General features: G+C 42.5%; 2 protein-coding genes across 3 annotated transcripts; one reads left to right on the top strand and one right to left on the bottom strand.

Annotated features, from left to right (window-relative positions):
- Window positions 1-5,295: 5,295 nt before the first annotated feature.
- Window positions 5,296-8,733, bottom strand: LOC126564333 (ATP-binding cassette sub-family G member 1-like). Of its 2 annotated transcripts, XM_050221340.1 has the most exons (7): window positions 8,601-8,733; window positions 8,395-8,518; window positions 7,732-8,306; window positions 7,445-7,650; window positions 6,104-6,272; window positions 5,902-6,002; window positions 5,296-5,813 (listed from the first exon to the last, which is right to left on the bottom strand). In XM_050221340.1, the coding sequence occupies exons 1-7, from the start codon at window positions 8,716-8,718 to the stop codon at window positions 5,316-5,318; spliced, it is 1,791 nt and encodes a 596-aa protein (XP_050077297.1). In that variant the 5' UTR covers window positions 8,719-8,733; the 3' UTR covers window positions 5,296-5,315. The 2 variants fall into 2 exon arrangements, with proteins under 2 accessions (XP_050077297.1, XP_050077296.1); XM_050221339.1 differs by having other exon boundaries at window positions 7,445-8,306.
- Window positions 8,734-13,530: 4,797 nt separating this feature from the next.
- On the top strand, window positions 13,531-60,849 carry LOC126565224 (out at first protein). Its single transcript, XM_050222381.1, has 5 exons — window positions 13,531-13,661; window positions 40,383-40,496; window positions 51,647-51,781; window positions 53,984-54,167; window positions 60,462-60,849. The coding sequence occupies exons 1-5, from the start codon at window positions 13,572-13,574 to the stop codon at window positions 60,752-60,754; spliced, it is 816 nt and encodes a 271-aa protein (XP_050078338.1). The 5' UTR covers window positions 13,531-13,571; the 3' UTR covers window positions 60,755-60,849.
- Window positions 60,850-71,264: the final 10,415 nt, after the last annotated feature.

Here is a 71,264-nt window from a genome sequence, read left to right as displayed (position 1 = left end):
CAATGTGTCCTTTCTGTGTGTGTTTTTTTCCCCTTCTAAGCTAACCCATTTTTAGATGCACTTTCGAGGTCGTGGAATTTTGAAGGATGAGTTGGTATGTGTCCTGAGTGTCCTGGGTTTTTTTTTGTCTTCTTGTACTGCAACTCTTAAAAAAAAAAACGGTCCAAAAGTTGACAACAATTTACAGCCGGTTAAAAGTAGTTTGCCAACTGAACGGTGAGCGTGGTAGGGGAGATTGGATTATTTATTAGCCGACAGCCGAGTTACCGAATGGTTACTTTTGAGTCACGTTTGCATTTTTAGTTCCACGCGCCTGCCCGGTGGATGATGATGTAACTCGCTTGCAAACCGTTGCATACGTTATCGAGTAGATAGGGCGTTATTGTTTCTTTCAATGCGTCCTGGAGATAAGGTGTTGAATGGTTGGCTGCATCGAGAGCGATGGTCTTTTAGGACGACAAAGTTTTATTTATTTTATTCGTTTTTTTCCCTGGCTGGAAAACCTTTCTGTGAAAACATATGACGAGTTGGGAGCAGTTGTTTTTGAAATGGTCTGTGATCATGCCTTTTTTTTTTTTTTGGGTGAAGCTAGGAAGAAATCCATGGACATATAAGAAAAAACCTACTTCGGATTATTATTTTTTTCAAGTTTATTACGTTGGTGGACAAATCGGTCTACTAACGCTAAAGGAATTGCTAGTCGCTAGAAAGACTCGAAATGCAGAGAGTTTTAAAAGCTCTTTTGAGATTCTAATCACTAAAAAAGATGTTACTGTCTAGTTGCAGCTGGTGTCCACCACCATTATGAAAAGGATTTTCTGCTAAACTTACATTATTGTTAACTAAACTAAGTTTCGTTAACGTGTTATGTATTACTTACTTACTTATCAGGCGCTACAACTGCTTTGCGGTCTTGGCCTACCGCAGCAGAATCCGAAACCGCTCACGGTCCCGCGCCGTTGTCCGCCAATCCGTTATCCCGGCCTTGATGGCGGATGATTTCACACCATCTTCGCACCTCAATCAGGGCCTACAACACCTCCTCTGTCCGTGTGGACGACCTTAAAGTACTTTCTGAGTTGGGTCGTCCGGTGCAATGCGTATAACATGGGCAGCCCATCGGAGCCTGGCGAGCCTAATTCACTGTCCGACGGTGAGGTCGTCATAAAGTTCGTACAGCTCGTCGTTGTAGCGGCAACTCCATTGTCTTTGCACACATACGAGGTCAACAATCCTTCTCAGCATCTTCCTCTCGAACGCGGCTAAGAGGGCTAAGAGCTTATGCTTATCTCAGAGGCGTATGTAAGTACTGGGACTATAAAGGTACGATACAGTCCCAGCTTCGAACGTCGCGACATATTTTTTGAGGTGAGATGTTTCTTCAGGCTGCAGAATAACCGGCTGGCTGCCAGCATCCTAGCGCGATATTTCCTTCACACGGAGAAAGGCACGTAGTTGGATAGTCAGTCAGTCCTAAGAGGGGACGTTCCGGATGGGATTTGAATCCTGGTCCTGCCGTTTGAAGTCCCCCACACCACCGGACCGCTCCAAAAAGCAAAGGAGAAAGGACCTGAAATCTAATTTTCTTTCGTTTAGTACCATTTTTTTACCTAATAACCATGCCTGAAAATTGCCTTTAATATGCCACTTTCCCATTCCTTGTATACCTTCGACTAATTATGTTGCGCTTAGGAAAAAAACTACATCCGGCTAAAGCTGTGGCCACATCAAACGATCTGTTTAGCATTTTTTACCCAGAGCAGTTACGTTAATGTGTATGTACGTCGGTAAATCTGAACCAGGCAAAATGTGGTGCAATTTCTGAGCTCCGGTCCTCCGGATAGCCCGGCACGAGTTGAGAACTAATTTGTCAAATCGCATTTTGCTCATTCAGGCTTATGTTTGTAAAACGCATTTTTTTCTCCACCGAAATGTGATGAAATGGATGTCCAAACAGTGGATGAAGTATTAAATAGTAATTACATTTTACGTCAAACTTTCGTTCGTGTGCGATTTTCCCTTTGAGGCACCGTGATTTGTAACGCGTTTTTTTTTTTTGTTGTTGTTACTCTTTCCTGTCCTTCCCTCACTAAAACAAGCGAAAAAAACGAAGCTTTTTGAACATCAGAAATGGTGCTCCATGGTGCTGTAAATGTAAAGTTGGGGAGGGTTAGTGTAGTTGTTGTTTTTTGCTACTGCGAGAGAACTCTTCTATGCAGAGTCAGTTACAGTGTTACACCAACCTGCAACGGGGGCGGTAATAATGTCAGCGGCTGGCGAGTTCGCTCGTTCCAATTAGTGGTTTTTATGATTGCTTGCGCTGTTACGCTGTGCTTTGGAAGAAACTTTTCCTTTGTCGGCTGCGTCGGTCGGTTGGGAGTGTGAAGTTTTCTAATTTTCGATTTTGATGACATCTGCACTGTGGTGGAAGCGATTTATTCATCAACAGCTGTTTTTGTCAGCGCAAAGGGGTTGTGCTAAAGCACAATAATGGGGATCAAATTGCATGTTGACAGATTGCTGTATCGAATTTATGATATTAAAAAATCCGATTTTTTGCTGCTCTTGGTGCTGAGTAAGTATTGATCAACATTTGATTAATTGAATCTAGCTTTCTTTTAGGTGTTTTTTAACTCTTAATTAAAACAACACTAAAGCCCATCTCGTTTGCTCGGGAAGGCACCGGAAAATTGTTGTACAGTTAAAAACTTAAAATAAATTAGCAGCAACACAGACTCAACTCAAGTGGCGATGCTTTGTCACTTAAGTGTTAAATTAAACGTTCCCTTCCCGACGCCAACACGAGGGCCAAGCCATGAGTCTGCTTGAAGTGGACGCACAGATAAAACAATTCCAAGAACTTTGTCCTCCCACAGCAACAGCTGATGTTGTCCTCAAGAATTTTGTTTTGCTGCCCATCGCACCGGGGATTGTTTGGAACCCTAGCTGCTGGTAATTGTACGAGAAATTTGCTATTATAAGCCAATGGAGCTTGCCGACGGGATGACATTTAAACTTTTGAAAGGTAAGTACCCTTTAACCTGTGCCACTGTCCACCGTAAAATGGCGTCGGAAAGCACCATTGTCTGTGTGTTTGTGTTATTTTATTTGTTATGGTGTTGTAGAAAGGAAATCACAAGAAAACTGTAAGTCCGTGGGGAGAATGTTTTGCTTTTCCATGGAACGCTTGACAGGAAGTTTTGCTTCACTGAAAGAGGACACGTCTAGGTGCAATAGTTTTTTAAACACCAACGATGCAAGTGCAGCAATTGATTTATCCGAGAAGTGGCATGAAGTTTATCTTCTGTGCTGTGGGAATGGTAGAAGCAGAGGTATAAATATCGATAAGGATAAACTGGTACATCAATCGGAAGCAAAAGTTTCACTCCTCGCACACGAGGTGATTGATTATTTCCACAGAATCCCATAGCGATGGAGAGTGAGTAGTGGAGATTAGCGAGGTGTTAAGAAAGGATATAACAAATATGATACAGATATTAGGAGAAAAATAAAAAAAGTTGGATTAATGCTTCAAACTGATGGACAATACAAGAAAATGATGGGTTTTTTAACTTGAATATTTTCATTTTTTGACTTTTTTGTCATCTCATTCACTTGTCTGAAGTAGTTTTCATATTGTTTTCGTTTTAATATTGTTCATTTTTCATATCATTTTGAAAATCTCTAATTTCATTACGTTTCCATCCAAACTTACTCCTCCTGCTGCTTTTACGAATTCAATTCCAAAACAATTTGTTTTTCTTCAAAACAATTCTCATTGCAACTGTATCGCTTGTTTTGCATCCCGTTTTGCATATAAAACACTCATCAGATAACTTTTCCATCCCGTTGCAGGATGGGAATCGTTGTTGTTATCGTTTTTTTTTTGTGTTTGTTGCTTTTCCGCCTTCTGAGTTGTTCTTTTGATCATAAAACTGTGAACGAAAATTATGCTTTCCCCATTTATTTCCTTTCCTTCCATGGACATTATTGTTCTTTTTTGCACTGACCAGGCCAGAGAGCATTTGCTGAAATTGTAAAGTGCATATCTGCAATGCTCGTCGACGCCATACGCCACAGTGGCTAATAGATTTGCCCCGGGTTTGGCGCGCTGCGCATCGAATCTGCCCGGACCTCCCGGGACTTATCTGCACGTGCCAGATAATTTATGTCAGATCGTGTGTAATTAAAGTGAGACATAAATTTAATTAAAACAGCAAATAAATTACACCATATCTCCCGTTCGCGCCTTTGCCGGTTGTGAGCCAAAAATTTGGTCCGGGTTTTTTTGTTTGGTTGAAAGTTTTCAAATGGGTCATTCCGTAAACCGTTGAGTTTGAACAGGTGAAATACAGATTTTTTCGTGAAATTTTTCTTCTGGGAAGCTTAAAATTTATTGGTTTTTTATTGTTTAAATAAAATAAAATATTTCTTTCTGATTAAATTCAATTAAAATTCCATTAAACTCATTTTTAAACAGGTGTAAGATATATAATTTCAACAAATGAATGATACTCACACAATGACTTTCATACGCTTTCCAAAAATGCCACTCTTAATATGGCTTCTAGGGAAAAATCGTTCATACAGTAATAATTAACACTCAACAAAACTGAAAAGTTTACAGTTCGTCTGGTTTAAGGAATTTCCAAAACCATCAATGACTTGTTTCGTGGAAATTTTATTATGTTGCTATTTTGTTTTGTACTGTACTGTAGATATCGGGTCAATGTTTTCCATTATCGTTGCATACAATTACATATCGCTTGTACTCTCGTCTCTCTTCTGGTCAGTCGATAATGATGGCAGTTTTTGAGTTTATCATTATTTTCTCACAATTCACAGTTCGATTCGAGTTCTGAAGGGCACAATGTAATGGCCAATAATTCGCTTTCTGTGTGTTTTACTTATTTTCCGTAAATCGGAAACAAATGCAGTAAAACTAAGAGACGCTTAAGCTTTTATTAAGCTGCTCGATTGAGTGTTAATGACAATCATCTGCATTTGACACGGATGATGTTAAATATCATGCTCATAATTAAAATTTAACTGAAAATCAATGACATTTCAAACTTAAACAGTTACATAAACTGAAAAGGGCATAAGAAAAACTTGTTGGAAAAAAGGGATAATTTAAGAGAGTTTTTTATTAATACCAAAGCAAGCACTTCCCTTCCATTTTCTTCCAATTATTTGACCCATACATTTTGTTTTATTTCTTTCCTTCTCCTTACTCTTTTACAACTACTATTTGCTGCACCAATGCTCGTAGCAAATATTCTCATCCCGAAGCTTACCATTTAGCAGTTGTGTGGTTAGTCCTGCTTGATTCTTCTTCGCAAACTAAAGTATACCGCACCCATCAGCAGCACGATCCACCCGAGCAGGGCGAGCAGATCGTACCCGTAGGCCAGGTCTGGCATCGAAACAAACTCAAGAAACCGTTTCAACTGACGGAAATAGCAAAACACCTCCGGACATTCGAGGTCCGCTCGATCGAACCCATAGATCGCGTGTACGGCACCCTCGAACGCGTACCGCACAAAGGACACGTACAGCAGTGGCTTCAGCAGCACGCTGGCATCGCGCAGCGGTACGAAGAAGCCGGAGAACAGCGATGCCGGTACCATTATCAGGATGCTCACGAAGACGGAGTTCTGCACCGACATGATGCTGCCCAGCAGCAGTCCCAGCATTTGCGAAATCCAACCAAACATGAGGCAAACTAGTGCGAACGTTCCGATCCGCAGCCACTCGAACGGTTGCGCGGTAAAGTAGTACACGATAAGAAAGAACACCGATGATGAAAGAATCTGTGTGAAGAAGCCAAGGAAAGCAAAGGGGGGGGTGGTGAACATCATAATTCGGTCCGGTTTTGTAGGGTGTAAGTTTAGCAAGTACCAGCGTGGGAAGTTCGACCACAATTTTGGCCAAGTAGTACGCCCGCAGGGAGTACCAATTATTTTTGCTCTCCAGCACGAAGCAGGCGGACTCGCGCGGATCTGAAAAGGGAGTTGGCCGGTGTGATGGAAAAGAAAATGCGGGCATTAAGATGTAATGTTTCGGTCGGTCGGAACGGTACTGCTAGGGACGGTATACTTACAGACCAGCACCGCCGACACTATGCTCGTGAAGAAGATGGCGTACAGATTAATGATCAGCACGGCGGTGTTGGCTAGGATGCGGTCAGCATTGTTGCCGGTGTTGTAGAACGCCACGCTCGTGATGAGGGCGATGGCGATGTTTATGAGAATGCGCGCTTTAAATTGGTACTGGAATGAGAAAGTATCATTAAGCAATGAGCAGTTAGGTTACAATAGTATGAGAAAAAAAAGTTTGTAGACGGATTCAAAGATGGAAATAGTATGATCTTATCGGTTGTGACTTTTGCAATAATAAAAGAGTATAACGATGAGTTTGTGTGCCGAAAAGTGCTACCGGAAAAGTTGGTAATATTAAAGAACAAAGTAATACGAGTTATGAGTGAGCCAAGCGTAGAAAAGCTAGACTGGCGAGCTTCCAAGCGTCCCAGCTTTGATGACTTGTGTGATGGATTGGTTTGAAGACATCGACTAATTTGTTTAATGTAGGTGAATAATTGGTGTAAAATTGTGACTAAACACACGAATTACAAGCTTACTGAAGCTGCGTACTATTCGCATTAATTAAGTTTAGGCGTGAAGCACGAATCGATGATGTCTCTGGCCCAAAATGCACAACAAATACAGATTTTCTCGGAAATGCGTGAAAGTCAGGGTAATCAGCCACATTTTCCTGTACTCATGCTCGTTTATCCAGAAAGGTTGTCAATTTGGGGTCCGTTGACAGACAACTCTGACTGTAATGGATTGACCAGCTTGTTGACCAGCTTGTTGTGATGGATTGAGCTTGTTGATCGATATCATAGTCTTATTACTTATTCGGATTCGATTGGGACTCGATCCGACTGGAATTCGATTGGAATTCTATTCGGTTGGATAGGATAGCAATTTGATTAGGATTCGAATTCGATTGAGGATTGTTTAGCGAAGTTAGATGAGATTGGAGATAAAATGTCTTAAAAATTCAACCGCACATTTAATAAAAATATATGTTTGTCGAAAGCCGACGGAATGGGCCGACTTTTCTTTGTCACTGCATTTTTCGATTTCTTTTCTTGGTAGAATAATTCTTGGATCACCAGTAAATCAGTAAAATTTCCAATACTATCTAATTTAACACTGGTACTGTCTATTATGTGACTTCAAAAAATCAATCACGGACTTAGAAAATGCTTTTTGGAAAACTCATTAATTTACAATTATCAACTGTTTCAACATTCCATTCAATTCCGTGAATTCCGCGAGTCAAAGTTGCTGCGAACGTGTGCATACTCAATCACGAAAATCGGGCATCTGATAAACTTCCCAAATATCATACTGATTATTAATGCACATTGACTTACCGAATCTCGCAATGTACATCGGGCCGTCCGCTTGAGCAGCACACCCAGCTGCTGCAGGGTGGATAAGGCGTATCGTTGGTACGATCCTTCAACACTTTTCTCCACCATCAAGCGGGGTGGTTTGTATTCGAAAATATCCTTTTCTTCCTCCATTATTAATCGCTTCAATCGTTCATCTTCCTGATCAAGGCTGGCTACTTCAAGCGCTGCGAAGAAGGAAAGAGTAAAGCAACACGTACAGCACAGTATGGTTTTCCCGTTGAACAAATCGCAAACATGCCCCTTACCATAATCGGCCGGATTGTGTGAAACTGGACATTCGAGTCCGAAGCGCGCGAATTGCGTCACCATTTCCCCCGTTGGGCCACTGTAAATCCGCCGACCCTTCGCCAGCACGTACAGATCATCGATCAGCAGCAGCTGCTGAGAGTTCGGCTGATGAATAACGCATGCGATAACGCGACCCCGAGCGGCAAGCTGTTTTACGTGGGCCAGCACCTGATAGGCGGCTACCGTGTCCAGCCCACTCGTTGGCTCATCCAGCAACATCACTTTGGGATCAGATAGCAGCTCCAGGCCGATCGAAAGTCGCTTCGCCTGGCCACCGGAAACTTTGCTGGTGAGCGTATCGGCACAGGCAGTCAAACCTAGCACGTGCAGAAGCTCACGCACACGCGCACTTTTCTGTTCTGGGCCGATCGCCGGCGAGAGTTTAAATTCGGCCGCATAGCGCATACTTTCCTCGACCGTAAGGGCAGACCACAGGCACACTTCCTGCTGCGTGTACGAGATGACCTTTCGGCTTCTTCGCTCGGAAAGGCGCTGTCCATCGACCATTAGCTGACCGGTGACGTTGTTTTTTCTATGAAACGGTGCAAAATGCAAAACCAAACATAGTTTAACACACGTGATTTCGTAACTTAACAGGACAGTTCTTGGGCGATAGTTACTTGAATCCACTCAGCACATTCAGCAGGGTTGATTTTCCCGCGCCCGAAGGTCCCATTATGCCAACAAGTCGTCCCGATCGGAATGATCCGGAGAGATTCTTCAGAATGACGGAGTGTGTACGATCTAGTGGCGAACCAACCAATGGCGTATTCAATAGTCCAATAGTCCAGCTTGTATTGCGCACTTTCGCTCACCAAATACTTACCATGCTTATGCTTCACACAGTACGAAACATTACGAAACGATAGATCAAACTCACGGGCGCTTGTACCTTCGAGCGTTTGCATCGGAATCGAATCGGGATCACCAATTGCTACCATCATTTTAGTGCACTTAGTCTTAAAAGTATCCTAGTAACACGAGCTGTCGCACTACAGCGTTGTTACACCACCGTTCGTTAAACGATGACTGGCAGAGTTTGGGTAAAAATATTTTTGGCAAGCAGCCAAAACACTCCAACATCAACTGATAAGCTTCACGACCGATCATCTCACGATTCCGTGTGTTTGTGTATGTATGAGAGAGTATGTTTTGGGGTAGCTATTTTTGCATCATTCAAATATAATGTTCCCATGCTACTTGCATGGTCACTTATCGGGATGGGCCATGAGATTCAGCTTTTTTTGTATTAAAAACATTGTTTATTTACGATCGGTGCTATCTGCCGAAATAGCCGAAACAGATGGCCAAATGGGGTAATAAGTGGAGTAGTAGTGAACTTTGGTTCCGTTTTTCTGTTGGTTGTACTCTTTACTTGTCGCTTCGGTAAAATCATTTCGCCACGTTACACCACGGATGCGATTAAAGTGTTGAAGGATTAATAAGGCATTTGCAAGATAAGGAAACTAAATGTAGATTGTTCTACTTTGGTCACTGGATCCTCAGGAGGGCTTGATCAGGTGTTGTGCAAAAAGTTTGGCGCCGTTATCATCATACCTCTGGTCCACAGTACGCATTTTAAGGGAGCTTCTAGAGCCTGGCGAACAGAATGAGAGTGGATGATGATGGCATTTAGAGGAACTCAGCTATTCGCTATGCATTTTAGTAAAATTAGGCTCTTCATGACGTTTTCGGTACACTGATCTATTCATTTAGGAGGTGCGATATGTCCTTGAACAGAAGAAAAGCGACCGCCGAAATACTTTTTGCTTAAGAGGACTTTGGAGAAATAATTTCACCTGTACAACAGTTTTAGCGTCTCATAAGTATTTCTTAAATTGTGCTTCCTAATTATGAGTGAATAAATGTTCAGATACGGGACATTATATTCATCTTTATTTACGCGAATTTACAAGTGTAGCTTTCCGGCGCTTCCTTACCTGTGAGCATCTGGATCTCTCTCCCTATCCTGTCCGCTGTCGCCTTCTTGGGATGGAGCCCAGGGAAGAAAGATATTTCCACATCCATGCTTGCTTCATTGTTGGGCTCCTGTTAAATTAACTTAATTTCCCGTCCCTCCTGTCCGTTATCTCCCTTTAAACCTTTTCTCGTCGCTTTCGCGATGGACCACCTCCGTATATCCCATTCCGCCACGCTGTCATGTAATTATTTAAGCAAAAACAAAAAAACAAATAAAATAGAATAAAATCCTCGTCTCATGAAATAATGAAACATTAGACCTCATTCATTAGAACATGCATTAGAACTCTGAATGTTGTAGAATTTGCGTGGTTTTCAAGATGGTGTACAAGACACCAAAGAAAGGTTAAAGGAGGTTCGGAAGGACATTTTAGTTCTTTCGGATCATATAGATCTGGATAGACTTGCTAACAACAATAATTACTAACAAGTGTATGTTTCTATCAGACGTTAGATATCAAACGCTTGAGTTGGGGCCGTCTGCCCTCTGTCTAAGAAGCAAGAAGTCTAAGAAGATTATGAATTCTCAAGAAATTTCAATACTAAAGCTTTTTATCTTTGCAAGTTTTTATCTTCTCTTTGACGACAGCCAGTCCTTACGGCGAGGACGCGGTCCGGATGGGGTTAGAGCCCGGGTCCTGTCGTGTGAAGACCGGCCCCGCTGTCGCCTGTACCACCGGACCGGCCCATCCTCTTTGTGTGATGAACTAAACAAACATAATTTTTCTGCACACTATTGGTGACTTGGTCGTCCTATACATAAGGCCGTCTTTACCAATTCTCTTTCATGTTATTTAAACACTCTTTCTTTAGCATGTTTCGAGATGCCGCATATGACAGCATACACACACAGAGAAAAAAAAAACCCACACAACAATCATTTACCCGTCTGCCAGCACGAAAACGGTAAACATAAATTGCTTCTTTTGGACCGATGCCACACAATCTGAAGCGCAAATGCATTTCAAATATTAATGCAAACCGGAATTAAATACTAGACTCGTTCCAGTTATGTACGGGAGGGGCTGCTGGAAGACGATGGCACACCAAAAAGGAAAAAAATTAGGTCGATGCACAAGTGAACCATGTTGTGATGTTCAGTTATGCCCTAAGCAGAACCTTCCGTCTGCTGGCAAGAACGTAAAGATGGAACGATGTTTTCTGGTGCTCGTACCTCATGCTGATGGTGATACTTCCAGCCGATACACTATCGCAATGGTTACCGAAAGCAAACAGTGCCAATGGAAGAACGGATGCTACAGAACGATGCTAAGTCTGGGGAGCGGGTACAACATAAGTGTGGTTTTTGTTTAGCACAAACCAGCACAAAACTTATGTCAATGGGGAAGTGAAAAAATAAAATACACGCTCGAATCGACACTCTGGTATCGAGGATCTGCATGCATGGTACATTTGGAGAGACAAATCAACAAACAAGTCACCACGCATGCTAATGCTGTCACGACGGGACGGACTGTTCAAACAATAATGCTCACCGGAACGGTCAGTTGCACGAAATGTTATTCTTTGATTCTGGACTTTGGCAGCACTTGAGAGCTGCATGGCTTTCTCTGCATTTCAAAAACAGCTAAATAGTCAACATTTACATTTTCTTCACCAAAGATAAAGAAACTTTTGCTCGGCTTCTCTAAAAATAACCTCGTCCAGGGTGCTTTAAGTGCTCACCAGCTTATCTTGCAGCACCCATTGCGTTTGGTGCACCAAACGTTTCATCGATCGTTCGCATTGAAACTATACCCTCCTCGGGGTAAGGTTCGGAAAAGTGCACTGGAGACTGTATCGAGTGTGCAGTGCATGGGGAATTGCAGGAAGGTGTCGTCTATTGGGAGCGTCCGAGTGTGAAAATCGTCTGTCGAGTCGGTATCCCGCGTGGTTTGTTGATCCTGGACGAATATCGCATGCAAGATGAAGTACAGTCGATAAAGAGATAATACTTTTACACATTTCCTATTCCGGGGACAGTCACCCGTCGGTAGTATGGAGTCCGGTCCGCCATAGCAGTTTGATGTTGGATTTTTATGCTTCTGACTAGAAGAATCGTTGTCCGTTTCGCATATTCGAACAGACAGAAAAGCACAAAAAAGCCACCTGCAATGCGATGATAAATTATCACCCCATGCTGACTGTGTCCTTTCGGCGGGATTATCCATGAAATCCCTTTCAGGAGTAAGCCCGAGTGCGGGCAGTGTTAAAACATTAGGGATTAGGAGTGTGATTTACGTAGTGTGTATTTTGGTGTGATCATGTTACAAAACCATGTTCGTTTTGTTTCCTTTTAAGGTTAATGTCTTTTGGATATAGCTATGTTCTTTGCCGTCTTCTTGGTCAAACGTCCTGCTGGGTCAGACCGGCCATCTAGCGGCTTACTAGACTCATGACTACGGGGAAAGGAAGGAACCGGATGGAACTGACTATCCGTCAAAAAAAGTCCACTAAGTTAGTTTAAATAAGTATAGTAAATTCAATTACTATAAATTCTAGTCAGTTAAATTACGGATGACAGTAATACGTCCAGATCTTAGTCATGTTTTTATGTAAAAATTTATATAAAAAAATTGAAGGTAGGACTACCCATCAAGGGTACAATGGCGTATTTAATGATGTGTAGTAAGAGTGACCACCTGGAGCTACATCCGAAGATCCTCGTCAAAAGAAGCTTATCCAAAAAGCTACGTTCAAGGTAGCTACCAAAGTATGTGCAAGGGACCTAGCCCCAAAACCTATGTTTAACGAACCTCGTAACGTGTGATTGTACCAAATTAATGAATTTCATGGATTTTTCAATTAAACAGAAAAACATGTTTGAAGCAGATGTTTCGGAAATGAATGCTTCTATTCCCAGAAAAAAGTTTTTCAAACAATCCTCATAATTGAACGTTTTGCAGAAGTTTGCATCCGGAACATTCGGATTTCTCGCTTTTGTAAATTCAAATTATTATCGTAAAATATTGACCTGCTGATAGCTTTCACCCAACGTGCTTGCCCTTTTCGAAGTACGAGTTCGAATGCTATCCGATCCGGGTGTCGGAACTATCGTTCCGACTTGAGACCATCCATCTCTACCATTCCGAGTTCAGTTCCATTTCATCGCTCGTCGGTGGTGGATGTGTCGTGTGGAGTAAAATAATTTTCTGAAAATCTATGATTTTCCGTGTAATCAAATACGTAAAGTTATCGTGCGATGAGGAAAACGCGTTTCTAATCATCTGAATGAGAAGTTTCCTCGGAACAAAATGTGAAAATACACAGATGTGACCGTACCGCGAGTGTATTTCCCGGTTCGCCGCGTTTACGTGTAATGTTTTGGATGATGCAGTTTCCGGTGTTGTGTTTTATTTTCGGGAAGGTGCGTGGTTTTGCCCTCTGTTTTGTACATTTTTCCTTGAAAGGATGTTAATTTTGAAAGCAAATATCGTCCCCACGAACAACAAGTGTGTGTGGTGGTTACGCCGAGGTCAGCATAAATCGTTGTGAAAGTGTTTGTGGTGAGCGAGTGCGTGCGTATACACATGTTTATGTTTTTCTGAAATTATGTGTTTTGTGTTCGGCTTTTTCGCTAGCTGATAAGCTCTGGCGAAAGGTGTATGTTGGAAATTGTTATACGTGATTGCTTATCAAGTTTCACATTAAAGTGTTTCACAAATGTGTGCGATTGTGTACCGCATGCCTATTACCGTCTGCACGAAGGAGCAATCCTACAAATATAAATAGGTTTCAGTTTGTGCAGTTTGTGCGAAGGTGCAGTACAGTCGAAATGGGAAGATCAAGCCATAGAAATACCAGGTGCCTCACCGGGATGTGCAGGACCGTGGTGGGAAGTTTAATTTGTTTACTGCTCGCCGTAAATCATGTTGCAGCACAGCTTATAATCAACGTACAAAATCAGGTTAGTGGTGTAATAAATATTAATCTTCGTGAATGGTGTAATTACAATTTTCCAATTAAAAAAACTGGTTCCGGTGTGTACGGAGAAACAGTTTAGTTAATTTCAATTGCTAAGCTGCAAAACAAAACAAGCTGGAATTTTTGACATTTCTCGCCGACGACGGCAACGACATCATCTGTGCTAGGCTGCGTGTATGTGTGTGCGGTTGTATGCGCGCACCCCGAGACACAACATTGCACGATGTCACGAACACATGCGCGAGCGTGGCCAGTGCGACGGCGGATTCAGTGCTTCAGTGTGTTGGTGCATTATTTACCTCTTTGTTGCTCGCTGCGCTGTTCCTCCCTGCGTTTGGTTCGTAATGTTTTTCCAGCTTGGCCGTGTGTATGTTGAGACATCGTTGGGGTGGGTGAGGAAGTTGGAAAATATGGAGTTTCCCTGTGCCCAGCACGGAAAACGCTTCCTGTGTCAATGGCCCCTTTCTGTGATGTTGTTGCTTGCGTCCTCCAGGGGTAGTCTTTGCGCTGTTCTCGGAACTGATTATTTTCGTACCTTATTTGGACAACCACTCCATCATCTGCCCCGAGTAAGTGTGCTTTGGAGGAAAACTTCCGCGAGCTACGAAACTTCCCAGCGCCCGGCTCCACCAAGAAAATCCTCCCTTCCACCCACACCCCACGGGATGCCAGGGACGGAGAGTAAATTGTTAATTGAACCAAAATATCTCCAAGGTCTTGGCTGCTGATGGTGCTGTGTCGGAATAACAACATCAGGCAGCGGCAAATCGTGTTTGTGCTTAGCCAAATATTTGTCCAAATGTGGCCCATCTCCCCGTCCATTTCCCGGGTTTCAGGGGGAACGCATACGGGTGGGACTTTTTGAGCATTTTTTTTTCTCCCGTCCGTCCAATTTTTGACAAGAATTCTGTGTTTGCCAGCTCAGCGCCATCCGTATACCTTCGGCAATCTTTTCTATGCGGACACTGGTCCCCACATGTAAAGGCAAACCGTTGTTCCGTGATCGAGTGTTCCTTTTCGGCTTATCGATTATGCATTCGTGGTTGAAAAATTCCACGTACGGGATGGCACGTTTTGGGCCGACGATAAAGAATTAATGGTTAGTGAGAACCCTCCGCCGACCTTCTGCACAGGGTGTGCAGCCGCGCTAAGATGGGAATTATTTCAACCATTTTCGGGTATTCCCGGTACAACATTTTTTGAATACGTTTACGCCTTTTTTTTTCTGCTATTTTGGAGAACCTCAAATTCCTTTCTCAGGTTGGTTTTATCGTTTTTTTCGCTTATGGTGTACGTTATATATGAGAAGGATTTGGAAGTTTAAGCTCTAATCAATAAATTATGAACCATTTGAAGGAATTTAGTTTGTCAGAAATTGTAAATGAAATCTTCAATTGCTTCCCAATCTAATTATGTCATCTATTGTAATCTGAATAATCCGAACAAGGAGTGTTTATTGGACAATTACAGATTTGAGCTTACGTACCAAAAATGTTCTTGAAACTAAATGATAAATATATGGATCGGCCCACTAGGCTAGGAAAGGCGGCTTCGCTCTACTTTCGAATCAGTTAAGGAAGTCATAAATACAAGCCCGAGATCTTTTGAGGTCCTAAGAGTAGAGTGTAAGAAGAACAAACCATGAGTCCACCATTTGCATACTTGGTCGTAAAAGTTGTCGTACTCTTTATATTGAAAGTAAAGACATTACCCTATATTAACATTAACATAAATGGTCCGTAAAATCTCTTGACAATCGGAAGAAAGATTCCGAAATACACAGAGATTTTAATATGTTAGTTCTCATTAGTTTGGTAGTAAAAATTAATAACATCATTAAATAGCGTTAGTCAATGTTGATGGTTAAACATTAATAAATCTTTCAACTCATGGAAGTAATTAGGTCGGTCTTCTTCGGTCTTTATATAATTTATATTGCTTCAACTCATAACTATACTTTATACAGTTTTTCTTCTCCCCAATTTAATTTGGTTCAATAATTTGTATGTTTACTAAGTATAGCGAAAATTACATATATGTGGCCACCTCCTTTCCTTCACTGATCTTACCTTACGGAAGTATTAAAACATCAACTACATCAAAACAACACAATTGCACGCCGTGGCCGATTTCATCACCATGAAGCACACACGATGCATTATCCTGTTTTACGCCGTTTCATTCTGCTTTAAGGATTTATGGCCGCTGCATCAGCCGACCGGAAGCAATTGGGGATCGGTTTAGTGCTGTCCATAATAAAATATCCACTTTGTAGAAAAGTGCTTGCATTGCTCCCATTTGCTCCACATGCCCCAAAGGTGAAGTGTGGCCATCGTAAAGCAGCATAATTAAATATCGATAACATTAATCTGCATAATAACATCGTGCAGGCCATTCGGCAATGGCCGGTTTCGCTCAAAAGCACTCTACCCAGCGCATCGTTGACTTAATGTTGACGTAATTTATGGGCCAGTGCGCAGTTTTTTGACAAGAAGATCCACCACACGCGGTCAAAAGTGGAAAAACAAAAACCGGGCATGGCCTATACGGCTCTCTTGGGGAATATTGCTTTCACTGTACTTCATTCATCAGCAGCACACAAACACAGCAGTGGAGATGCACTCTCGTTACGGTTTCGAATCACGAGCATCATGTTGCACATGGTTGTTCTCGCACACGTGCTTTGTGTTTGCGTGTGGAAACGAGTGTGGGAGCGCCCATTGCGGGTGTAGTAGGTTTGTGTTGGCGAAAAAGTTTTCCTTCCACAAACAGAGCCGCGTGTTTATGAATGGAGAAGCATGGATCGAGTGGGCTAGCATTTTTGGGAAGGGGCAGCATCGAAAAGTAATTAGTTTTCACGCAGTCAGCAATTGAGTGGCCAATTCATCAAATGGTATTCGTTTGCACGAAGGAAACCGATGGGCCAATAGGAAAATGACTGCTTCACCCCGACCCATGGGGTGCCGGCAACCGTATGCAAATTTAGAAGCAGCGGTCGACCTATTCAATCATCGTGGATTGTTTGGTATTGGTGGAAAGAAGTGTAAACATATCGAAAAAAAATTATTAAGGCGTAGAAAATAGTGCTTAAAGCCAACAGTTATCGATTCTGTGGCATTATTATTTTGAATCGTTATGTAATGAAAGCATTAAACAAGTAGAGAGAATTGTAGCTATTTTTCATTTGATCATCCTTTGTACCAGTGATCCAAACAGCGGTTATAACCACACAAAATTTATTAGTCGTGAATATCCTACTCGTAGCCCTCCATGTGATAATTAGTCAAAATTAGCAACGAACGGCACTGGTAAAAAATAGCTTTTCTGGTAAAAAATAGCACGCTGACCGTTCAGTGTGTCGTCGATCGATGAGTGGAAGTTTGACATTAAATAATGCTCTTCTTTGGTTGTAGTGCAAAACAAATAATTATTTTTCGATTTTTTTAATATTATTAACCTAATTACTGTAAATTATCGTCAAATAAATTTTTTGAAAGATGTGTTTGTTTCGGTCAAAGCCGCAAGAACAGCGAAACAAAGCGAAACACTCAAAGAAGCGTTACGGAGCGTTACATTTTAATGTTTCGTTTCTGTCTGTTTCGGTCGTGTGTGTCCTCGGACAGTGAGAGTAACAGTGACTAAAATTTTTGTTGGGTAATTCTCAACTGGAAGTCCTTCCACGCATCCACTTCTTGACTTATCGTTGAGGCGTTGAAGAAGTTGAAAACATGGAAACGTTTATTATTACGTCAGCAATGGCTAATGTTCCATGTAAACGACCCTCAGCTGGAAGAAAAACAGGTCGTCCAGGAAACACTAGCAATATTTTTAGAATATGTTTATTGAATGTATAAATTGAATAACATTTAATGAATTTAGTTACGTACAGCAGTTGTTTTTTGCCATCTGAGTATAATCATGTTTCGTAGTCATGTGCTGAGTATAGTCATGTGTTCATATGCAGGTTATTGACAGATTATTTAAATTTTGATTTTATATTTAATTTTTGAAGGATTACAAAAATCCTATACATTTTATTCAAAGGTATTATTGCCAATATGGCCTGGCCGTTAAAAAAACTCAGATGTATTACATTCAAACACAATATACATAAATCGTCCCTGAACACCGCCAAAAAGTAAGCATCTCAATCGCTCGTATATCCCTTATAAGTTTTGCCTAACACATTAATCTGTCCCTTGTGTCGTCGTGCTTGTCGAAAACAAATGCTCCTAAGCAAAGCTTAACGCTCGACACTAATGTTGACGTACGGAACTCTCGTGTGTAATCTCATACCTTTCACTACATTTCATCCCATAGCGCCGAGACACTACGAAATAGAACTATGCTGCCTTGATGTGATGTGTTGTTGTAGAGTAACACACAAAAATGTAGCCTCCGTTTCGCTGACTGTAGCGTCGAAGAGGGCCGTAAGTTTCTTTTTGTCCGTCCGGATAAGTTATCCACCCGTCGTCGTCGTAGTTGAATTCAGGTGTAACTTTATCCTAAACCGGCTACCGGAGATGGTTGTTTGTTCGAACATTTACGAATACACGTTTTCCTTTTGGATGGCTTAGAGCGAATGCGTAATGCTAAATAACGATTTTCCACCAGCACGACACTGTCTAACCCTCTACCCCCCCACTGGCCTTGATTCCGGCAGGGTCTGATTGAACGAGGCACCACAAAATTATGGTGCTTCCTGCAGATTAGTACCATTGGGATCGATATGGGCGACGAATTGGGGGAACTTGGGAAGCAGAACGTCGCGTCCTCTCTCTCTTTCTCTTGGCATTGTGCGGCACACAGTGATTTGTGCCGTGGTTGAGACATTTGCCATCGTTCAACGGTTTTGTTAAGGGATGGTGTGTTCATCGGAAGCCTTCGTACGTGTCGGGATAAGTCAACCAGATCGTACGATTTGCTCCCAATCTAGACAGTGAAAGTTCGCCCGATGCAGCCGTCGATAGTGACGTTGGGTCTTTGGGTGCGTTGGATGGCAGGTTCTTTGACCGGGTCGAACGTGACGATGCGTGATTGCTTGTCTTGCCGTTTGGGCGAGGGCACGACGCCGTTTTTCTTCTGTCGGTTGCGGTTGCCAGAAAAGGATATCCAGTAGCAGGCTTGTAACGTACAAATGACTGTGGCTACGATTCGATACCTGGTGTGTAGGAAAACCTCAATGGCGCGTCTGGCAACCATCGCAATCTGGGAGCTAAGGAATGCTTTTACAAACCGACCCTTTTCTATGTTGGGAATATCTAAACTTGACACTATAGGTGCAGGTGAAGCAAATAGGAGAGCAGAATGACAATTTATTTTGTAATATCATAATTATCCTCACAACTGTTTCTTTTGACAGCTCTTTGGATCGAGCTTTTTAAATGATTCAATTATTTCGTTTCCTTACATCGATTTGATTGAAATTTTGTAATTTTGTAATGTAATTTTTTGACATTCTGATTGAGAAGTGGTTTCATAGGTTTTTGTCTTAAATCATAAAATTAATTCAATAATTTTTAGCATGAAAAAAAAAATATCCCACTGCGAATAACCCACTGTGCGTAAGTTTACGAGAGCCAATTCATTTTTCGTAGCTCGGTGCAAATTTATATTGAGAAAGCGGTCACGAAATTTAATCAGGACATTTCCCAGCGCACCGGGACATTACGCACACAGGTTTGCGGTGGAAGATCGGAATGTAGGGCCCCGTACCAATACATGTAGTAGAAAAATGTGCTCCACCCTAGATGCTTCTGCTGATGGGAGACGAACCGATCGACGCATTTCGGTTCGCCTTTCGATAATGGGCCCAAATAAGATTGACGGGTCGCAAGTCGTGACGGTATGAACCTTTCGTAGAGGTTTTCCTCTACAGAGGCTGTTCGGTAATCGATGTTTGCCTCTGCGTACGTGCATGCGTGTGCTCCGTAGGGGGGGGGGGGGGGGGGGTGAAGTGTTCTTGCGTGACAATGGCGCCCAGAGAGGCATATACGGTGCGGACGAGATTAAAGTTCGGCATTTTCATTAACAGCATTTTGGCGAAAGATAGCTCAAGTTGAAAGAGGATTGTAGGGGGCCTGATGTGTTTAGGAGCTTTCGATAAAATGTAAGTGTTGTGTTTGTATTTCAAAGAAGCTTAGATGAATCATCGTTTAAAATGTTTTAAGGACACAACTAATCAAAGACTGAAGGTTCTAAATTTAAACTCTAGACCCATTACAACACATTCGTAAAACAACTCAATTAGATTTATCACACACGTCAATGTTATGCATTCGCACACTGACATTTCACGTTGACTCTTTTGGCTTTGGTTTTTGATTTATTTCCCACAGTTATCAATCGTCCCTGGAACCATCGACGTGTATCGATCAACTCTACCTCTGTGTTATTTTTATTGTCTTTCGCCACTCACCGTTTGTTTATACACCATCCAGCTGAGGTATATTGATAGATGAGAACGAAACGAATATTTTATGCAATTCAATCGGTTATTCGAAAACAAATCATACCGCACAAAATGTTCCGCACCTATCCGCTTCATCCATCCGTCGGGTGCTGAAACCGAAAGAAGTCAATCGCATCAATCAGCTCGGAGGGAAAATGGTGGAGTGCCGAGAAGCATAGTGGAACTTTAGAGCGGGGTGTGATGATGGAGTACGCAGTATATTCAAACAAATCGAACAATGAAAGCAGTTGGTAGGCTTGGGTTTGGAGCCGACCAGAAAAAAAAAGGATGAGAAATCAACCCATCCGGCGTGTACCATTTGTGGGTATCATATTTTCGGTTTCGAGCCGACGTCGACGTTAGTATGGCTTTAGAAAATTCATATCGTTCGCCTTCCATGTTGCGACAGGACAGGCAAATGGGTAGAGAAAACGCTACTTCCCCTTCTCTTCCCGAGACGGTTTCCTTTCTTCGTTCGGTGTCCTTGCTCAACTTAACACGTCAGCTTGTCAACGAGATATCACGAATTTCCATCTGGGACGGGTACGCCGCATGGCCGCATGTTAGCGATGTTTTAGCTTTCTTTTTTTTTTTTTTACTCTGCTTCACGGGTTTATGTTTGAGCAATGGCAAGGTTCAGGCTCACGGGGTACGATGCTCACGTTTGTCTACGCTGTGCGTACGCTTAACGCACCGTGTAGAGCCCCCGGGAGCTTACAAGAAGGCCGTGCGTGTCTCAGTTCGCTGGCGTGCGTATCCGCGTAAAGCCTGTATTTGGCCGTGGCGCAAGCAAGCGTGTGCTCAGGCACTGTATGCGGATACAGTGCGACACGAAATTGTTATCGACCCGTCGACAAGGTTCAGCCTGCCCGGGGTACATAAACGGTCTTAGCATGCTTTATGTTGGCACACGTTTCGGAGGTAACTGCGTGCAAAATTTATAATTTATATTGATAATTAGATTGCTGTCGCTGAACCTTACGTATAGCTGTGTTTTTTTTATCAGTTTGAAGCATTAGAATTTAGTATACCAATATGAAATTCTTTTTCATGTTAGTATCATTTAATGGGTAGAACGTTTTGGTCCTTATATATTCTTACAAAATATTCATTATCCTATTTACACCAACTACAACATGCATGTTTTTTTAAAGTGATGGTATGCTCGTTCTTGTAGCAAAAGCGTCAATGCTCACTAAACATTTCCCTTAAAATGTAATAAAACAACTTTTAGCCCGCCCCTGTACAAATACTTCAGCCAGCAGTGTGTCTGCAGCCTTCGCATGATTTAGTGCACGAGATCGCGAATTTATCGTTCTCGCTTGGCTCGGTCTGGCTTTTACTGCCACCGTTGCCCGGATTCTGTTGATTCTGTTGCAAAGGCATGCTGCAGTGAATTTTGCTCCCACCAATTCATATGTTGAGCCAATTTTGTGTGTGTGCGTGTGTGTTGGGTTTTATGTGTGGAAATTTTTGTTTCTCTTTACCATCTTCGGTGGGAAACTTTTGCTTCCTTCTACCTTTAGTTTCGATCTCTTTCTTCTTCGTGGTAATTGGGAAAAAATATTCATGCATACTACAAGGGAAAAAAACTGCGTCTGCTCTTGTGTTGAAAGTTTCGTAGACGACGATAATGGTAACAGGAAGGTAAGAAGGGAGCGAGAGGGATTGTTGACGAAGGATCTCCCTTATCGCACCAGTTGTCGTCGTTTTCTGATGCTTTGCATGTTTACGATTGGCGCTCACAAAGCTCGAGAGAAAATCCGGAAGTGATGGTGGGAAGACGTGCGTAACACTGGTTCCTTCTTTTTTTTATTTTACATTTAATAGTGATTATGGTGGCACTTTTCCTCCATTAGGGCGTGCCGTAGCACACGGGTCGTGCCCCTGTCATCTGGCAATGGCTCGCTCGCCCGATTAGAACGCATGAATTCATGGCGCTGACAGTGGTGGAAATAAAATAAAGCTAGAAAGTGGAGGCTGAGTTTAGGTTCGCAGTAATGTGCGATGTGCCGCCGGTGTGGTGTGACCAGGCGAATAAAACCGAACGAGACCGGGGAGACGGCCCGTTGATGATGATCGTTTCGACAGGAACAAGTTAACGCGTTTCGTGTGCGTATCGTGAAATGCTTGGTGGTTTAACGGTTTTATCTGTGGCTAAATTTCCATAAACGGAAAATGGACTTTTTTCGTGACTTTTCACTATCGTGGTGGTGTATCAATTCCTGTGGTAGGCGGTGAAGCGTAACGACGATAGTACAAGGTCGATGAATGGGTGTCGAAACGATAACGTTGCATAAATTGTACCTTTATTTGGAAAACTGCACCAAAACATGCAAATTTAGTTGGTTTATCGCTTTTAGCGGCTTGTAAGAGTTGTTTTATTTATTAATAGAAAACAGTTTTTGAATTGCTGAATTCTTCATGAAATCATTTACCAACTTTGTGCACTCTTACATCCGAAGTGTTTAACGATATGTGCTAATATAATGGTTTCCCTTATGCGCCATTTGCTCTATACCTCTCAGCACAATGAAATGAAGCTCCACAATTCTTACGCCGTTCGTTTGCTGACGCTGATGATTTATTATCAATTAATGTTGTTGCTATGATATGCCGAAAATCTGTATGTTGATGGCGGACGCAGATGACGTTTATTGCGTTTTATGTGCCGTTGAGCTTTGTCATCAAAATCCCTCAGTTGCGCCTAATTCCAACCAGTACCGGTTTTGTGCCGGTGTCTGCGAATCTTTTTTACGACATTACCGTAACCGGGCCTTGAAAGCTTTGCTCACCGAAAATTGTACTCCCTTTTTCTTGGTGTGTAGCGTTCTCATCTCATTCCTATTCACTTTTCTCCCAACGCTTATGCTGGATTTCGATGAAGCCGAAGCGAAACCAGACCGAGGCGCACACACGGTAATGTTGTTTTATTCTTGAACAAGAACTTTTTCCTTTTTTTCCGGCACAATGTTGACTTTTTTTCTCTCTACTCCAAATTTACGAGCATGTTCTTGAAAAAGCATGAATATAAATGCTGCTATCTGCGATTCTTCTGCATGCTTGTGGAGTCAACCATTTCTATATATGAGTTCCGGTGGTGAGTGTATCTGTGCGGGTGTACAGCACACGGAGGAGTAGGCTTCGCATGATGTTTATGTTTCCCTACGCCACATTTCCAATACTACAGACGGCTAAAGTGAACGGGAAGCGAAGCGAAGACCAGATCCAAACAAAATGCGTGAATAAATATTTAGCTTACGACCATGTTGTGCCAGCCGGGGCAAATCAAACTATGAATAGCATGTAGTGTGCCTGGTTGGGAAGCGTTCCGGCCCAAGCGGCTGAGATTAAGTATTGCGGAAGGGCAGAGGGAAGGGAAAATCTAGGGAAAGGAAAAGTAAGGATGAAAGGATAAGGAACGACACAAGAAAACGCACCATCGTCGTTGTGCTTTTCCGGAAGTACTCGAGTGTGTTCTCGAGAGTTGTGATTTGCTCCGTGGAGTTACCCTCAAACCGCAGGACCTGGCTTGGCTGTTTGTTGTTGGTGTGTGTATAACTTCTTTTTGTTCCTTTCATACAACCGTACGTACGGCCACTTGAAATGGACAAACCGAACCGGATACTCTACTTCCATAAATATAAGGGTAAATTTCAGCCCTCAACTCTCAACTTCTGCATGGTCCGTACTACAGCCGACCGATGATTCCTTTTGCATCTTTAGTTGTCTTTTTTTTGTGCTTTGTGTTTTATCATAAATCATTAGAAACATCACAAGCTTCTGCTTCGGTTGAAACATCTTTGTGCTGATGCACAAACCCTCACACGTACACTGTTAGTGGTATCCAAATCCCTTGTGGGCTAAAAGGTTTCCCGTTCAAGTTTTGCTTGTCTGACGCACAATCCTGTGAAACTAAGGATCGCAACACGGGTGGATTCAACTGCTATCATAACTATTTCCATTATAATTTCCATGATTATTTTTAGTATCTCATCCCTTTTTGGTTGGTGTAATTGGTGGCCGGGGCTGGCTCTGTGCAGCATCGAACATCCGGGGGCAACGTACGGGTTTCGGAGTTTTTGCTACTTTTTAGGACTATCTCTCCCTGGACCCGTTCGTCGATACGCTCCCATGGTGTTGGGATTAAAAATTTATCTCCCAGCATCGATCTCACCCTGCTACAATTTAGCCATACAAAAACAGGGGGCTTCCTCAAAAAGCGGGAGACCGAAATCCAAATATGGCTATTCGCTACGGTTGGTTGGACGTAAATGTTGAAAGTTTGCCAAGTTGGTTTAATATTTTCAACGCTTTTTTTTTTTTTGTGTAGAAACGTAGTGGCGGATCGAAATAATCTCACTAATGGGTAGCAAAAGTTCGTAGCATGTAGCCCACGGCAATGATGATTAGGGACGCCGCCATGGTAGCCCCCTAGCGCTGTGGGACCGTTCGTTGGCGACTGGCTATCGATCCATTTTGCCCGGGCCCGGGAAATAATTCGATTGTGACTGTACCAATTAACGGGGACCGAGATTTCTCCAATTCGCCAGTTGGTTTGCGCTGATGGTCGTGGCATTCGCTGGTTCCGGGAAGATCGTACAGATTTTTCTTGAATTTCCAATCCTTCCAATCGCAGGCGATTAAAATGGCGGCATCCGGCATACGGATGACGGTTAGAGGGCGTTGCTGAGGCGGGTTTGATTAACAATCCGATTGGACTTTTATTACAGTTTTTGCCGATTTTTCCAATATAGCCGATATCGATCGCAATCAGCAGACGTTACCCCGTGGGCGATGCCGTCTTGGCCGGCGGCGTCTTATGTCCCATTGGGAAATGACGGAAAAGAAATGGTTTGGGCTCGTTTTGGGTATTGGGTAGGTTGCTTGGTTGCTCTTTGCTTGTTTGCCGAGCCGTTGTTGTTGCTGTGTACCCTCCCCTGGTAGGTTCAGTTTTTTGTCCGCTTGCTCTTATTGCGAGACCTGTTCCCTCTGTCCGAAATTGGTATTGATAAAATATTTCCTTTGGGCCAGATTTGTGCGGAATTGGTTGAATATTTCTCGCTCTTCCGAAAAAGGCACGCGGTATTCGGGGTCCACCGGGATGTACCAAATGGCGAGAAAATGGAATACGTCGTCGAGGACTTGGAGCGAGGGTGCTCAGTGAAGGGAAGAAATATGAAATAGTAATGTCCATCGATTCCATTTCGGTTCGGCTTCATTTTGACAGCTGCCTACGCCAGCATAAATTAGACAAGCAACGAAGCAGCTTAAGCCTTCCCGGAATTGTCGCCTCGACCAAAGGATACCAATTTGTGTTTCATCCTCTTCTGTCTTTCAGTTTTCTCTCTCTCTTTCTCTCTCTTTCTCTCTCTCCTCAACTTCATTCCTATGTTCGATAGAGATCATCATCATCGTGGGCGGAAAAATAATTCGACAAAGTTTTTGATGATTCACAATTGGCATTCCAGAACGCTCAGTGGGATGAAGCGCTGATATGAACCTTTTTTTTGCGCTGGATCAACGTTGGCAGGCGGCACATAAATATGCTGTTTAAAATGCGAAACACGCCTGGGGTCAATGATTTTCGGGGCTCGTTTCGGTGGATTATCGAACTCATCGAACTCGGTGCGCCTTGCGCATGAGAGAAGTGGTGTATAATTTTCTTTGCCGCACGAATTGTGATAGTAAAGGGTGGTGAAGGATTTTTTATTCATTTTCAAGGGTCAAACCAAAAAGGATATGCTGGAAAGTGGCTTCATGAATTTTGTGTAACATATAAAAATAATTTGTAGAGTTTGTAGATTTTTTGGTGTATTTTGTTGTGTGAATAAAGTGTTCAACAGGTTGCAAGGGAATGATTCGGTTTAGTTTCAGTTTGTTAGGACAATTTAATGCCTTGATTATTGTTTTGGAAAATCAATAATTACCAACAGTCCCAAAAAAAATTTTAATTGCATAATTTTAATCTATGTTGTGCTTCAATTGTGTCTCAGGGTAAGGATTTTTTTGTTATTAATTTTTAAACCAAGAATACGTACAAGTCTAGCTCGGTACCCTAAGACACTCACGATAAGCCGCGTGAGTTATGGATGTTAAGCGAAAAAAAAATGCCTTATCGTAAAAAAAGTCTCAGCCTCCCTGGCGTATCTTTTATGGCAAATAATTTCCGCTGTCAAAGTACGTCATTTTCAGCGATTTATCCACTCCCGCAAAAGCTGCTTCCCTGCCATCAATAATCGAATGAAAACAATCCGACAAATTATGCCACTTGACTGACCAGAATACAAATGATTCATTGTCGGACGCCGGCATGCCGTACCGCTGATGGCTAACAGTTTCGAAAGTTATCAAAAAATCTTAAATCACATTACCATGCTTGAGGCGAAATTCCTCTTCATTATTGTCGTTCACGTGCCTTTTTTTTCCTGTCCGCTTGTTCAGCACTCATAATTTACCGCTTTCTGATACGATGCTGCTAGCGGAAGTTTGGTGCCATTTTGGTGTTTCCCTTTTCGCAGCAGCACCAACCAGACAACGACTGACCTTTCATGGCTACCGGTCCACGGTGATGCGCTTGTGTGTGTGAGTGTGTTGATATTGGAGTCTGGAAAATCTCTTTCTTCGCCTGAAAGCACAATAGGAAGCATTTATCATATTACAATTTTGATGTATGGAATGCTTTTATTCTCCCATCAGAAACACTTCCGATAAGCTTGAGCTCGGAAAATCTGACGCCGAAAACGGTGACAACGGTGTACAGCGGCGTTGACCCTGAGCGTGTGAGTGCGGACTAACAAAAAGCTATATCTAATGGTTCAGTGCTGCTTGTTTTGGCCCTTAACGGTTCTAGGATTTGTGCCTGGGAAATAAAGCGAACCGATGAACGATAATGGACCGTGGAAATGGGAATGAGCTTTGCTGGGTGCCGCGGGGGTTGGGTGCTTGTTCACTGTTTTCCCAGTCCATTATTTCTTGAACGCCGGCAATTCGATTGGTTTCCCGGTCATTGACTATCCGTTTGATGGGTAAGGCGTGGGAGGCGTCGAAGGTAGAAACTAAACGTGAAACATTGTCGAACGCAAAATAAAAGTTGGGACACCGATTCGACGGTTGCGAGACAAGGGACTGAGTTGTTGTGTGTGAATGTGAGTTTTTGTGTGTGCATGTTTCGGTCGCTCTTGACAGACAAGGGGCTGGAAAATTGGAATTAAGATCGACTTTGAACGAGCAGTTGTGCGTCTCTTTTCGTGTAGCAACGTGAAACGTTGAATACAAAGCGAAATATATGTGTCTAATGTAGCTTTCCCTGCCTAACATTTCTCTCCGACAGTTTGTCGAGACAGTGAGGCGACTTTTCCTTGTGTATATCCTCTGAAGACAGTTTTTGTTCGTTTTAGTTAGCCATCGCATTGACTACGAACACCGCTTCTCGGAGCGGATTTTGTTTTTGCACTTTATTCAGTGTAGCCGTTGGCTAGCGCAAGCAAGTGGGCAGAATGTTGCTGTTCGTTCAAGCTTTACTTTATGCGAGAAGGGGAGATTGAAAAAGTCATAAACAAAATAAAGAACAGGGTAAAGGACTAACTTGCCGCCACTGGTTGTCCATCCGTTGCTGCCAGTTAAGGTCTTTTGCTCGTGCTGTCGCTAGGGTCGCCAGTCGTTGGTGAACTAAAATCGAGCCTAGTTTATTTTGCTGTTGTATGATGCCAGCAGGTTGTTGTACCTTTGAGGTTGGGTCGGTTGAACTGTTGCTCTTTGTAGATGTTTCTATCTTACAGGGATGGATACATTTATTATATAAATAATCTGAATATTTATTCTTTTGATTCGTCACATGCAGTCGAGCAGCACCATTTGCAAATAACTAGAATAATAATAATATTAATTGTAATACAAATGTTTTGGGTTTTGCATTAAAAAAAATTGGATGATATGGTTATCCTTGTTCTGTATCAATAGCACTATTTTCTTTGGCTATATTTGCAACTGCATAGCTGGCAGAGAACAACCCACACGGTTATGCTGAGAAACCATCACCGCAAAAGAACCTTCATCCATCGCAAGCGCCCAGTGACGTGCTTAACTATATTGTGACTACAAGAAGCGCAAACAAATCAGTAAATTTTGACGCGACTCTGGTTTTTTCGCTTTAATGTTTGATCTTCATGTAGCCCAAGTTATGCACATGAAAGCGTAAAACTGTTTGACTTATTCTGAATGATGCTGATGACTTGAATGGAAAAGCTACACTTGTAAATGCTTCAAGAAGTACGAAGCTGATTGATTTGATTTTTCGAATGCAAATGAAGTGCTCTACTCTGCGAAGAACTGTTCAGGGATTATGCAAATGCAGTCAAGCATTGTCGTAATTAGATGCAACGTTAAAGAGTTTTTTTTTTGTTAGCCCGGCTCCGACCATAATTATGATAATTAGTGCTCGAAGTGCGAACCAGCGTATTAAAATGATTTATTAAAGCTGCACTTCGGAATCTATTTTATTAATTGTCAATTTATCACATCTTTCTCTGTGGATTGTGATTTGAATTTGCATTGAACTATGGCCGTCGGTGGAACGCTTTATGCTTTAATCTAGAAAGCTTTAACATCATCAGAGAAAAAAGAAGTAATACACACCATTTATAAATTAGAAGCAACATCTGTCACAAGCACCATTGGCGGATTATTTTATCACATTAAGGAAGAAAATAATACGGTGCGCTGAGGGTGTACGTAACTCTATTTTCTCAGCCCAGCCAATCTTTGTCAACTCTCGGGAACAGCAAAAGTAGCAGCAGTTTCGAGCCGCTAGGTCATAAATGGAGACGCATGGTGCTCCGTTGCGAGCAAATGGAGGCGCATGGTGTTTCGTTTCCACACAGCATGCGACAAACATCGTTTGCGTCGCAATACGCCCGGTAGTAGGAAGAATTTTGTACGCCTGCAGATAAAACTCAGTAACGTGCATGTGGCGTGAGTTTACTGCCTTCCAATGATGTAGCAAAATGTGTATCTTGTTTTCCCGTACGTGTGTGTATGCCGCAAGCCGGCCAGCTCGACTGAGCTTATCTGGCGGTTGGTAGGTAAGGCGAACTTTTTCTTACGTAACGAAAAGTCGTAAAAAGAGCAATTGTTAATTTGACTCCTGCAGGCAATGGCAAAGGGGCAAACGATGGGACTAAAATCAGACATGCACGAAAGATGTAAAGGAAGCGGGATCTGCTGTAATACCTTGAGGAAAGAGTTTCACACTGTCCTTTGTTTGTGTGCGTGTGTGTGTGTGTGAGTGTATAACAAATGGAGAAGAAGTATAAATGAGATCGAGTTGCGTGTCTGGGCAGACGGGTTTTACGGTTGTTTAGTTAACAGTAACTGCACGGGACTGTTTTCGAACCGATTCTTGGGATGGTTTTTGTGACCGTTTTTTTTTTCGTAAGGCAATCGAAGCACCACCATTCGGTCGATGAATGTGTCCGCTCTAAGGCGAGTCGGCTCGCAACCGATTGTACAAAGGGCTTGAAAAGTTGAGCTTTGTTCCTTTTCTCTTCGGTTTCTCGTTTGTTGCCTTTTCTTTAGTAGCTTCTCAGCGGCGATCACGGGCAAAGGTGAAGAAAGTTTCTCTTGGTAAAATTTTCACACTTCCATTGGTGTGTGGGTGTTTTTGTTTTTTTCCCCATTCTTATTTTTGTTTGGCGATGAAAGTAACTTTACCACCCAATTGAGCGACCACCACTGGCCAGCCCGTCGGGCCATGGATGCCATTATACTTTTCAAAGCAAGGGGAACAAGCATCACGGGTCGGAAGTCGAAAACGTTTGGAAAGTTTTCGCGCTACACCGTTTAACAGTTTCGAGGGCTACTCGCTCTCATGCTGGATCGGCGAGAGGTCTATAAATTTTGCAAGTGTACTAATTTTTTTTCCGTTGCTTAATGCTTTTGGAAAGAAAAAAACAGGTACATTTGAAATGGTTGGTTTGAACTGCGGTTGGTGTTTCAGCGAGCCATTGGAGGATTTCGGTTCGTTTAATTTGTTGTATAAATTTTTAATTTTAATTTTTCCGTTGGCATACTTCTGTGTTTGGAGTATTTAATCTCACAATCGACTGTGGCGTGTTCGAGATTGAAAAAGTTTGTAGAAACGGGTACCTTATTTATGAAAAGAATTTAATTAAATAAAACAAGCTTGCATACCTGTATTTTCGTTGGAAGTTACCAGAATAAATTTCATCATATTTATGGAGTGAAGTTTCGATTTGTGTACAAATTTCCATTTGGAAATTTTTGCTGCAGAAAATTGTACAATTTTTCAAAAGCAAAATATCTTCCAAAAAAACGTGTCCGTTTTTTCCCCAGCTTCTAAAATCATTCGAGCACATGATTCTGGAAGCGAGCCAAGAATAAAAATAAGGACTTTAACCTTCAAGCGACTTCGAGTAGGCCGCCATGTCGTACGCAGCGGGGGACACATAGCATCCAACGGTGTGCGCGCTCATTTGTGCCGTAATGGGGATGAATTGGGAGTGCTGGAGTGGAGGAAGGAAACCAACTAATTGCTTGCTGGCACGTGATGTTTCTATCCAATAAGCCTAAATCAGAAACGCTTGGGCAATTCCGTATGCGTACGTTTCGATGCTTCGGTGTGTTTGTGTGTGAGATTGTCGGCACGATTCCCAAAAATATAAGTATGATGAGGTCTGGTGAAGGCTCATAAATGTGTGCTTGGCATGTGTGTGTGTGTGTGTGTGTGTGCGGGTACGGTCAAGGAATACGGTGCAACGATCAATGGATGGTGGTGATGGTGGATGCCTTCGGAAGGATAGGAACCGGGCAACAACATCGTTTCTTGGGTGGGTTTATGGCAAAGAACAAATACCTTGGCCCTCCAATCGAGAGGATAATGACGAAATCGAATCATGCTCGTGTCGGTGCCATTAAGAGAAGGCAAAAGTGTGGTGTCCTCTGACAGTTATGTAAGCTGCTCAAGTAAAAGAATGAGACATGTCGGGAATAAGTGGGGGAGGACATGATGGGTGAGGGCAGGGGGCTGTATTCGGTCTCGGTTTTGTCAGGAACCGTGCTGCTAATGGTTGTTGGGTGATTTGTTCGGGTTGTGATCGTTGGTGCGTGGTGTTGAACCGAGGGTTGGATGTTTGTTTCCGTATTTAGTGTTTTATTGAAGGACAAATTTGGTTTTATGGGTGCTTTTCCTTGCGGCCTCAGGACGCTCTAGGGTGCTTTATGTTTAATGTTGGGACCGTTGCCGTACATTGGTGGGTGGTTAATCTGGTTGGAGGGATTATGATTCATGGAATTTTGTTTGCTTACAATAAGCACCGAGCAAGAGCAACCAGGCGCCTCCATTGTGGAACATGCTAGTTCTTGAAAATGTTTTTTGGTTAATGATAATTCAATTCAAAAGATTTATTTTTTTCTTTATTTTGATATTGTTCCATGTACTTGGAAGTTATAAATTTATATATTTTATACAAAAGCTTAAACTTCATAAATCACCATTGAAACCAATTTAAAATAGAGTAGTTTGGTGAACAAATTAAAGCCAAACAAATAATACATACTCGACTCGCCACACTCTACTCTAATGAGGCTGCCAAATGGCTAAACCTTAATGGCCTGTAATACAAATCAAAAGTACCCTCTGCACAAATTACCATCCTTTCTCTGCGTTTCGCGCGGAGGTGTTAGTTTCGCTTTTGCGACAGCGTGCATGCTTGCAACGAATTTCCGTGAAGGTGCTTTCGCAACACGAAACCATGGCAGGAAACCGGCGGCAGCTGTCAATTATCATTTAGCGGAACAAAAGTGTAATCAACTGTGGACTCCTGGCGGCTGTTTCGTTCGCCATGTGCTACCAAGTTGCATAACCTTACACTAGCCAGTTATCCGTAGAAGGACGTGCACAGGGAATGAAAAGTTGCCAGTTTTGGGTAATGCAATGGCATCCATAAGTGTAGCACTAGCCACAGCCGAATGTATCGAATATTTCGTGCCAATGGGTCGTGTGCAGCTGAACAAACTATAGACATTCTGGCGTGAGTGATCCGATCTCTCTTTGGCAAAGAAGGCACATTTCCCGAGCACGAACCTGACGGCTTCAAACATCATTATGCATAACGGGAGCCATCGTTCGCCATAACCATCGCCATTGGCCGTGTGGTTCCGTATCGATATGTGGCCGTACGATGGGCGATAAACATTTAGATGACGATCATCACTGTTAAAGCGCGCCGCAATCAAACGTGCATTTTCCTCCGCTGCTGCCGAAGATGCCGACCGAGCTACGAGCAGCCTTGCAAGGATAGTATGTGTGTATGGGTGTGCGAGGGTCGATAGAACTGTGGATGGCGAACATATTTTATGCGATACAGATGGTTTTGATAATGATACGATGATGTGATTCTGTAGTGCCATTAGAGGCGTGCTACTAGAGGAAGAACGTCCATTTGCATGCATACGTTACTGACGTTACGTTACGGACGTCTCCCAAAATAACCGTAATCGTCAGCGTAATCGTTGGTGGTTTCAAGTGCCTTTGTTACTACGTTGATGAGTATCGCCAAGCTTTTTGATATAGATTTTATCCTGTCACTTATTGGAAGGTTTGTGGCAGCGTTTATTGTAGTTATTAAAATGGTTTTGCTTGTGTTTGAAAACATTTTACAGTTAATTCCAGAGAGGGTCAGTAAATGCTAAAATAAACAAATAAACGGATTGACCGACACCGTAAATTAAATATAAATGATACGCTTCTCCAGAAATCCTTTGGTTCTGAATAAATCATAGGATACATTTCGAAAGCTGAGATATGTTCCCACGTACAAACGGAGTTACAACCGGACGAGGCATTATGCGCTCATGTGAAATCGTAACTAATTTTAGAGAAGCTGGCTTTGGGTCATCACTTATCCTTCAACCTTTATCAGGAAGTTTCTGGGATGGAAATCACCAAGCACAACGCATCGTATCCATAGGTCAAACTAGCACGATACAACCCTCTTGTGAGATAGCTCGGTAGCGTTATTGTGCTGCTGTCGTTAAGTTTATCCGGGGTTTATAGAGCGGTCGTTCGTTAGCTGCGTCCGAAGACGAAACCATTTGACGCTGCCGGGTCATAAAGGTAGCCTTCTGGTCGTTCCGTTGCGATGGGATCCAAGAGCATCGGTGAGGTATAAATGTGTGTCAGTACGCTACGCCCCTGGTAGGATCCGTTAATGTTTTATGCTGGCAGTAAAAGGTGTTTGTAAGAGCGGACGAAAATAAAATCGGATCCTATTATGCTGCGTTATTACAAAAATGGCCAATGGTGACCGTTAATTTAATGGTTCATTTCGCGTGCACGACAGTCTTGAAAAAGCCTTATTTACAAAGCAAAGAACGTTTAAATTATGTGCAATTAGTATATAATTTCTGGTTTATTTGAAACATAAAATGGAGAAAAGGATTTTGGCAATCGGAGATCCTCTTGAAAATGTGAAGCTTGAAATAAAAGCTTGATACGTCTAAATGATATTTACACGTCAACTGACATGAGTGACACGTTAAACTAAATATAAATGAGGATCAATCATTAGCAAACACAATAAAAAAGTTTTGTTGCCTGAAACAAGCTTGAATGCCATATTTACGTAATAAATTTTGTTGCCTTCAACGTTCGAATTCCTACTTAGATAACCATACATCATGATGATGTATGTGCGTCCCTCGGATGGCTCGAAAAACGTTTTAGATTTGATAAAGACGGTTTGCAATTTAGAGCGAATTGACTAGGATTAAATTTTAAGTAGCACTTGAACAAAATGAGGTCTTGGTCTCCGAGGTGTGGTGATGCATATATTTTACTAGAAAACCGTACGTATTGAATCAACCTGCGGGAGCTGTATGGCGCACAAATATGTGGTCTTCGTGGTAACTGCATGAAATTCGTCAAGCTTTCGGGCAGCTGAAGGAACGTATCCACTGTTATGTGGAACGTGTTCTTGGTGTCGTGAAATGGAAATAAATCTTTTTGGTCTTTTGCACGGATTTACAGTGAACCCTTAAAATGTGCACACATTTTCCATCTTGGACATGTGTGCCAGCGAGCAAACACGTTCACATACATCCTCGGCGAAGGCAGCTATTTAGTAGATGGCGGCCCTGTCACAGTCCTTTCGGTTTTTCGCGTTCGGTACGTTAACGTGCCCTGTTGCTAGAGTGCGCTGCATCACACACAATCGCTGCTCGTGCATAATTTATTCCCGTCACTCACGTACAACAACGCGAACTTACTCTATCCACAGACTCACACATTCACGCAATCTGTCACTGTAGTTTGTGCCGCGATCTTCCCTTTGTAGCACCTGTTTGCTTAAGAAACGTGGAATGGGCGTTTAGCCAAGTCTTGCGATTTTGTCTCAGGTACCACTAATCTGGTTGTGAAAAGCCATGAAAGGTAAGTTTGGTGCTGTTTGCTAGAGACATCGAATCGAGAGGGAGAGTTAATTTGGTTAGTTTCGTAGGAAATATCTCGTGGGACGTGGTAGCGGTGGTAGTTCAGACTTGTGGAAAATGTTAACTAGAACCAATCATATGGCTCACACTAGAGTGGAAGAAATGCTTGGGGGAAATGGATAATATTAAACTGCTGTCGGCATCCATCCTCCCGAGAATACTCAGTTGGCAATGTGTTTAAATTCAATTTTTATACCTATATAAAGCTCTTTTCGGAGAAACTGTTTACACCACAAGTGAACGAAGCAGTGCGACACGTCGGACCGATTGCAGCATGCTGTTATCTGAAGCTCGCCACTTGTAGCGTGATGTGATCCTGGCATGTTGACTTCCTCGCTGATGCAGAACGTATGAGTCGAGCCAATTTACATATGGTTTAGCCGGCGGGGATAAGCAAACTAAAACAAAAAACAAAAAAACAGATACCACGCACACATGTATGACGAGTATGCTACGTACTCCCACGCACCGCTTGTGCTGATTTTGCACACTCAATTTGATCCAAGGACGAAGGCGATGTGTTTTCCGGTAATCGTAGAACCATCGTGCAGGTTGCATGCGTCTCGTGTTGGCGGTTTTTAACGCTGCATAATGTTCAACCAAAAGATGGAACATTGTATGTTGGGGTTTGGTGGGTGTGGGAGCATTATGATGAAGTGTAAACGATGTGTTGAATGGTCGCCTTTCGCACTTTTGGTGAGAGCTATACAAGTGAAAGCGAGAGAGAGAGAGAGAGGCAGTTGTCAATCAAAACATGTCACTTGTTGGGAGTTTATTCATATGATAAGCGGGGCTATAGAATACACATGTTTAAGTGTATGTTGTGCAAGAATCCAGGAGGGCTGGTGTCATCTCACTCACATGGATAATGATAATGATAGGAACAGAAGTAGAGTGATTTTCTAGAAAATACTTATGGCGTTGGAAAAAGCTTTATGAGAAGAGGCTATTTAATTTCCTTGTCTGTTTAAAGATTTGTTGTTGTCAGAATCACATGGCCATTTTTATCAGCATTGTCGTTGTATAATTAGATTGTGCACCGAAGTCGTTAATTAAAATACTTTTTCATCCGTAGCCATACAAACCCTTGTCACTCACCGAGAGCCTCCCTCCATACCTTCCAATATTCTATTAACAATCATGGAAAATAAGACATCAGGAATATAGTCTCCCCACTACCTCACAACAGCTTTCATCCACCCCACATCAACAACGGTTTGGTTCTCGATATTGCTATGCGAATCATTCCATTTTCACTCGCTCGGTCGATTTGACCCAATCAGCAGAACGATAGAAGAACGAATCGTTAAAACATTGGTAGCGCAGTAGCGTGAGACAGCAACCGGCGGAAACAGTCCCACATTGTCGGGCTCCATTCCTTTCAGGCATGATAAAGAAACCATGTGTTTTTTTGAGCGTGAGGGTGCTGATAAATTTTTCTATCTTTGTGGCAAAATCGTCGCTTACGGTTGCGGTCCGTGATCGGGTGGAGGGAATCCTTCCGGTACTAACGACGTTATCGTTTTCTACCTGATCTGCCAACGCCAGCAGTGTAGCAGCAGAAGAAGGCGCCTTTGGGTACGGCAGATTCGAACCATCAAAGCCAGCAGCAGCAGCACCAGAGAGACAAAAACCAAAATCTCAGACCAAAGGCTAAAAAAAATCGCATGAGATCCTGGGATAATGGCTTGAATATGTATTTTGTGGCAAATGCGAACCAGCTTCCTCCTTTCATACCGAGCAGCGAACTAGCCGAACCGACTCAGTTTGCTCTCTCGATCGGGTAGAGGAAAACGCTCTATCCATGTAGCAGCTCTAGCTTTTTGACATTGTCAGCGTTGGGCTGTGATAGCGGTGGGTTGAGAAAAAAAAATCTGATCCGTTTCACGTGACTTTTATCCACACGTTGGCCTCGAACGGTGACTGTCTGTTGAATATGCAACTGGCCGCCTCTGACGTATGGAAAGCGTTCGGAACCGGTAGGTCCGGGGTGGGATTTTTCTTTGGTGCTAATCCGCATCGAAATGAAGCCGAAGAGTGAATGAACGGTGGACCGTACGGTAAGGCGTGTCCCCTTCGTTTAGCAATCGAAAGGTGAATTGGGTAGAGATTAGCATAGACATAAGCCTGGTGTTGCTTCTGCGGTTGATCGTGTGTAATAGAATCGATGCTATGCATGCACAGTGATGGTTGTAGACGATTTTCTTAGTCGTTGTGCAAGGGCAGCCACTGGTCGCCCGAAACACGGTGGTGCTATAAATCAACGCATCAAATCGTGTATGGAGTGGAGCTTTGGAATCAATCAGTACCCGGTGCCATTATGGCAATGACAATTTCAAACGTTTGATGCGAATACGGTAAGATGCGTATTAACAGAGCGATGTTAATGTCACCGGAAGATGTATTGATGATGCCAATAGCTTTGTGGATCATAGTGCTTCGGTTGTTTAAGATAAACTCGTCAGGGACAGGCGTATTTGATGCAGATTTATTGAGTAAAAGCCGCGTGATTTTCATGTCGCATCTGTTGTTGTCTGTAGACAATGTTTTAGTTTCCCTGTCCTATGTTCAGACTTATCGAGCAAAAAAAAAAAAAAAAATCGGGGTTCATTATATTGCTCAATCTTCGTTAAAATTAAGTACCTGTTACATAGCAGATAGAATTTATCATGTCCCTTGTTTGTAAATCAATCATGTTCTCAATTATCTACTTTACCCAAGAGTGTGGTCCATCATACCAGATTTCAGAACCTAATGATTGAGCAAACAACACCATTTAAGCAAGTGTTACGGGCACACCGCATTTTACACCATTTGCCCAGTCTTGCGTGTCTGACTACGACGTTGCACCTGCCAAGAGAGCGGTTGATGCATCGTGTAGCGATGGTTCTATATCTCAATTCTGCACGGTAGTCTCTGAACATTACCAACCATTCGGAAGTTCTTCATTCTATTCTTCACTCCAATCGACCCTAACCAGTTGAACGTTCAATGAATGCTTCAGAAAAGTCGCTACGTCATGGTTGGTGGGGTCGATGTTATGCCGGTGGACCGACCGGTGCTAGCGTACCATTTAACTCGCTAACCACACAGCAAAAGTCAACTCCGGAAGTCGGACTTTTCAGATCCCGCGCGCGCGCGTGCCGAACCCGTCTTGAGCGGAAAAAGACGCTGTAGAATCGGAAAGGTCTGCCTTCCAGCGGGCAGATAAACATTTTAAGTAGAAACAAGTGGTGGCAGCAATTTTCACGCCTCCACAGATCTCACACCTTCACCGATGTCCACAGTTTCCAGGGCTGGGCTCGGAAGGTGCCGGGAGTGGCTGTTGATTGCCAACTCCCCGATAGCATCTCGTGAAGTGAAGTGTCATCCTGGTAGCTTCGGGACGGAACTCGGATGTCGTCCGGCGAGTTTGCTGATGATGGTCCTTTTCGTTCGTTCGTTTGCTGCTCAATTTGTACCGTGATCGTCGTAAATCGTGGCCGCTGGTGTTGGAGTTTGTGTTGTTTTTTTTGTAGAAAGTTCCTAGAAAATCTTTCTCCGTGATGCTGGACCTGGTGTGTCGGGTCATCGTTTGAGTTTTCACCTTATCGTGTGGATTCGCTTTCAGCAGGGCCTTGTACATTAGGGGGAAACGCTAGGCGCTAAGCATGAGTAGCATAAATATTTTCAATATACTTAAAAGCATTCGAGAGTAAGAAGGCACCGACCGACGGTTGTGTCCGTTTCGGAATATTCTTTTCCCTGAACACGATCGAACGGAAAGTGACGTCTGTTCATTCGGTCGGAAGCGTCAGCATGTCTCATCGCCCGACTACGGCCCTTGGGTCGTCTGAGTTTCTGTTCCGGAAATGACGATTCACTTCAGTGACGTTGGATGGATTTCTCGGGTTGGCGCTTACGGCAAAAGCTTAGGCCAGTTAGTACGGTTCGGTCGGTTAGCTCAAGCTAATGATGGTGACGCGCTTGACTCACCCATTTCCAGGAAGGGTTGCGTCTTCTTTGCTTTGGTCATCAAAAATACGGATCCAGAACATTCGGTAAACGTGGGTGACTGGTGAGCTTTTGCTGGCTGTTTCCATGTTGTCCTTTTCATGGCTGATTTCTTCAGCACTGTTTGGTCATCTACGAACCCCCAGAAAAATCGTCCGCTTAGGAAACGTTCCTATTGGTGACTGTAGTGCACCTGGGAGAAAAAAAAAAGTTGGACAAAATGTCACGGTCAATGGGATTGGGTACCGTGTGGCTGCTCCGGTTATATGGTCCGGTGTGATCTCAGGTGTCCAATAAATTTCCGTTTTTCCCAAAAAGGGTTTGATGTGTGTCCGTCACGTCTCGTGTGGATAATTTTGGCCGTTGAGCGAAACCTGACGTAGGTTCGGCATGCCCTGGCCAATGGCTGACCGTGTGGTTCACGGGCTGCAGCTTTTCCGTTCCATTTGATAGGAAGTTGTACGAGGTTATTTCGCCTGTTTTGTTCTCGTCCCCTTCCAGTATGTCCATTCATATTTGGTCAGTATCCGTTCGACCTCGTTTGGTGCTGTGCATGAATAAATCATGGCCTAAACTAAAAGAACAATTTTTCATCAGCAATCCTCCCGGACGGTGGGAAAACTCGTGGGCTTTAGCGACTCCGAATGAATGATGCGCCTTCCGTTATGGTATTGGATGATGTTAGCATTTTTTCCAGCTAAATGGATCGTTCGGTAGAAGAAGCGGGGAACAGCAGGAGAGCTGGGTTTCATGTTCGTTTTGGACCGAAGTGACGCGGTTACGCGGAAGGAGAAATTAAAATCCCACCAATCTGAAGCTGGTTTTCGACCGAAAATCTTGACTTTTTTTCGTAGCCTTGAGTGTGAAAACATGAATAGTTTTCTCTGTTCCGAAAGTGTTGTTTTATAAATAGCATGAATTCTCCGATCTAATTAACGGTGGAAAGGGATCTGAAGTTTTCGTCGAAAAATACTTTAAATCAACTTTAAATTTACCTTTTTGAAGCTCTTCAAATTGACGCTCTGTCACGTCTGTGCACACTGTTTTAAAGATCCACAAGTGATTGCGTTGACAAAGTTTGCAAAGTCGGCTTCATTCGAAGCTATTTAATTTATTTCTCAATAGGATTAGTCGATTTACCGAAAGCTTCGTAGCCCGGGTGTGAAAAGCGTGCTTTTTCGGGATTTTCCGCTCTTAATGAGAACGCTGAGGTAACAACTCTCCTCCCCAGGTTTGTCCGAAACACGTTCGCTGCCCCCGGGTTGGATGATCGCTCTCCAATAAAACGACCAGACCGTAAATGGTAGGCCCGTAAAACAGTGTCGTTGCTGGCGGATTTATCGTGTGGCGTAATTAAAAGAAGATTGGATTTTAAATTAATCTTCCGCAAAACAATTTATGGTTCCCGGAACACAGAGGCAATGTTTCCGGTTTGTGTAACCTTTTGCTGTTTTGGTTGGCTGCTTGTTACATCTTATTCAAGTCAGAGACATTTCTTCATGGTTAAGGTTTGGAAAAATGTTCATTTTTTCTACAACAAAACTGGAATGTTTCATCAAAGATAAATACCAGAGGCTTGAAAGGGTTAAGATTTGATTATTGCAGTATAAAAACAAAAAAACTAATAGCTTTTAACCAATTTATTTATTTAACAAATAAAATAACTTGCATTTATTTTTTTATAGTATTTTCAACAAATTTTTTTGCTTAATCGGTTGCTTAATCGACTGCATTCCTTCTTTCTTTTTCTAGGGAGGCGAAATCGTACAAGAGACAATAACGTCCAGCGTTGGAGATGAAACCTGCACGCTAGAATTCCAGAGAAGTGACGGAACTTTAATAACTGAGCTGATTGACTTTAAAAGTGTAAGTATTTACCTATGCTGCTAATAATATTTATGCTCTTGTATAAAAGAAAGCTTGAATGTTTTATAAATTCAATACTGTAGCTTGTAACTAGCTGCTTGGTGTTCGGTATTGATTCGGTATTGACAGCGCAAGATTCCAATGGAAACTACGAAACCATAAAATAGAGTCTCCCTGACATGCAAAGTCATTTAAGTTTTTATTTGAAATTAAATTAATTAACATAAACATCAATCATAGCAGTCAATCAATAATCAATTATCACTGAAGTGAATGCTTTTATGCTTGACAAAACATTAAAGGATGTTAGTCTTGAAAGGATTGTCTTGAATGTATTAATTATTTTCTCCCTTTTTTGTATCAATTGTCAAGAAGCCTAGTGAATTCATTATCGGAATTGTCAATAAATTATGTTATTTACTCCCTGCACATGTTGCTACTATTATTGTGAAGTCAACGACTTTCGAGTGTCGAGTGTGTTACCTTGGACAGTATCGATTTCAAGGAATGGACTCAGCCTTGAGCTATCGATCGAATCATTTCCTCAGCTAGATTTCATTCCAAGTTAGTATAATACGGAGCTTTGAGAGAAATTCTACTGGTGCATAATTAATCGATATTGCTCAAATTGATGTGATGTGAAGAGACAGCCACAATTCCTGCTTGGCGCGTTCTACAATATTCTGTATAATAATACTACGATGCGATCATGCCGATAGTGTTCGCCTGGTGGTACAAATGATTTCTGCGGCTGTGCTATTTTTGTATCAAGCTTGGCATATGTGACCGTGATGTATTTTTCACAAAACAAACAGTATGATGCCGAGGAAAGCCGTATGATAAGAGTCAGCATTGAATCCGCACTGCAGTGAGTGCAGCACCATGCACATAAATTTCAATGCCATTTCAGTACGAGCCAGTGCGCCTCCTATAGGCTATAAAACCCATCTAGAGAAATGAGTTCCTTCAGCATGGTTGGTGAATGCGTGTTTTCCCCCACTTACTTGGGCTCATTTTGTGTGTCTGTGTTTTTTTTTGCGTTGTTGACAGCGTCACATCCACAGATAGATCAATATCCGCAACCATGTCAAACATTGCGTCACGCTGTCGCACAAATCCGTTCGTGGTTGCTGGAACGGGTCCGTCGTTTCCCTTTGACGGATGGGAAAAATCGGACGTACGATGTTGTTTAACGGTTTTTCATGATTTCTGTCGAACCATCTTCCACCGCTCGCGCCTCAGTATCTGCCGGTTGGTCTGTGGCGGTCTGAGTTAAATAACCTAAATCCGGTCAACCTTCTCGGTGTTGAGCAAACATCAGCCCACCATGACGATGATGATGACGATGTTGAGTTGCCAAGCGACGGTGGGAAGGTCCGTGTCGTCCTAGTTTCCGGTTTATAGCCGCTGGTGCGCCTGTCGTCTGCCGGTAGATTGACATTTTAATGGCAGAAGTCGGTTCGAGTGGAGGTTTGGAAAGTTTTTTTTTTCTGCTGCTGCAGTTCCCGCTCGTGTTTAAAAACAGAAATTCCGAGTGTGTGGTTGGTGGTCGTCGTGCCTCTTACGTGATTTGCTGAGCGTGTATCGTATTTTTCTGTCCAACTAATTGTGTCTAGTGCGCCTGCAGTTGAAACCGTAACTCAATTCTGTTGGATGGATTGAAGTGAAACCAGATTGGTATAAAGCCAATTTTCGGAAACAGGGAAATCCCGTGTGCATAAAGGGATGCAGCGAAACGGGATTAGTTGAGCATTTTTAATGAGGCTGCCGTGCATGTTGTGCTTTTTTGTTAATTTTTTTCGTGTTTTGACTATATTCTACAGTGCACCATGCTTCAGTATCCGTTCGATGCAAAACTGGTGATTCGATGACATGCTACATTGCATAGATTTTGCCATGTCAAATCCGTTCTAGGGACGGAGCCTTGTGTCTGTTTTATTCTGAATGTCCAGCGCACAACCGCTTGCGATGAAACAATTCTTCAAACGCACCTATGCAAAAGGAACAATAAAATGCATCCAAAACATCAAAGACTAGTGAAGTTCTGCTTAGAGCAGGAGTTTGTCGAGTGCAGGCGTAATACAGACTAAAAAAACGCAGTCCAGCAAACAAAACATCAAAGCTAGAATCGAAAGCAAGGCAAACTGGTGTGTGTGTGTACCAATTTGTTTGAAAAAACGAAAAAGGAAATGCCAACAGTGCAGGTGAACAAACTTCCGGAAGAATTTAACTACAAAAGAAACCCTGAAAAAGACTTGCAGCCAGCCAGTGGTACAGCGAAATTCGCAAAACATCGATGAAAATATGTCGTTTATAGGAATGATAGGATAAAGCAGGTTAGGAATTTGCTTGTTTTTCCCACCGTCACCGGAAACAATCAATCTGGCTGTTTGATGTAGTTGTGTTGAGCAGGATTGCGAGAGTGTTTTGTTTTTGCCTTTTCCGCATGCAGTTAAAGTTTCGCGTTGCAACTTTTTCCACCAGCCAATAAGAGAGTTAAAACCTTTTCTTTTCAACGTTCACCTTACCGATCGTGTACGGTGTCTTAGTTTTTGCGAATGCTGGCCCCATGGGTTTGTTGTGTGAAAATGCGAAAGCTTTTACAATGGCTCTCTCTCTCTGTTGGACGTACGACCAGGAAGGAAAATCCAACGATAGCAATCGCATACCTCCGCACTATCACTCTCAGGTGTAGTTCGATCGGAAAATGGTACCATATTGGCACAAGAAATTCTTTTCTACGAGCGGTTGGTTTTTTCCCCCTCTTCTTTCCAACTATTCGCTCGCACTCTTAGCTCTCCATCTTTATCGTTATTGAAAAGCGGAAAGGAAAACACACTAGTCGAAGACGTGCGATCCATCGCTAATGTTCCGACCGGTAGATGAACTCCGCGGATATCGTTGAGATTGTACGCCGAAGGCATGTGCTGCTGGTACGCGCATCGCTCACGTAGCCTGCACATGATGACGCACAGTCCGGAATCTACCGGGAAACGATCGATTGCCGGGTGCAAACGTGTGCCCTTTGAGCTAAGCTCCACTATTTGTGGATAATCATTTGATATTATCGCACAACCGTCCGTGTGTGCAACCTGTTGCACACCGGGTGAGCGGTTGGTCTATTGATCCGGATCGAATAGCTATTCGTGGAGGTAGGGAATTTTCGCGAAAAGTCCACGGCAGGATTTTAACCGAGGATTTTAACCTACGCCTTTCCTCTACCCGTGACGGCTGGAATCGAGTTGCTCCAAGCATTTCCCGTGGAGAGAGCGAGCGCTGAGTCAAACGGTTTTCAGCTCTAACGTTTTTTGTGTGGACATATTGAAACTGCTGGATAGTGCGGGTAGTTTGTCCGCTTTTTTGGGGAAAGAACTTGGTTTCGTGCATCGCTTAATGAAGCCGTTCTGATTTGGCCTGTAAGGAACTACCGTCACTAGTGGCTGGCATGGCTGTGGACGCTGAAGGCGAGCTTTCGTGACTAATGAAGAAAACTAAAATGATTGACTTCGTTCGCGCTCCTTCCGGTGGTGTCGGTTTTGTAGAATGGTGGTTTTAATTTATAGTACCCGCTGGATGGACGTTTCATTATTAATTGTTTCCTACAAGCTGCATTGCAGTTGATTACGGCAGGTTATAGTTGACCGCTGAAAGCAGACTTGATGTTGTATTGAAGATTATAGATTATTCATGGGGAGGAAATGGTTGTTTTAACGTAAAAACATGTAAAACGGAAGTAGGAATTAAAGGTACGCATGTGTAAGAAACTGAATGCTCCTGGATGTTAATCCAATACATGTTTAGCAACACAAAAATTATCATCCAATTTAAGGGATATTTTTAAATCTAATGTATTATCGTCATGATTTATGGCTTCTAATAATGTTTTAACATGCGAACAAAAAAATTTGCATTATTTCTAAAAGTACTTTGCTAGCCATGTCGGCATGCTTAGCGCTTCCTTGCAAATAAATCATGCGACATGAGGAAGTACCCTGACTTTGGCGGAACTTGTTTTATGACTTTGCCAACTTTTACCATTCTCTGTTTGACTTTCGGAAACTTTTCCGAAAAAGACACATGGCGTTTTTATTTCTTTTTTCTTAATTCACATTTTTCACTAAAATGTTGAGTATGCTCTAATGTTGGCTTTGCGCTCGTTGTGAGTAAAGTATCTTCTGATTTCCTTCAGCCGTAGGGAAGGTGAAAATCTAAGCTTCTGCCTGTGTTTTTAGGTCGCAAAACAGCATCGCCGGTGCGTGAGAGCGCCATTTTTCACCGAGATCATTGGCCGGGACGGTGATCGCCGGCTGCTTTCAGGAATGGGGTACCATGGTAGACGATAATGAAGATAAAAGACCAGGCGGAACATGTCTGTGGCATGACGTTTTTATTCATCATCCGGCAGCCCGTGCCCTAGGTGATGACGTTGGAGTTGTCTCGGTATTTTAAGAGACTACCGCTACCACAGCCGGCGCTTCGGAGCTTTCGGATCGCACAAACCTTGCGCCCGTTGATGGAGAAAAGGTGAAAAAAGTCATTTTTCGCACATTTTCAAAGACACCAAAGTTCTCACCTCGCGCCGGCGGCTATGGCGGGTGGCCGCCCGAGACGGGAAAGTTTTAATGAATTTTCGCACCGCACCGATCGTGATTGGAATGCTCGGCATGCTGTGTCGGTACGGAGTGCTCAAGTGCTCGTGGAGCTATATTTCTTCATTGTTAGTGCTCGGGAGGGGTTCAAAATTGTCGTCTTCGTACAAAATAGAATTTTGTTTGGTAGCCTTTTTTGTTTTCTTGTTGTTGCTGATACATTTACAGCGCATTCTTTCGTGCTTCGTTCAATAGACGGACATGGGGTACTTTGGCGTACGAAATAAAATTTGTCACTCCACATTCCTGCTGTATTCTAGCAGTGAGTGTTTCAATAGAGTCGGTGTCTCTCTCATATTTGCCCAACCGAAAGGGCGGCTGGTTCGTCAGACGGTTGATAAAAATATCTTGTACCTAGATTTGTTGGATGTTGTGCGTTAGGAATTTGTCGAACGATTCCGCGTAAACTCAGTTTTCTATCCTCGCTGGTGTATGCCAGTGGACTGGAATGTCCTTTTACGATAGGAATTTGCAATTTGTACAGTTAAATGTAGATATCACTTGAGCTTGGAAAGTACATATTTTGCCGTAGAAATAGAGATCGTTTCTAATTTAGTTTCTTGGATGCACATTTTCGATGCTCTAGTTTTTCATAGACAAATCATTATAATAAGTTCTTATTCTTACTACTCCATCTTACCGGTTGATGAAGTAGAATTGTTAATATAACTACGGCGTTTTAAAATATTCACAGAAATGAACAGTTATTGATTCAGCTTTAAAACAAATGCAAAATAGTTTTTTTTATAGTTATTTAGTAAAATTATTGTTAAGGTAGCAATTGAGTAATTTATATTTGAATAAATTTATCATATTATTTGTCAGACCAAATGAAGAAACATGAGAAAACAATAATCAAACATAGGAACGCTTTTTTGCATGCCAATGCAAGGCAGTATGATAAAGTGCTTCAGAAATCCTTCGAACATAATGATGCTATACATCCCTTTGGGGTTTAACCAGAAGAATTAAGTTAAGTAATCTGTAGTAAACAATCATTTGCTTAGTACCACCATTTGCACTTACGGGTCCAATGGGGGAACAGCACAATAAGGCACCCTAAATCAACAAATATGGAATTAGACTGAGGGCCTATGTTCGGATAAATCCCACAAGCGTTCATTTCAGCAAGTGATTCTCATTTCCTGCTCCGTCCTAGAGCTGGTACACATCTTGTTCTGGCCGCATCTTCCTTGCCGTAATGTCTCTGTGTTTCGTCTTTCACTAATAAAGCGTCGTAAGACGACCAACATGTTTGCCTCGGATAATAAACCCCTAAATCCGTCCCGTAAGAAGTTCGACCAACAGAATGACGCCTAGACAGCTGGTATTTAACGTAGGAACGCCGCTTCCTATAAAAGTGGAATAGTGTAATAGTGAAAGGAAAGCAAAAGCTACAGGACCGTAACAGATCGGGAGCGAACAGAAAAGGTGAAGTAAATCTGGGGTAACTACCTCGATTGCTTAAGTAACGTATTTTGAGTAGGAACTTTTTTTTTTCGTATAATGAAATAGAAAACCGAAAGAAAAAAAAAACAACAAACATCGTTGGCCATTTTGTACGAAAATCAGCAAACCTACGCAAATCGTTGATGTTGGTGAGAGGTATGAAAAAAGATTGTCGGATATGGATGAAGCTAGAGGAGTAGAAGGCTATATGAGATAGTGGTGTAAGTATGATTCCGTGGGTCCAGAGCGAAATTGAATAGGACTCTTCGGATGAAAACCATTTCCGTTTTCCATTCGGGAATGGAAACTAAGCTCGGATTCGGGCATAAGGATATCAAAAAGAGATAGGTGTGTGTGTGTTTGTGGATGTGGAACTTGATGATCATTTTTTTGCTTGGTTTGATCCTGGTTGCCATTCTCGGAATTACCGTTTTCAAAATACGAACATTTATGAGCAGGATACGGTGGGATTAGTGTTCTGCTTTTTCTTTCTTCCGTATACATTGCTATTAGAAATCTATTCGTAAATAGTCGAAAAATGATCCTTCTTGCCTTTTTTCCACCTTCAGTTTGGAAATGTTTTACGGAAATGTTACAGCAACGCTGAAAGGTGCAAGATGTTGCAGATAAAATGTGTACCATTAAGAGAAAGCAAGATGAAGGAATCGTATCGTAGCCGCACAGCTCAATGTAAAACCTCGCATTTCGAGCATCGAGCATTTGGCTGGGTGTATGTATGTGGCTTTAAAAGTGGTTGATTGAAAGTGAGACGAATGGCGTCCGTTGGGTGGAACCGATGGGTAAAGGTGTAAATACCCAAACCCATCACATAAAACCACCGAAAACATTTCGGAAGGGATTATAAGGGTGCAAAAGTTGTGGGAAAAAAATTATGCTCCAATTTTTTTTGAAACCGGAAAATGTGTACCCGTCGCACTTTTACTTGCTAGATTTTGGAGAATATGGAGCGAATTTGTCGATGAGAAATGGTAGCCCTTGAATGGGGGAAGCCTCCGGATGTCAGTACCAGGAAAGCAAGCTACTCAAATGGTGCTGGATTAATGAAGTTTGCCTTTTTTGTGTTGCTGTTGTTGGTTCTGTTTCGCCGTGTAGTAACATTTTAATACTAATGCTTCAGGGTAAATTCTACCATTAAGAGGGATTGCCTTTTTTTTTTGCAAGACTTGAGAGCTATTTCTGATTTAACGCTACGCTATCCTACCTGAATAATGGATTAGAGTTTGGCTTGTTGTGATGCTTTGAAATGGTTTTACTCGTTTTGGCGTGCTGCAAAATTAGAGGATTTTTTTTTATTAGCCAGAGGCTTTAAGAGGATTTAAGTGGCTGAATAAATGTATTGAAGCGTTTTAATTGAGATTGAATGGCATTTGGACTGTGTGTTTGTAGTGTTTTGTAAAACTGAATGAAATTTGGGCTTTCTGTTATGAAGTTCACTGGAAAGAAGCTTTCTTTTTTCCTGATGAAATGTCAGGCTGTATTCATAATGCTTTCAAGTTCGTTGGCAATTCGTACCGCCGATATGAAATCCGATAATGTTGAACAGGTTCTTATAATTTTAATTTATGACTTATGAGTTGCACTGTTACTACATCGTACTTGTAGAATCCTAAGTCTAATTCAACATCGAGTGCGACAGTGGCGCCGGTTTACACACGACAGGACCGGGATGCAAATTCCAGCCGGACCACTCTACCTTAATGTCGACTGACTATCCAACTGCGTAGTATCGGCAAGTCTAGCAAACCATTCGATGCCCTGTGTGATCTAAAAAAGAAGGTCGTTAAGAGCAAAAACTAGCAAGCTATAGAAGAGTGAAGAAAAATTCGTATTACTAACCAGCACTTAACTTGGAGCAAAACTTAAGGTTCGCTCATGCGGAGCTTAATAAAGTTGAAAATGAAACTTAACTTGAAAAGTACAATTTTCCTCAATTTTTTTAGTGATAATCGAAAAAAACACATTTTCCAACCATTGACGCGTGAAAAACTAGTGTCAGAGAGAATATAAAAAAAAAATCGTTAACTAGCGTTAAATCAGCACAATCTGTTCATGCGTCTACTGTTACGTTTTTTAACTTCTTCAGAGCTTTTGACTTCTTGTCTCATCATCCATAAAGCTACCTCCCCAAGGTTATACGTTTTATCCCTTCTCCAACACCCTTTTGGAGCAAACTGATCGTCAACTTTGCAACTGGTGTGCAAAAGTAATTTGGTATTTCACAGGCAAATTTTCCAAATGATGTACTTTGCAGTGCAAGTAAAAGGAGTGAAAAATAAAGTTTCGTTTCCGTTCTGTGCAACCGTTGGCTTGTGGTAATGTTGCCCAGGTCAACGTGGAGCTAGAGCAGGGCAGGTTGGGTTAGTTTTTGCCCAACTTCCCAACGGTCGGTACCGGCTGGATGCGCTGCGAAGTGCGGTAGAAGTACACTGAAGGGTGAAAAATTAATTATTCACAGCACTATTAAACTATTATCAAGCGGAGTGAAAATTATTTTCGCTTCAGGACAATTTACCCACCCGGGATGTGGCTTGTTGGGAGTATTTTTTTGATGCGAGTTGTTGTTGGACGTCCCTGTTACTGTTGGATGCTTGTGTCTCGGTCGTTTATGGTGGTGCTTTATTTCTGTGGTTGTGGTAGAACGAAAATCTTTACCTTTTGTTTCGCCACTAGGTAGTACCACAGAAAAGATTTCTCCTAAGGGAAAATAGCTTTCGTAGCTGTGACAAACCTGTTGCAATCATTCAAGGGCGTGGATTTGTGCATTTTTAAGAATGTAAAAAAATCTAATTAGTGTTGTAAATAGCATTTACTCGCTTCTCAACAAACACTACCTTATTTGACGATCATTTGAAGCTAGCAAGGCTTTTCACTACCTACCGAATGATCGGTATTGGGTAATGTAATTTCCGAATTTCGTAGAAATTTAGTGCGCATTGCAACTCGCTAGATTATCAGCCACGTTTCCACCATTTAACCCATCTTCTGCTTCAAGAAATTCAATTAAGATCTACCAAACATCTCGATGGCTTTGCAGTGAACCTCGTGCCATCACTGGGAACAGAGCTATGGGTAAATCCGTGGTGCACACGTACCTCGAACCTGCCACAAGGAAAGGTGTGGTTCGAGAAAAGAATGTAAATATTGTGTTAGGATTTCCTCTTTCAATTTGCATCGATTTCTGAGGTAGGAATATATTTACCGAAAGGTTTTGATTACTTTTCGATGAGACCAGCGATAGCTGTTGGTGGTTTTCCGTGACTATGTGCGCAATGTTGAGATGGGTGTGGATGGGATGCTTAGCATTTAGTGAAGATAAAATTTGAATAAGCACCTGCTAATAGGGTTATCATCGGGAAACAGCCTTTGCCGTTTTAGATCAAGATTGGTGAAAAGGCAAAACTTTGTAAGATCCTTTTCGATTTTACGACCCCTATCCGATAACGAATTCGGTGTGTTGTGTAAGTAATTTTTTAGAGGATGAGTTTCACGGTGTAGAAGATAAAAAGGTTCAATATCATGAGCTTATTTTGGCTTTTGTTGGAGCTATATTTATAAAAAAAGGCCAGTTTTAATACTTTTGAAACACAAAATTGTGTTAGTTCTATCATTGTAATTGAATTTCAAGTGAAGAAGGAGCATTGGTTTAATAAAATTAAAGAAAAATGATATGTTGAAAATCAACTTGATGAAGTTAAGGTACCCGGGAACGTTGTCTAATGGGTACAGCTGTCAGCATAGTGTTAAGAATGTTGCTCTTGGAGCCAACACGGTTACGCTTAACGTATGCAACATCGTACTGAAATTGCTGCTGAATTTCAATCTGGCGTGGCACTGTTCTCGTTTGCAAAACGCTCTCCCGATACATTCAAGGGTAAACGAACGATGCCAGGAAACGGACGTTTCGGTCTGTAGAACCATACCCGAGCATGAGGACAAACCAATGCAGAAGGATTCTCTTTCACAAAGTGAAAGCTTTGTGACTTGCGGCTATGATTTGCCCGTTTGGGCTGAAACGCGTGAAACGCCAGGGACACCGTTCTGCACTACAACTCATGATGCGTTTCAGCTTTGCTCCTTTTTTTTTTACAAATACTTTCGCAAAAGAATCGACTTCATGTAGATCCGTATTCAACGACTGGACGAAGAATGCATTCATCGGGATCGGTCGGGATCCGGTGGTCCATCTTGTCGACGTTAACAAATGGACGTCACGGTGGTGTGGATACCCCAGTTGGAAGATTCCATTCTTCAACTGGCTGACGGTCTGCAAACCTGAAACCTGCCGAGTTCCCGGGTAAAGCAATCTTCGTGTATCGAATTCGTAACGTGCCTGCATTTTTTTTTTGTGTGATGTATGATGACAGCATCGAAATCCGATTAAATTACGCTCCTTCTGCGTCCGGTTCGCGTTCCGATGTTGTTTGTGGAAACGTGCTGGACATTTGTGTGGCAGGGCGCACTTTTGGACCGTTTCGTTGGTGGGTAGCGCAGCTTGACGCAAAAGCGACAATCACCCGATACTGATCGAGAAACGGTCATGAAGCTTTCCGCAAGGAAGATGAAAGTTTCCACCTGGCGGAAGTTTTGCGACACAGCTGGCAGAGCTGTGTGAAATTCCCATACGCATTCGTTGGGGGACTATTGAAGCATTGGAATTCATTTCATTGATGGGGGCACGTGAATGGATGGTTCTCTTTGATCAATTCATGGCGATTGTTGTGTGGATAGATTATTTTCATAACGAAATTGCAAACACAATTTTCGCTTGGATTTTTTTTTGGTTTTATATAAAAATGTAATAACTTGTTGATAGTCAAGCGCTGCACAATTTTTTACAATCGATTTACTTGCAATCTTACGCATTATATTTAGCATCAGCATTGTTAAAAGAAGCAGATTTTTAATTAATTATAATAATTGTAGTAAAGTAATTCCGAAGTCATAATCCCATATTTCTAAAGAAAGAACGCATTGTAAAGTGTATCAAAATTTTAGCAACGCTATCTTTGTTCTCTTCCCATCCATCTACAGGAAGTACAAGTGCTGAAAGCGCTTGTGCTCGGTGAAGAAGAGCGAGGACAGAGCCAATATCAGGTGATGTGCTTCGTGACCAAATTCCAGAAAGGAGATTTCATCACTGCCGATGCGATGGTAAAACTACGACAGGTAAGGAATATCAATTTTCTTTCTTCTTTCACGACTAACAAAAAAAAAAAAAAGAATTCAACCTTCGTCCTCGCTAGAGGAGAGCTCTCTGTGGTATGGGCCTTATTTTAGACGCGAGTTCAGAATGTCTTCACTGTGTCACGTTATCGAGAAGACGCTTGATCGGCGCTGGCAAACGAACATGTTCCAAGCGTGACGGGAGTGTGTTCTTTTCTTTTGAAAATAGAGCGAAGAAGAACACCATTTGGCACTGTGGAATCGGTTCGCCTCGTGTTTGTGTTAGCTTCACCCCAATTGGAGAACTGGGGTTAGGTGCCCCCTGCCTCCGATTCTCTTCGTGAGAGTAATCCGTGTCGTTCCTGGCGGAGTAATTTCCTGTGACAATCACTTCCGTTACAGCCGTCGTTTTTGCTTCCGTTTGGATAGAAGTGCAAATGCTGTAGGGTCTGATGTAGGTGAAGACATGTGTCAAGTCAAATTGAGACCTGGAGCTGCAGACGTACGTGAGTTGTCGCGTTATAAAAGTATATTTCGGGCCAATTATTTTCGGCGGAGAGACGCAAACTGCTGTCCCAAGAGGTATTGACATATTGGTAAAGTGATTGAGTTGGCACAAGCAAGATAAGTTTCTATTGACGTTGTTTGGTATGCTTTTTCCCATTTTTATTGGCGTCGATATTTACTATAATAACACTATTTCCCATGGACTTTTCCTTTTTGCGGTTCAATATCACATTGTTGGTACATATCTTTTGTTAAAATTGTTTAATAATTCTTTTCCTGTGCTTGATCAAAACTTTCGTGAGAATATCCTGAAGTATGTGTTTGCACTCGATGATGGGTTTCGGTATTAAACGCCTCGGTGAGTAAATTGAATTTCTGCGCCTCAAGAAAAGCATGGTATTCGATGAATTTTCCATGGCGCACCGAGAACTGCTCTGCTTTATCGTCCGCCGTACGCTGCAAAGAAACCCTATTAAAACTGATACAAAGGTTAAGTTCAGTGTATGCGAGAGAGAACGCCTTTGGGAAGAAAGTTTGCGACAACAGCTTTCGGATCTTGTCTGCTTCTTCGCAAAACTTCCAACAAAAGCAACCAGTGCTCTCGGTTGAGCCAAACGTGTGACTTATTAGAAAAGTTTCTGACATAAAATGAACTTCCGGATGTATTATTTTCGCGTTTCTTTCTTTCTCCTTTTCTAGTTATGCATTTTTAAAATGCTTTTTGCTTTTCGCCATCCTTGACTTACAGTCGCCTAGATCGGAGGCGGGTCAGGGATGGTACGGAAGCACCAGCTATCGGAAGTAATCATTCAATATTAATTTTGCTTTCTGGTATTAAGTTAGAAAGAGGAAATTATGATGATGGAAAAAATGTAATCGTGATGATAGACTGTGTGCTGAGCGTTATTTGATTAAAATTCCAAACTATGGAGGCGTTTTCTAGAAGGAGGTGTAACATTATATTACGTATAGTTGGAAATGATCTGGCCTATTCTTGCTTATATACAACAATGCATGCTTTCCGGATCTGCCCTAGCATTTGATGTTTCATAATGAAATAAGTGAATTAGTACAAAGAGATAGTTACAAAGTAAATTAAGCATGAAAAAGATTTGGTTTAAATTAAAAAAATGATGTTGAAAATGATTTCAAATGATGTTGGACTTATGATTAGTACAAGCCTGCCCCAAGTTCGTTCGCCTTAAACTCCATGTGCTGAGATAGAAGTTTAAACCAGACGACCATATTAAAGCACAATTAAACAAGGATCATTGACCGCCATAGCATTACCATTGCTTCTACAAAAATACTCGAAAAGGCCCCCCTGTGCAGTTGTGGTTTAATGAATTCCTTCATTGATTCGAATTTAATGCAGAGCAAACGGACCTGAACGACTGTGCTTACTTGTTTGTTTTTGTGCCTCTTAGCGAATCGACTACATTTAAATACAAAATCACCATAATCGCAAACAGTCGAAGAACTTTACTGTTCCCCCTCCGCTAGGGCACAATTGAAAATAATTTATGCTTTTTCACAACGGTCGCTGCGGCACTGCTCGCTCACGTGTTCTCGCTGTCAGATGCTGGGTCTGCGTAGTACAGGAACAAACACAGTGCTGGTCATCGGTCGGTCACATTGAATTGCATTTGCTTTCGGTGCGAGATTTATTCACTTTTCCATTGCTTTGCATCGTTGCAGAAAAATCCCAGCACAATCCGAACACCGGAAGAGGACCGAGGGAAGGAGAACTACACGATGACGGGCTGGGTACTGCTGGACCGTGCCATGCCAATTTCACGTCACGTGGCACCATTCTGTGTGGAAGCACAGGAGGCCACGTACGTGCGCGACGTCGATCTGAAGGCGTGGGCCGAACTGCCAGGTAAGAATCACGTGTAAATTCGAGGATATGCAAGATGTTATTTTTTATTATTTGTATCAGTATCACGTTTTCTGAGAAGAACAAAATATATCGACAGCAAAGTCAACGATGATTTGGAACATGTTGCTCTACTATAATTGGAGAATGGAACCAAATTGTTGGTGCATCACTTTTTTAAGAAATGAATGTTATTCTGTGTGTTTGTTGTGTTAAATATTTTTTAGGAAAGTTCATTTAGCACATTGTGTCTATTTTCATGAAATTCAGCTTATCCTAGAATCCTTTTCTTGATAAAAAACTTTATCCCATGAATAGCTACTTGGTGTATAACAGACCAGATGAAGGATTCTCGAAAACCCGGTTTATTTGCGTCACAATCATTATTTCTACAAATTGTTTATTTAATATTGCATCATCACTTCAGCTGGCGAAACATACTCTGCATTTACACTGTTGGTAATCGATACAATCCTGGAGTTGAGCAGATTTTCGCTCTCTGAAAATTCGGATTCGGAGCGTTCGTGTACAACAATGTAGAACAACAAAAAATGAAGAGCTTCCGATTTCCATCTCGTTGACAATCAGCCCCGAGCCAAGCATTGTGACCCACCAGCATGATGACGGTGGTGATGATGATGACGATGACGACAAAAATCACAAACTGGAAATATTTAAATTGGAATTTTATTTAGTTTCACCGGTGGACGAAACTCAACTCCGCAAGGACACTAGCGCGCACTGGACGCCTGAATCGTTTGGCTGCGTGTAGCGTTGAAAATGGAGACCCCTGTCTGCACCGGAGCAGAACGTGCCGCACGCCGCACGTTCGCCGAAACCGAAAACGCTATTATCCTTCTACGTGGATAACCCCTTTTTTACAACGATTTACAACGTACTCTCTTGGCTGTGCGTTCTTTCCCGTTTGACCTGTGCGATGCTTGCCAGAGCCCCCCATTGTACAGTGGATTGGAGCCAAACGGGGAGGTAGGGTTGGGCGATGGGTTTCCATTTCTGAAAAGAGCTTTTCCACTTGAGAGGTCAGTTCAAACAGTGGGTTCCTGGGTGCGAGTGGTTTTTTGTGCCAGCTTCTTTCGGCTGTTCATCCTGTTTCTCGTTATCCTGTCGGTGTGGTAGTTGATTTAAGGAGTTTTTTTTTTTGTGTGTTGCTGTTTGTATTCTTCTGTTGCTGTTGTTGTCCTTGCTGGTTGGACCTTTTCCCGCATTTCCGTTGGGTCGGATTTGGGGTTTGTCTAGCGTTTATTTTGTCATTACCAGACCGATCCGATGGCGGTTGGTCAGATCCGAGGGTCAACGCGACGCGTGAGTGGAGCTTACGCCAATTTTACGTTATGGTAGAACCTTCTTAGCTGCGGGTAATTACTGAAGTGTGGCATATTTGCAGCGCGTGCGAGGTGAATTATCCCCGGACTGTTGAAGAGTATGTTTATTTTGTGAATTCGCTGCCATGCAAATGCTTGAGGTGGTTTTCGTTGGGAAGTTTCTAAGTAAATTGTATGAATAATAGATTGTGAGGTTATATTTCACTGAAAAAATATAGTTTAAGCTCCTTGCGAAAGGAAGTTTAAGTGCGTTTTAGTTGTATAATAACTTTTAATCAAAATTACCCTACTCTGTGTATATATTTTTCTTGGCTTAACGACCTAGTAGGTCACGCCGGTCATCGAAATGGCTTACTGGACTTGAAGATATCTCGTAGTTGGATAGTCAGTCTTCATGGGATGGCATTTAAACCACGGTCCTGCCGTGCGAAAAACGTCGCTTTAGTCGTCCCACCACCGGACCGCCACTGTTTTGTTGTGATGAGATCAAAAGTAATCTGACTAATGTTTAGTGTCTTATGTCAATTATTGTACAATCACGAATTTGGAGAATTTATAAGTCATTACAATCTTTATCTGCATAAACAAAGGCTTTAGTGACCTCGTACTAATTTTGCCAACTACATCCCTAACGTTAAAATTTATCACACAATCAAATAACTTAAAACGGTCGGAAACGATTGGTTGGGGAAGCTTAGAATTATTCTTTTCAAATCCCACGGAAATGTATATAGTTTCACGAAAAAAATGTAATCATAACAGTCGTCTCAACGTCTGCAATAAATGCCTCCCAGCTAGATTGGTCTGTTCTCGTGTTGGCTGGCGTTTCTGGCAAAACTCAATATACTAGGATACACTTCAAATTTCCGTTTATCATATTTTATGAGCATTTTCAGTGTCCTTTCTTCCGGAGGCGGTTTTCGGCTGCGGGTGCACTGTGGGAAAAGCCATCGATGTGTTAGGTTGAAATTATTACAAAAGCATGTTTGACGTTAGCTGAATATGAAAATATTATCTTGGTTTAATTTTATCTACTTTTGCTGACGTATATTTTTATTCCAAAAAAGTTTGAAAATTAATTTTAATATTGAAGATATACTTTTTATTGGATTGTAACAGACAATAGCCAATAACCAAAAAAATAGTGAAAATATAATGTCCACAGCGATATTATAACGCCATAGTCCATAGGCCTTTCCCGTTACCGCAACTCTGTACTTCTGATCCGTCGGCTATAGGCCGGCTTTTTCCCGAGAGTGGCCCTGGTTTGAACATCAAAGCATCAGCACAGCTCGGTAGCTGTTAGATCTTTCCGGCTCGGCACAATTTTCCCAGCCACCAAGCGAACGCATCCAGCATCATTAATGCTGCTCCATCCATCCATTGATCGAACGATCGATCGAGCTAATAAACTGCCTACCGATTCCAATTCATCCAGCACACATACACACAGCACACCTATACACGCACAGATACGTAACACGCTCACTTGAAACCACTTTTAAAAGGTAATAATTTATTTATTTTATACCCACAGTTTATGAAATTTATTGATTCGTTGTATCGTCCTTTTATTGCTATTCGTACCGTAGACTCCTAGCACCCGACCGACCCGACCCCCCGGCTTCCCCGGCTTCTTTCCCGGATTTCGGGCCGCTTTACTCGGTCCGACCGTTAGATCTGCTAGGACATTTGCGCTCCAATTTCCTGGTACCGTTCACATTTGTGTGCCGGTTGCACACGAATGAATTGAATGTACGTTTTATTTCTTCCGTGTCGTGCATGTTGCTGGGGAGTTTCGTTTAAAGCAAAGGATGCGAGTTTTCCGGTGTCCTTTCGTTTCCGATCTTGGAAGAAATAAAATAACTTTTATTTCGTAGTATCTTCTGCGGTGCTATTATGACACTGTTTTTTTTTTTTTTGTCAGCAAGGCCATCGTATCTTTGTTATGCTTTGAAATTTTATGTAGTGCATACATGCTTGCGGGGATAAAAACAAGTTTATGTGTGCTAGGGAATCAGTTTCCGACCGCACGACAAGATTATGCTGTACACTTGATGCAGACACACCACACCAAGACGAGCTAAATAGCTTCAAGCTAGGAACGATCGAAAAGAGTAAATCATAAAACTAATATCAAATTAGTACGTTCCAGCAGCAGCAAATGTCAATCATCGTTGTTCTGGCAGGCGTATCTCCATGGGATCTTCTCTTTCTATCGAAGCACACATTCATAGGTGTCATCAGAACAAGCTGCACACCGAGTTTTGCCATTTTTCGCCGCAGGCAGATTTCGAATCAAGCTGCACGATTCGATTTTTACGTTCAAAACAGTATCGAGAATGGACAAATTTACTTAAAAAAAGAATCGTAAACACAATTTGTGAGCTTGAAAAATAGGATCCAGAAAGGAGAGAAATCGCTTCCGGTATGCTGGGGTCTGTATCGTCATCAAAACCCTGCGGGCAGGGAAGTTATTCGCCGAGCAGTTGATTGTCAATTGTTGCTCGAAAGGAAAAGGAAAAAATAGGATGTGTGGAAGTTGATTGTGGTGTATGTGTAGGTGCCTTATTTGGGGTGTTTTGTTGGGCTATTCTACAACAAATAGCGATGTATAAATAGAACAAATTTATAAGTTGCATTTTCTTTCGTTCTGCCCATTTACATTGAAGGTGGTGGTGGGTTTCCTTGGAATTCTTCATGTGGAAGTGTTGTACGGTGCAAATTTGCCCGCAATAAATCATAATGGCAGCTCATCAAGCATGATTGATTACATTTTTACAATTGAAGGTTACTGTATCAAAACCTAGAGAAATAGAGCGAAATGGTTTTCTTTTATATGGTCGAAATGGTTTGCACATATTCTGGTAGTGGAGCTTTTGATTTCTTACCTTGAATAATTAAACCAAACAACAACGTTTCGTTCGTTAGTTCTCGAATATCGTACCCTTGCCCATTTAGCTTGATGAATGTTTGTCATCGGTCATGTAGGATGCCAATAGTTGAGGGTCAAGCATTAGTATTCGTCCTATCGTAAAGCAGCATATTCCACAGGTTCCTTGTGACGATTGACGTTCGTTGTGATACCGTTGGACACCTTTGTTAAAAATTCATTCTTACACACACACAAGGAGACCTGTTGGTGAGAATGCACAAAAAGCACAACCGAACTCTCCCGAACCGGGTATTCTCCTTCACCACAAAAGGTGACCGTGTCCCGATGAACCCTTGAGCGGGTGGGATATAATGTTTCCTTCTCCCATGTCCGGCAACCCTTACACCGTTAAGCTGACAGTAATGGTCGTCGCCGGTAAATGGTTGTGCTATCGATTTCTAATCCCGGCTCCATAATTGATTAGCCCGAAAATGGAGGGTCAAACTGTTCTGCGCTCCTCGGCACCGCAGTGTAAAGATGATGTTCTTCATACCCCTCATGCCTTTCCGGATTGGCCTCATCACATTCCCTGAAAAGGCACTTTGGAAGACGAGTTGGCTCGCACACGGCTACAAAGGAAGCATGCTTTCAATCGGTGTTTGGACGGAAAGCTGAGCCCGACCACCACCGTGGAAGGCAACACGTAATGGAGATTTATAGGAAAGGCACTACAAAGGCAGGGAAGAAATCCGTAAAGCTATTCAAGATGGCCACCATGTTTTCTTCGGGTTCATTGCTTCTCGGGCTCGCCGTTGGGAAGACTGCTATACATTATGCAGTACTGAGAAAATGACAGCTGTACGTCGCGCGGCTGTATTGGCAGGATCGCATGTGCGAGCCTAATCTTGCGCCCGACCGATCAGCGACGACGACGATGGTGGATCGATTGAGTGATTTCCGTCCCGGCTGGTACCGCCAAACATAATGAGATGTAAGCCACATATTCAAGGTATCAGGTATTCCCCCGCACCGCAGACGGTCACCCAATGGTGTGAGTGAAACTCTATTAATGAAGCTATTTTCGGGCCGGGGTTGGTTACGGGCTTCGCTCACTTTTGGGTTGTGGCCCACTACACGCGGCAGCATTACGTGCCATGCGATTCGCGTGTTAAGTGCAAAAGTTGTTCTCACGTATGCATGCACAAGTTGTTTCTTGGTGTGACAGCGCGTTCCATGCATACGGTGGGCTTATGCAGAATTCAGTGCGCAAACATGTCACCACGAATGTGGCTTGTAAATATAGCTTCCGGTAGGCTTATGTTAAAGCAAATACATGGTTCCTGGACGGATGGCTGAAATATCGATCAGAATAATTATTTATGAAGGAATTCCAGGCCAGTCTGGTGGTTAAGGAGACAATGGCGCCTGTGTTCACAAGGTTCAAGTCCAATTCGAAGCGTTCCCCCTATAGTGAGAACTGATTATACAACTATTTGGTATCGGCAAGTCTAGTAAGCCATTAGATGACCGGAGTATTCTTTAATTGAATCCTTAAAACCTTTCAAACCTATCAAAAAGCATCTGTCAATCTAGCAAAATCAAGTCACACAAAGTGACTTCGGGTAATCAAACACAGTACAGTCAGTTACTTTGTTCCTTACAGACAAAACCGAATGGCCAATGACCGTTAGTAAGCCTAATGAAAAGCACCTTTCCCACCATCATGAAAGTACATCATGGGAGCTTTAAAGAAGGTAGAACCTTCCCATGTGTCCAAGCGCGCTTTATATACGATATATCATTAGCCTTTACCAATGCGGACGATAGTTTCCTGTGGAAGTTGTTTCATTTCCTACTCGAGCGGCTACATTGTAGCCGACCAATGCGGGATAAAGCCCGCACTCGCCTTAGGGATTAATTTGAAGTGGCAACAACCTCTACATGTGGCCTACAGAAAGAAGCATGCGATGGTGTGCCGGTTAGATCCGGCTGTTTTATTACGATTCCATTTTCAATTACTACATGGTTCGATTGCTTTTTTTCTCTCTCCCTCTCTCTCTCTCGACCTCCACACTGTAGGATCATCGATTTCGATACTGGAATCGGCGGTGAAGTTGTTCCCGTCGGCAAACACCGTAACGGCTCCATCGCGTTGCAGCGACGTCAGCGCCATCTGGGCACCGTGCATCTGCACGTTGGAGATGTGCATCGGCTGGTACCCTTGTGGGTTGAAGTATTGTAAAGGTAAGCCGGAGAATGCGTTACAGAACAACGGTGGTGGTAGCTATCGGTGCGGGATCAAAACCTGTCGCAAGTGCCATCAGTACTCGTACTACGTACGCGAGAAGCAGCAGTGTCTGTGGGATGAATGACCGAAAATGGGCCATCGGTGCCCTCAGCAACCTTCAGCAACAGCAGTAGCAACAGCAGCAACAACATCAACAACAACATCAACAACAACAACACCATCGCAAACATCACAAATGACCCAGAGCTCTTGTGCTGGGATAGGTTCGTGCATTGACGGAAGAGGCCAGCACAATTACGGAAACGGTGGAAGTTCCTGGAGCAGCAAACACTTGCAGACACGTCCAGGGTGGAGTACAACACGCAAACCAGACCGAGTGGTACTACAGCGTCATCGAGCACTACCAACGCTCCGTGCACCTTCGGCTATCGATTACGGTAATCGCCACCAATATCGGGAACATCGAATAGAGCATCAACAGAAACGCTGGTCCGGTGCCGATTACACCAGCTCACCGCAGCGGCCAGCAGCATCCTGGTGGTTATCGTTGGATCTGCTGTTAATCTGGACGTTACTACCGAAGGCAACGCAGTGGACCAGCAAAAAGCAGTACAATACCGGCGTACCAGTAACAACCATTAGCAACAGTGGCGAACGACGAACGCCTACGGAAGCTCCAGCGACATCATCATCATCATCATCATCAACATCATTGATCGAATCTGCATGCCGGGTGCAACAACGACCGACCGATACAGGTGACCAGTGGAGCGCGAAACACAAATCACCGCTACCTTCACCGGCGTACAGGTGTTACCCGGATCATGCTCACCCACCAACAGCCACTCCATCAAGGAACGCTCGCGATACAGCAGCCGAAACAATCAGTGAATTTAATTTTACCCTACGAACGCCATTGCCAGCAACAGTGCCATTGAGGTTGGGAAAGGCTACCGAAATAGTCACAAGACAACATCATTCACCATTCGTAGCCGCTAACCTAGCCACCGTAGTACCGATGTCCTCTTTTGAAAAGGGTTTCCAGTTTAACGAAATTATTTTATAGCACAAATAGGTTTAATGAGTTGTTCCGTCTCCCCTTCGTGTGCGTCAGTTGGATTCCTTTTTTATTTGCCCATTATTTGCACTCAAACGGCAACGGGGCGAGCCACAGTTCCTAATCTGTAATCTGTTCCGCACGAAATCCTCAAGTGCGCGCGATTTTATGTCCAGTCGTAAAATGGAGACGGCGTAGGATTTTCGAGTGTCAACTGCTGAGCAAGTGGTAATTTGAGCAGGTAGCTCGCCACTCGCAACTAAAAAAGACATACGACGGATCGTCACAAAGGATCCCCCAGGTCGCTGGGTGCTGTGGTGGCCTTTCGGAGTAATCAATTCCACCCGTATACCGAACGCTCGGACGTTGATTCGTGTAGCACAAATAGGATAAGGAGGATTTAAAGTAACACACCCACCCACCAGTAGAACGGGGGAAGGCGCCCATACCTTTTTGGCCGAAACTTACCTTTCCGTCGGGCTAGTAAATGGATCGGAACCGCATTACAAAGAAAATGCCGCCACCAAACAAACGGTACGTCCGGAAACGCACCTTTACGCTTCTGGGCGCACAGTTGAACACTGGTGTGGAAATGGTGCAGGAGAAGGCAGTAGAAGCAAAAAGAAACACAGTATTAAAACACTCAAACGAAAATGGAATGTACGAAGCCATAAAGAAACCCGTAAAGAACAGTAGGTCCTTTCTACTTCGTGTACGTACGTGAGGGTCCATTTCTATTCCTTGTTTTTTCCTCTTTCTCTCTCTCTTTCCTACTCTGTTTTAAAAGACTAACAACGCCTCGGATTCGACAACTGTGTGCAAAATGTTCAGGTTGATTACATTCCTATGGGTTGGGCGTGCGGATTTTGTGTGTTTTTATTTCCGCCGAGGAGCGGCCACCTTTCATCGTTCGCTCGCTACGCTTGTGGCAGATTCTTCAAATTGTTATTTTTTGTGTTGTGTTCGCTTCTTGCTTCCCTTTGCGTTCTGGCTTTCAACAATCCTCGCGTATCTCCGGTAAAACTAGGTTGGTAGTTTAGTGCGAGAGTGAAGCATTAGCCTTACCACCGATAAAATATTTCAAATCTCCCTTCCCCATTCGACCATCCACCAACTCTCCTCTCGCACTGTCTCTTGCTCTCTTTGCGGGTACGAAAAGGCAACACCTTGGAGCACGTGGTGGCCGAACAGTGTGAAACTGTGGAAATGGTTTTACTTTTTATCTGCTTTTCCTAATCTCTCGCACTTGCAATTTACTTTCCTTAATTGTTTCTTCTATGTCGTGCCCGGTGCACAAGGTGGTGGCGATCGTACGCATGAGATATGGCACCACTAGCAAGCGTGGTAACGGAACGTTTTCATGGAGACGCCTGGTGTTTTACGTTACTTGCGTGTAACACACTAACAACGATTTTTTTTCTCTATTCCTTTTATTTTCAAGTGGAAGACTTTGTTGCAAAAGAATGTTTACTTTTACCATCTACCAGTAATTGTGTTTGTTGGGGTTTTCCCTCGCTCTCTTTTTCTTATGAGCGCCATTTAGTTTTCAATTGCTAAACGGATTTTTGTGAGAAGCCACCATGAATAGAAAATCATATCCACTTCTTTGAAGGCGCCCTTCAAAGAACAGTTTTTTATCTGTGAATAATTTATATTGTTGTTAGCCAAACAAAAGTGCACTTACTTTAGAGTCTATTTGCCATTATTCATGTCCTTGTGAAATAAAACTCGCTGTAAAGTGAGTTCTGGTGGATCGCGCCGTTGTGATCTGATTTTATTATGCTGTCTCCGTTTGATATTTTGAGTGGTCATTCAAACCATCTCGAGATACAGCATGAAATTATTATTACGCTTGAAATGCATAGAAATGTTGATTTGTTTCGTTTACCTTTCGCTAGCTATTCGCTATTCCGTTTGCCGTGCCAGTGAGGTAGCGCTGAAAATACTTTTATAAATGTTGTGTTTCATATCTGGCTGCAAGAGAATGTAGCATTCACTCTGGTGTACTTTTTTCCATTTCTGTTGGTCCGAAATATGAACAAATTGAGTACGGGTTGACTCATCGTAACGTAAAATTGACAAAGTATGAACGTAAAACAATTTACTCTTTTCTAACGGGAAGGAACACGGAGAGCTTTGAACTTTTCCCCAGTTTCGCGTGGTTTTACTATTACCGACTAACAATTTTTATTTGATATTTGGTGGTCTTTCAGCAATGTTCTTTGCCTTCCGCATCATATTCTTCTGTGTTGGTTGGGATGTTGTATTCTTCTATCACTCCAAAAATAGATAATCATGTTCAACGTACTCGAACAAGGTTGGCAAGCTGATGCAGTGTTTTTTTTTTTGCGCTCTCTATTTCCCTTGGAAACAAAAATATTCCACCTATAACGTGCTTTCATGCCGTGCGAAAACCCGATGCAAAAGAGTAACAAGCAAAAATAAAAACACAACCCGGAAACACAAACACCACCGCCACATTCAATTGCGTGGCTTCTCCTCGTGGGGAAGTACTTCTGCTCGATCGGGAAAACCTGAAGAAGGTGAAATGTTTCTTCTGTGTGTGTGGGGGGCTTTTTTTTTGGTGCGCTTCTTGGCGGTGACACTTGACATCGTGTCGCATCTTTGGTGGTAAGCTTCCGAGCCACTCCGCGCCAGCGATAGACAAACGACACTTTTCTACGTTGTCCAAAGAAACTATACTTCTCGCCGGAGTGGACGGGCGAAACAACAACCACGCTAACCGTTTCTGGGAGAAAAAATCAAAAGCATTGCAAGTACACTCTGCTGCTTCTTGTGCAGAAGGTTTCGAAGGTATCGGAAGAGAAGAAAATGGAAGAGAAATACAAAAAAAAAAACACACAGGAAACCATAGAGCATCTCTTGCCATTGCCGCCCACTCAAACGTCTGGCAGCATCTTTGTTTGAATACATAATTTGTTTATGCAGGAGAAGCAGCAGCAGCAGCAACATCATCATCTTCTTGGCTTGAAGATGGAAGCCAACCAGCCAGCCGGGACAGGTCGGGACAATCTTCACGACTTGCTTCCGGTTTTGGTGATTTGGGTTTCGTAGTAAGTTCATTTCCTGGGGTTCCTCTGTTCCTCGATTCCGATGTCGTTTGTTGTCTGCCGAGACCATGACGCCTAGCGCACTGCAATGTTAGTGCTCGGTTCGGCAAATGGTCTTACCTGGTGCCGAATGTGCATACACTGTAGAGAGGCTAGAACTTTCGTCTACTCTTCCACTCGAAGGGGTGTACCAGGTTATTTGTGGTGTTCCGTAGCTCATTCCGTTAGAATCGTTTATTTTTTATTTATTTGCACTTTTCTCTTTCTCCCTCTGTCTCACACATACACAAAGTTGTTACCGTTAAAAAAAAACGAATGATAGAAACTAAGCGGCAAATGTTGAAAGAGGTCCAACGTGCTAGGTTTTGGTGCAGATAGTCGGGCAAGTAATTTTCGCATTTGTAAATGCATGTTCGTTTACTCTGTTTGCTACACGTTTTGTCTTTCGTTCGGTAACGAGACGAATGCTTGTTTTTCTCGTTCTCGTTCCGTTGCATTTCTTTTTCCGTTTCTGTCCTAACATGCTCTCTTCACTTCATTATTTATTCCATATTCGATCGACATCCGGTACGATGTCGTCTTTTTTTTTTGTTGTATTCTGTCATTCGACTTCGCTGTACAGACAAAGCTTGTGCCGCTCGTCATCGAGTGGCATGGTTGAAAAAGAAAAACAAATGCTATACATAACAATAAATAATAAAACAGTAATGGTAGAGCGCTCAGGAAGGACGCCCAGTGTAAAAGAGATTGCGGGTGACACCATTACTAGAGAAAAAGACCGTAGAGCAAACTGCTAAAAGTAGCTGACAAAAGGAAGGAAGGAGAGTAATGCTTGCCAAACGGGTGGCAGCGTACTGCAGTAAAGTACATTAATGCTAAGAAGATAATAGTATTACATTGGTAAACAAAAGCAGAAGCTGCGCTACTTTACGTTCTCCATCACTATTTGTTGGGTTTTGAAGTTTGAATTTTTGTTATTGTCACATTTCAATCATATTACAATCAATTACATTTAGAACTTTATTTAACAGTAAGCTTTAAAATAATCCTGTACATCCACAAACACAGCACAACAAAGTGAAATCAATCGCCCGTTAAGTATCAATACTGACAATACAATTGATCATTAAGTTTGCGTTCCATTTAATTACCAATCGTTCAGCAGCTAAAATGCTTCAGAGCCATCGATATACGTGTGTAGATGGAGTGTATAAAAAGAAAGACTCAGAATAGCTGCAACCCGCATTACATAGCTAACTACTAAACTAAGCCTAACGGATTAAAGCGTACGGCAAACATTTCTCAAAACGATCCACCTCCGCAACTGGTGTTGTATAGCTAAACAGAGAGAAGAAAAAAAGATATAAACTTAAAGCATTAAACAAACATTACCAAAACGGAAAACAAAAACTGCTAGAAAACGACAAACACACACACACAAAAATACATCAACATAATACGTGGCCTTAGCTTTCCTCTGATACTTCCTTCTTTATAATGTAAGCAAAGCGTGTGAAGGGGTGCGCACAGAACTAGAAATACTTCAAAGCAAACTAAGCATACTCGACATTCGCAGGTGAAGGTGTCCCACAATCGAAGGAAAAATGTGGAAACGAATACAAAAAGTAAAAGAAAAAAAAGGCCATCAACATAGTGGAGCGTGCAGATGAATATACAATACCGTAGTGTGATAGTAATCAAAGCGAACAAATTGCGTCATATAAGCCAACGGAACAAGAAAACACGACGAATGCACATCGAACATACAGTGTCTAGAAGGGTAAAACGGAAGCGTTGGAACCGCGCTAGAAGGCAAAAAGTAATTAAACCACGCTGGGAATTCTTTGTAAAAGGTGAAAACTCCCTTTTCCTTTTCGTCCTCGCTCTCATCCCTTCGCACACCCTTCCCATAGGCGTCCGAACGAGCGAACCTCTTGAGCCGGTTGCAAAATATGATCCAAGCATGAGTAGTGTTTCTTAAAATTGAAAAGTGAAACCCCACGACCCACGCTCTCTTCCTAGACCGAATTGAACCAAACTCTCCCCCCCCCCCCCCCCACCCCCTTCCTGTCTACTTGCCAACTGTTTATTTTACGCCAAAGTTGATGTAAGTAATTTTTCATGTTGCCCACCCGGTTACCACAACTTACTGCTTCCTTCATTCGCAGCCAACGCACTGCAATCGGTAATGTTGTATGCTGCTGTATATGGGGTTGGGCAAACTTTTCGCACAAACCGTAAGGTAAGGGGAAGCCGTTAAGTTTGGTCGTAACTTAGACCCGCACGCTCGTAAGTCAATCAAATGGTTGGGTTTTTCGGAAGGAAAGGTGGCAAGACCATTAGTGTGACGGCAAATAAAAGTGTGGGTATAGGAGGGGGGGGGGGGGGGGTGGCCCAACAGAAACGGGGATGCCACGTCGGATAGGGTGCAAGTTTCCCAAAGTGTAATTACTACGCGAAAAGGAGCTATACACACCCACACCCACCGTCCGTACAAGAAGATAGGTTCGCAATGGCGCGAGTCATTGTCGGGTTAAAGTAGGATGGTGCCTAGTGCTCCAATCCCCCTCCCACCTTGTTGGTGTGGTTTCGAGGAACTTTTTAAGCGTTACCATCTTCGCGTAAAACGTAAAACTTGCAACCGTTGAATGGCCTTTCGTGACCGTTTAGCCGGCGTGTACGAGTTTCCCTAAGAATAAATGATTATCTTACGAGTTGTCGGTTGGTTCTTTGATACCTTGGTCAGGGTTTTATTTGAGTAATGCTTTTCGAGGCGTTCGGTCGTTAACTGGTGACTTTTACGGGGGAGCTAGAAATCTGTAATAAAAATCGAAAATGTGGCTCACAACAGTACAACGTAACAAAGTAAGATTTCCGTTTCCACTTACGAGTTTGTTCCTAAACATTCCTAATCTTACATTTCCCATTAAAAAGCTGATGGAATCCTTCTTATATTCCTCTTCTAAATGAAACAAACAATATCATTTCACAATGATTTCAATTCGAACGAATAAATAATACCTGAAGAATAAAACAGTATGGTAAAGCGAAACGCACAAATTCAATCCTTAGTCCATGGGAGAAAAAGTAAAACCCCAAAATTATTATAAAATTGGCAATGATAGTGTACAATCCTTTGTCCGCAGCGGAGTAACGCTAATTTAATAAAAAAAAAAAACGAACGAAAACAAAACCAATGTAGCTTGTAATATAAGCAGTAAGCAGTGTGAGAATCATATGGCTTGCGCGGACGTAAAGAATATACATAAACAAAAAAACAGAAAGCATATATTATATAGTATATATTTTATACGAAGCTATAGACACACCCGAGCGAATGTTAGCATATATTTCTCGGTTGGCGTGTAGACTAGCAGCGGGAAGGAAACTAAAGAATAAAAACCGAACAAAAACAAAGTGTAAAATAATTGAAAACTCTAAATATACTTAAAGATTTGAAAAGAGAACAAAGCGTTACAATTACGGCTACGACAGATATTGAGAAATTATATAGTTTGCTGGGGAAGTCCTTCACATCGTTCACGGATTGGCGTATTTCATCCTTCCCTTATTTTTTATTTACTCCGTCATCGTCTTCTCTATGCATTCGGACTTCTTAAACTGGCCTTATTAACTGCGCCCTTCGGTTCCATCTTTGTGACATAATGAACCGACCAACTAAGCCTGGTAAGTCTGATGCGTTGTAGATTTAATATTCTAGCATTATTCCATATGTACTGGGCCACCTACGAGTCTCTAATGGAATCCTCTCTGATGCCAAGATGACAATAAATAAGGAAATCGAGGGCCCTTGGTGGTATTGTAATAGGTTGTTAAATTGATATATTGTTTGAGCAGTAGAGTAGTAGTAGTGAGCAGTAGATGTGTTCTGTAAATTAAATAGAGGCATAGTTAAATGTGGCCGTAAGCGATATCGAGGATTTCTGCTGCAGGCTAAGCTGACTACGTCACTGTTGTAGTATCCGATAAGTAAGTAAGTGTAGAGAAATCTTTACAGACGTTGACGGTCATTACAAAACCTTATCTAATATTTCGTAGTTTCCAACGTTTTCTTTGCGAATGGCATAGGGTTGTAATTGTAAACAGTGTTTGACTGTGGATCCTCAGGTGCTGGAAAATGTTGTATCTTTCTCATAAAAGAAAATTAAGTCACGCACAAAACCACCTAAGCTTATACGAGGGCTGACAATAAAGTAAGGTCTCCAATTTTTTTTTTCATAGAAAATGACATTTATTTACAAAAAGCGATACACCGTTGGAAAGGCCAAGGTCTTGGCTACTTTTTTACTTTTACTTGGCGCATCCGCACGATGAACTTGTCTATGCTGGCAGAATACCACTCTCCGTCCGCCTCGCGCAGCCAGGTGTTGACCTCTTGTGGTCTTCGGTCAGCTGTTTCAGCACCCATCGGGCAGAAACTTTGTGATACTGCAAGTTGTTCACAAGGATATGACGGATTGTTTCGCTGCTACACACTCCTTCAAGCTTCTCTTCCAAGTCCCTAATTGTCGCACGGCGGTTTTTGAGCATTTTTGCCTCCACTGCTTGAACAATCGCATCCGAGACCGACGGTCGGCCACTTCTCTCCTCGTCGTGAACATTAGTGCGCCCGGAATTGAACTCGCGGCTCCACTTACGCACGTTTTTTATGTCCATACACTTTTCCCCGTAAACTTCAACTAGTTGACGATGGATTTCAATAGGTGTTACCTTTTTCGCACTCAAAAAACGTATTACAGAACGCAATTCGCACTTGGACGCTGACGCGAGGGGTACCTCCATCGTTGACAGCTGCTCAGCCAAGACTGAGCGGTCGGGGAAGCCTCACCCAGCAGCAAAGTGGTAGTGGGGGAACCAAGGAACACGGCGGTGTTGCCAGATTTCGCCTAGCGCGTGATCCGGCGAAGTTGCAGCGTTGGAGACCTTACTTTATTGTCAGCCCTCGTATCTCATTTAAATCGGATCACCAGTAAAAGCTCGTCAACCTGATTACCAGGTCATGCGCCAGATTGATAATCTGCTCCCAACAGCTTAGTGGATGCACGAATAATGTCAATTTTTCCTTTTATGCTACTTTTCTCTCTCCCCACTGCGACTCCTGACACAAAGCTTGTTCGGACAGTTAGAATAATTAAATATGACATTATCGGTGTCCAGCTAGCCATCCGGCGGTCTCTTCCTCGTCAATGCAACCGTTACAAATTTAATAAGCACCCATCAATAATGAACAAACTGCAATTAACGAACGTTGAATAAATCACCAACCATTACGTGACTCACGAGCGAATGGTTTTTCCCCCTTTCAAATTGTGTTATGGTTACCCAATTGTTGGATTGAACCATTCAAAATCGTACCCTTCAAGCTTCTTTTTTTGCGCATGAAAATGTGGTTCCAAATCGAATGAGAGCTTTTTTAACAATGGTGGCACATTGTTAGGGTGACATCAAATCCACCTCGCTGATGAGGTTACGATGTTTTGTACCAAACGCTTGGCACGCGCGCTTTTTTGCAACAACCAGCGCACACATGCTAACCACCATACCAGCGTACTTCCACAGGACAACTTCCATACTCACATCCGGATGATTGTTTGTCAAACTGTTTTGCTTTATTGGGCTCATACTTGGTGCTCCGGAAGGGAACTCTCTCGCTCTCCTTCTCGCTTCTCTTAATTTATTGATCCGTAACCGGTGAGGAAGGAATTGGCGTAGTATGCTCGTGTGGGATTGTGGCCGGGCATGCCGGGGAAAAAAGGAAAAACTAATTTCAAACTTTTGATTGTTTTCGCTTTGAGCTTTAGGTTGTGCTGTTTCTAGCAGTGTTAGCCAGTTCTCACAAATAATGCTATTGGATGTTATCTCGACTGATGGTATTTTTTTTTTCGTTCACGCTAAGCATGTTTGAAAAGCTTAACAATGCACAAAACATGAATGGTTTATCGATCGAAAGTTGCAACTGCTGGTGGTGGTGTAAGGAATCATGATGATGAGTTCCTTACAAAATGCAAACAAAGTTTCTCTTATCACCAGTAAAGGACTATGAAGGAAGAGTGGAAAACAGGGCTGAATGCTTCATCCGGAGTGTATCTGATTATGATGGAAGTACAAATATGAGATTATTTCTGCATAATTTACTACAAAAACAATGCAAGTTTTTTATCATATGATTAAGCTGGTAGTAATGTAAATTCAGTTAAAAATGACAAACTATTGGCTTCATTGACTTCATTACATACTTGAAACAAGCACCAACCATTGGTGGGTTTCAGTGTTTGGGTGAAACTTTATTTAAGAGTACCATAAAAACAAATAATCGATTTCGCTTAACTTCTTAGACGTCTCAAAAATCAATTGTTTCTTGCATCATGGCCACATAATAATAGTAAAGGTCTTTCGACTGTTTGGAGCTGTTTGAAGGCGTTTAGAGCCGTTTGGAGCCGAATTTGATGATAGACACCAATGTAGATTACATCACTCTGGATTAC

This window comes from Anopheles maculipalpis, chromosome 3RL (assembly GCF_943734695.1).
Source record: "Anopheles maculipalpis chromosome 3RL, idAnoMacuDA_375_x, whole genome shotgun sequence".
NCBI lineage: Eukaryota > Metazoa > Arthropoda > Insecta > Diptera > Culicidae > Anopheles > Anopheles maculipalpis.
The sequence above is the reverse complement of the archived record's forward strand: the minus strand, read 5'-3'. Positions and strand labels throughout refer to the sequence as shown.

Excerpts from the sequence above, each read along its gene's own strand:
- LOC126565224 (XM_050222381.1), top strand. The coding sequence starts at position 13,572 with ATGTGCAGGACCGTGGTGGGAAGTTTAATTTGTTTACTGCTCGCCGTA. Across the intron at positions 13,662-40,382 it reads TAATCAACGTACAAAATCAG|GGAGGCGAAATCGTACAAGA; the intron begins GTTAGTGGTGTA and ends TTCTTTTTCTAG. Across the intron at positions 51,782-53,983 it reads CGATGGTAAAACTACGACAG|AAAAATCCCAGCACAATCCG; the intron begins GTAAGGAATATC and ends GCATCGTTGCAG.
- LOC126564333 (XM_050221339.1), bottom strand. The coding sequence starts at position 8,718 with ATGATGGTAGCAATTGGTGATCCCGATTCGATTCCGATGCAAACGCTC. Across the intron at positions 6,003-6,103 it reads AGTGTCGGCGGTGCTGGTCT|ATCCGCGCGAGTCCGCCTGC; the intron begins GTAAGTATACCG and ends CTCCCTTTTCAG. Across the intron at positions 5,814-5,901 it reads TGGTCGAACTTCCCACGCTG|ATTCTTTCATCATCGGTGTT; the intron begins GTACTTGCTAAA and ends TTCTTCACACAG.